General features: G+C 39.8%; 4 protein-coding genes, 1 long non-coding RNA gene and 1 other non-coding gene across 16 annotated transcripts; 4 read left to right on the top strand and 2 right to left on the bottom strand.

The window, feature by feature from the left end:
* The first annotated feature begins 34,220 nt into the window (after positions 1-34,220).
* LOC143412933 (uncharacterized) lies at positions 34,221-50,195 on the top strand. Its single transcript, XR_013093444.1, has 2 exons — positions 34,221-34,440; positions 49,951-50,195. It is a non-coding gene; the product is annotated as an uncharacterized LOC143412933 (long non-coding RNA).
* mpc2b (mitochondrial pyruvate carrier 2b) lies at positions 40,041-47,901 on the top strand. Its single transcript, XM_004551316.4, has 5 exons — positions 40,041-40,371; positions 44,343-44,383; positions 44,788-44,872; positions 45,440-45,551; positions 46,851-47,901. Exons 1-5 carry the CDS (start codon positions 40,278-40,280, stop codon positions 46,897-46,899), a joined length of 381 nt encoding a protein of 126 aa, XP_004551373.1. The 5' UTR covers positions 40,041-40,277; the 3' UTR covers positions 46,900-47,901.
* A 59-nt stretch (positions 50,196-50,254) lies between the features above and the next one.
* On the bottom strand, positions 50,255-54,975 carry rpl24 (ribosomal protein L24). Its single transcript, XM_004551314.5, has 6 exons — positions 54,840-54,975; positions 54,638-54,713; positions 53,877-53,987; positions 52,787-52,923; positions 50,543-50,606; positions 50,255-50,384 (listed from the first exon to the last, which is right to left on the bottom strand). Exons 1-6 carry the CDS (start codon positions 54,842-54,844, stop codon positions 50,304-50,306), a joined length of 474 nt encoding a protein of 157 aa, XP_004551371.1. The 5' UTR covers positions 54,845-54,975; the 3' UTR covers positions 50,255-50,303.
* LOC111500919 (small nucleolar RNA SNORA23) lies at positions 53,470-53,650 on the bottom strand. The gene has a single exon (XR_002721311.1). It is a non-coding gene; the product is annotated as a small nucleolar RNA SNORA23 (small nucleolar RNA).
* Positions 54,976-55,074: 99 nt separating the features above from the next.
* Positions 55,075-59,865, top strand: cep97 (centrosomal protein 97). Its single transcript, XM_004551315.5, has 11 exons — positions 55,075-55,471; positions 56,166-56,308; positions 56,420-56,578; positions 56,693-56,794; positions 56,893-57,006; positions 57,099-57,265; positions 57,368-57,529; positions 57,638-57,813; positions 57,916-58,561; positions 58,648-58,723; positions 58,819-59,865. The coding sequence occupies exons 1-11, from the start codon at positions 55,408-55,410 to the stop codon at positions 59,305-59,307; spliced, it is 2,298 nt and encodes a 765-aa protein (XP_004551372.3). The 5' UTR covers positions 55,075-55,407; the 3' UTR covers positions 59,308-59,865.
* A 2,120-nt stretch (positions 59,866-61,985) lies between these two features.
* nxpe3 (neurexophilin and PC-esterase domain family, member 3) lies at positions 61,986-70,624 on the top strand. 11 transcript variants are annotated; one of them, XM_076874833.1, is made up of 9 exons: positions 62,387-62,887; positions 63,805-63,890; positions 64,068-64,137; positions 64,483-66,668; positions 66,937-67,096; positions 68,332-69,104; positions 69,591-69,658; positions 69,746-69,967; positions 70,049-70,624. In XM_076874833.1, exons 5-9 carry the CDS (start codon positions 67,004-67,006, stop codon positions 70,609-70,611), a joined length of 1,719 nt encoding a protein of 572 aa, XP_076730948.1. In that variant the 5' UTR covers positions 62,387-62,887; positions 63,805-63,890; positions 64,068-64,137; positions 64,483-66,668; positions 66,937-67,003; the 3' UTR covers positions 70,612-70,624. The 11 variants fall into 11 exon arrangements, with proteins under 11 accessions (XP_076730951.1, XP_076730947.1, XP_076730950.1 ...); XM_076874836.1 differs by lacking the exons at positions 62,387-62,887; positions 63,805-63,890 and adding an exon at positions 61,986-62,182 and having other exon boundaries at positions 66,597-66,668; XM_076874832.1 differs by lacking the exons at positions 62,387-62,887; positions 64,483-66,668 and adding an exon at positions 61,986-62,182 and having other exon boundaries at positions 66,934-67,096.
* The last annotated feature ends 493 nt before the right edge of the window (positions 70,625-71,117 follow it).

Below are 71,117 nucleotides of genomic sequence, written 5' to 3'. Positions count from 1 at the left end.
CTACAATAGTACAGAACCCAACAATCATATGACCCCCTGTGAGCAAGCACTTTGGCGACAGTGGGAAGGAAAAACTCCCTTTTAACAGGAAGAAACCTCCAGCAGAACCAGGCTCAGGGAGGGGCGGCCATCTGCTGCGACCGGTTGGGGTGAGAGAAGGAAGACGGAATAAAGGACAGAAAAATGCTATAATGTAATGTGGTGAAATTATTATCAACCAGGTGGTTCATGAGACAATTATTTTAAAGTAGTCTGGTTTTAACATTAACAATGAAGAATTATAATAAAAATGTAATGCATCTAGGCTACGTCCACATGTACCCAGGTATTTTTGAAAACGCAGCTTTTTAGATGCAGGTGTCAGGTAAACTTTAACGTGTTCGTGAGAAAACCCCCTGTGAGCAAGCACTTTGGCGACAGTGGGAAGGAAAAACTCCCTTTTAACAGGAAGAAACCTCCAGCAGAACCAGGCTCAGGGAGGGGCGGCCATCTGCTGCGACCGGTTGGGGTGAGAGAAGGAAGACGGGATAAAGGACAGAAAAATGTTATAATGTAATGTGGTGAAATTATTATCAACCAGGTGGTTCATGAGACAATTATTTTAAAGTAGTCTGGTTTTAACATTAACAATGAAGAATTATAATAAAAATGTAATGCATCTAGGCTACGTCCACATGTACCCAGGTATTTTTGAAAACGCAGCTTTTTAGATGCAGGTGTCAGGTAAACTTTAACGTGTTCGTGAGAAAACCCTAGAGAAGAAATTAGGTCTCTTCAATGGGGCATTTCTTTTGAAACTTTTGACAATCACGTTGTCAATATTGTCTTGGCCATTAAACATTAACTCCAGGACAGTGTTTGGATTTTTCCACTTTTGCCGGAGTTCATTGTACACTTTCACACTGACTTCTTCAGTGTTCTCTAAGGACATTTTAAGCTTTTGGGACAAAATTTTAGCCCAAATCCTGTGGGTAAACCTGTTCATGATGGCTTTATCTGCCCCTGGAGGCAATTTCCTTGCCTCATTTGCGTTGCTTATAGCGTGCAGAACCAAATCTTTAGTGAAGCTTTCAACAACTTTTACGTACTCTTCTCGGTTTTTATATATAGTGAGTACTCTTTTTGGTAAGGCCAACAGGTGTTTTGTAAATGTTGGGACAGTAATATCGTCAAGCTGTTCCCTCAGACATAAAATCAAATACTTCTCCTTGCAGTTATGTGCTTTGCAAAGATTGGTGAAAATGTCCTTGTTGATATTGGTCAGCGTTTTTGGAGATAGATCCAAATCCCTCTCGTCAATCTGAGGCCAGATTTTTTCAAGCAGACGATCGCTGTTGGAGTCCAGAGTCGAGCACCGTGTGAAGTCCTTGTATTTAGACGAGGCTTTGCTTGTGGCCTCTGAAACTACCAACTGAATAACTTTATAAACACAAATCTTTTCTTCAGACAGATAATCAGATGCCAGAGTGACATCATAAGAACCAATATCTGAATCACCATTACCGACTGACACATGTATAGCATTCTTCACAGGCTTTTCCAGGGGGGAAGCTTCTATGTTGTCCAAGTCTTTTGAGTAGTTTTCCTTCAAACAGCTCTTCTTCGGTTCTACTGTGGCTGCGGTGAGGGTTTGAGGAGGAAACATCTGGGATGACACAGACGCTTCTTCCTCAGATGACTCACAGCTGAAACCTATTAAAATATCTGGATATACGCAAGGTGGTGCAGGTACACGATGCAGTGTTAGAATTTCTCTGTTTTCACTGTCATCTGTGGATGTTTCATCAAGACTGCTCTCCTCTGCAGTCAAATGCAGCTTGAGGTTTTTTGAGTCTGAAGAGTCCTCCAGTCCTGGAGTTTCTGTTTCTTCTTTATCACAGTGGTCATCTACAGAAATTTCTTTCAGGATGCTGTCCTTTGCTCCTGTTTCTTCTGTTTGCTCAGGGGACTCTGTGTGCACTGAGTGAAGAGAAGGCTCATTATTCTGCGTGGACACTGCATCTCCCTTCTCCACGGTTGTGTCCATTGCGTCCTCTAACATGGAACAAAGTTTCAACATGTCTTTCAGCAAAGTGGAAGGCAGCTCAGTGTTGCAGTACTCTGGGTTGAACTGCAGAGATTGCCACTGTGGTACAATTGTACCAAAAAAGTGGTCACTTAAGGACTTCCATGTTTCCACTGAGGTGTTACTGTGTGGAGTTGTCATGTTTAAGTTTGTATTACTATTTCTCTGACTCTGAAATGTAGAAGAGGAAATAAATTGTTGGCTGGTTGGAGTTGGACTAGGCATGTGTGCTCTTTGTAAACCAAATGCTTGAGAGTCTGGACGGCTCCTTTATATAGGTTTAAGCCCCGCCCACGTTCGGCTGCAGCCACTGTGACGTCATCGACTTTCCTTTGAAGTTGAACCTTCAAAGGTTTGGGGGCGGGGTTTAAGCTAATCTCTGACACAGCTGCATGACATTTAAATGGCATAAACTATTAATTTAAATTACCCATTGTAAATGTTGTTCTTAAAGCAGACTGGTTAATAATAATTTCACCACATGATATTTTCAAATTATTTTGTATTTGCTTAAATAAATGCATAATTCAAAGACTGTAATTTTTCATTGTATATCAAATTACAGTTGGACATTTTAGGTGTTCCCTAAATTTTAATGTAGGCATCAGGAAATAGATATTTTTTATTTTGCTTCTTTTTATTCAGATTCAAGCTGAGTACGATTAAAAGTTGTTGGGGTTTGTTTTTACTTAGACTGAAGTTTGTATTCCTATCTACTGATATTAATTCATTGTTATCTTAATATAGCTTAAGGTGGGGTGCATGCATACCCATATGGAAACGATATATATATACATCTTATAAAGTCTGTATCTGTCTTGTGTGAAACTTGTATGAAAAGCATACAAGAGTGAAAACAGATATAAGATCCCTTGAAAAATTACATACATGAAACTTGTATATTTTGGATACTTACTAAAACAATATATGAAAGTAATGAGAAAGTGGCCACCTTCATGAGTGAATCGCATAAGCCTTATATGATTCACTATATGAAGTAGGCCACATCTTATGCAAGTCTTTTATAAGTTTTTTCTATTTCTTTTCCATATGGGTATACTTGAGCTTGTATGTATACTTTTTACCCTGTGTGAATAAATTCAAACTTCTGCACCCAATTCTTCCTTTTTAAAGTCATTAAAATGTATACTGTAAAGTTAGAGAAATCATTAAAAGCCCCAAACTACAATATAATATTCATAATCATTATAAGAGCCTCTAAACTTCTCGCCACATCTGTATGAAACTCCTGGCACCATTTTTGGTGATCCCAGCATCTGTTGACAAATTTGGGGCAGACATCATAGTAATTTAACCTTAGTTATGGTTCATACTAGGTTTTGCAATATTATTTTATAATTTTACACATTTGACTTTCTTATATATTTCATTACTTTACTATCACTTACCACACTTTATAATTTTATCAAAACATTTCTTTCTTATAGCATTTTGTGAGCTGATTTTGGTCCAACTGTAATTATTACAAAAGGACATCTTAACTGTATAATCAGTGTGTTGTTTATACAGTTAAGATGTCCACAACCAACAATGAAAAGAATAAAAATAAACCTTTGAACCTCTCAAGGCGCACCCTTGTAGTTTGATCAGGTGCTTGTCGGTTTACAGAACTTCTCTGAATGGCTGACACCCTTACCAAACGCCGGGTAACTTTACAGTTCTTAATCATACTTGCCCCTTAAAAACCCTCAATAAAATCTGAAATTCAAGTTGGTCTCAGCTGCTCTCCACTCTGGATTCTTTAATAATTGAGATTTCAGCGGTGACTCTGTCTGATCTCAGTTGCCACGCACTCGCCTTCTCCATACTTTGCTCGGACATAAGCGCTCTTTCAGACTCATTGAGTCTACCTGCAGGTTTCCTGGAATCAAAATGAAAGTAGAGAACAAAAATCACTCAAGAAATCTCATCCTCGTCACCAAGATTGTTGTGGAAAAATACACTGAGCATCGACCCAAACTGACTCAGATTTATCGAAAGAAACTTCAAACCTCTGCAAAAGGATCAACACAGCACCAACGGGGTTCGTACCAGCACTGACAAACAGGCAAAATAATAACAGCTCCTCTATAGCCATACAGATACAGTGAAAATGAAAGTTGTTGGGGGAAAACTCTGTAAAAGACCCAGGAGAAATAAAGACACAATGAGACAAAGTTACTTTCTTTATCAAACGTGTACACGGGTGAGCTGCTAAGAACAACTCACACCATGCACAGTGGCTTGGTAATTTTTATAGGAAAGACAGTGAGAACAGGATAAGAAAATACAAAACAAATAAAATAAACAACTCCATATGTGGCGCTAGTCTCGTCAGCAGAGAGCTGGGAGAAGGCTGTGAGAGATAAAACAATCTAAAACAATATGTCCCAAAACAGTATGTCTTTGCTGAGAAAGTCTAAAAAGATAATTCTAAACTAATCTAACCATAGGCAAAGGGCAGACAAAAGGCATCTTTGTACATTTAAAAGAAGGTAAAGAAACATAGAATCATTTTTCCTGTAACATTCCCCCCTGTTTAACTTATTTTAAATGTATACAACAATTGTCTATGAAAATTATTTATTAAGTATGTTAGGCAATTTTTAATTTCCAAAATCTTCAAAATGTCATCATAGCAGAAATGGCAGTCATTTGGTCTAAAGAATAAAACAAAAGAAAATAATAAAAAGAAAAACATAGTAAATGAAAATCATAGTAAATGAAATAACAAGTGGAATAAACAAGAAAAAATAATAAAACTAAAACTACAAAAAATAAAAGGATGAAAACTAAAATGAAAACTTCAAAAAATACAAGGATGAAAACCTTATATTTAAAATGATGCAAACCTTAAATTGAAAACTTTATATGTAAAATAATGAAAACTTCATATTTAAAATGAAAACTTTATGTTTAAAACTGAAGACTTCAAAAAAATAAGAGTATGAAAACGTTATAAAAATGAAAAACTTTATGTTTTAAAGTCAAGACTTCAAAAAATAAGAGTATGAAAACGTTATAAAAATGAAAAACTTTATGTTTAAAAGTCAAGACTTCAAAAAAAATAAAAGCATGAAAACTTGCATAACCTACTAATGTTTTAATCAGTGCATGATCACTTGACAAGTCATTTTTAATCACCACGTCATTTATTAGCAGCTAGTACAAGTTCTCCTCTAACAGAATTGCAACGGGATGTTGTTCTTCTTCAGGCACGGCAACATAAGCAGTCATTGTAGCTGTTATCATCTTTGAAATCATTACTCTTAGGCATGGCAACACACACAACACTAATATGAGCAGTGCTATCATGATGAGACCTAGAAGGAAAAATGGCTTTGCTACAGCAGCCAGCCATGAACCGCTGAACAGCCAGTCAAGCCAGCCTTGTGCTGTAGCTGCTCCAGGTGTGTGGTCAGTGACATATTTTTGCAGAGCGGTCAAATTCTGCAAAGCTTCATAAATGTCTCCTCCAGTTTCGTATCCATCAGGGATAAAAGTGCAACATGTTTCCCCGATCAGCTTGCAAACTCCTCCTTGTGATGCTGTTAGCAGGTCTAGTGTCATTCTGTTCTGCAGCACCATCGTTCTGATGGCCTGCTGTTCTCCTGCTAAGGCAGTTCCCAGGGTCTTAGTCAAGTTGATGTGTCGTAGCAGAGCATATCGGTTGATCTCCACGTGATCCCGCACCTCGGCAACTCCAATGCCGGGGATCAAGCTCTGTAAGAATTTCACTCCTCCTCCCCAGATGCGAAACTCTCCCGGCACTCCAGTGTCCACGGTAATGCCGAAAGAATTGGGGGAGGCGATGTCCACTTCACGTCTCTGCCGGCTGCTTGGGTGATGTGCAACACTTTGCATGAAGAAAACGTGATCTGATAATTCCACCAGGGCGCACAGACCTCCCCAACCTTCAGGGAGTGACAGATAAGCCTTGTTGCCACATAGGAAGTACCAGTCAGCCAAAACTCTGGTTCCTCTGCTGCTGGGTGCCGTCCGTGCACATCCTGTCTGGTACTGAGTCTTTGTTTGTAGTGGCATTCGGTAGCTGTAGTCGGAGCGACAGTTTAGGCCCATCAGCGTCGTGTTACTGGCACAGGTGGCGTTGATTGAACAGGCCATACACTTCCTCTCGTTCCTTGGTGGGCAGAAAGTGTATATGTGCTTACATAGGTGAGTAGGCAGCTCCCCCACTGCCCGCGAGCCATTGTTCATCACACATACTGGCAGTTGTGATGCGTTCAGTTTGTTCAGTAGAATTACATCAGGCAGTGGGTCTGAGACTTGGGGCCAGGTCAGTAGGTAGGTCTGTCCAGAACAGTTCACATTTGTGAGTGATGATGACCTCCAGGTTGCTTTTGCTGGGATGCTGTAGTTGGCTTTGGACCAAAGAGTACCGTAGCCTGGATGTGTTGCCAGGCCCAACAGACACCAACTGCGATCTTCAGGTATGCTGTACGGCCACAGGCCAGACGTCTGCGAGGATAGGGGCATATGGGTACATGCATAGCAGTCAGTTTTGTTATTCAGGTGAGCTGTAGTGTTCATAAACTGCCACCAGAAGTTGGTGGCGTATCCATGGGGAAACTTGGTGTACTTTCCTTTGTCATACAGTGTCTGCCTTTTCTTCATATAGCGTGACTTATTGTCCCTCACGGAAGCAAAGGTGAGGAGCCCGGCCATGGTCAGGGCCGCTGCAGTTGATAAGAGCCACCACCTCATGACGACGGAACACACCCTCCTGTCGCGAGTAGACCCCCCGGCCAGGAAAGCTGACCCCTCCACCGGGCGAGATCACAACAAGCGGGCAAGCCTGCCGTCAGCTGTGTTTAGATGGCTTCACTGACACGCCTGCAGTGACTCTGATGGATCCAGGATGGTCGTTCCGCAATTTTGCAAGCTCCAGTTTTTCCTTTGGAGCACTTTGATCAGAACCCAGTCACCGGGCTGTGATCTGCAAGACACTTGATAGACATCATTACATTCTTCGTCATTTACAATCATCTCTTTATTTTCCTACAACTTAGACATACATTTTGCTACTGAAATTGTATCTGCCTTTTTCACTGGGTAGATTTCTGGCCACTTTGAGAATACATCTATAACCACTAGGGCGTATTTTTACCCTTGGCATTCATTTAGCTCAATAAAGTCCATATGGATTGTGTGGTCTCAGGTTTCCCTGAGCATTATATTTTTGACACGTCATGCACGTTCTGACAAATTGTTTTGCTGAGGTTTCAAAATTTACAGTGTAGAAATGAGAGTTGACAATACAGGTCATTCCCCCCGTTGACAAATGCGTACAGCCATGAGTCACTAATGCCGCCATTTTGTGGAGGAATTTTTGGCAACACTGGCTTGCCATAACACATCATTAAGTCGTTTGTCAGAACTGCACCGTGTTTTAGCCATTTTGCCTGCTCTGCTGTGCTTGCTGCTTTTTGTTCATTTTTCAACACATCCAGTGGAATCTGATGTGTGTTTACTGCCATCAATGTGATGTTTGCCTGTTGTGCCGCCTATTTTGCTGCTCTGTCAGCAAAATTGTTGCCTGTAGTAATGAAAGAGTCAGTAGGCGTTGTAAGAGGTTGGCATGCTGGTTTGCCAGTTGGTGTAATCATTCCTCTGTTATGCCAAATTTTTTGCAAAATGATGCACAGCAGAGAAAACATACTGGCTGTCTGTATGTATGTTTATTAGTTTGTCTTTGTGTATTTAGCTTTTGCGTATCACAGCTATCAGCTCAGCGCTCTGTGCAGGACATGAAGAAGAAAGTGGTTTTGCTTCTATTATTTTACTATCTGTGGTTACTGCGTAACCTACACAATTTCGGCCTGTGCTGTAAGGTCAAATGCTGTTCTCCTAGCTTCCACACTTGCTGATCATAAGGTGGATCTGGGCCTGGAGTTTGTTTAAATCTCAGAATGTTGTGATACTCGGTCGGTTTCTGGCACTCAGGTGTAATACCAGAAAAGAATGGCATGACTGCTATCTTAAGTTTTGTCAGAGCGTCTCTACCTAGCAAATTTACTGGACACGATGGGTCATATATGCATTTAATAAAGCACCTGCGGCCACTTGCTGTGTGTACTAGTTCTAAAAGGGCAGTTAATTGTTGTACAGTTGTGTGGCCTGAAGCTGACTTTACAACTAATTTGTCCTCTACTCCTACAATCTCGTGGGAAGTGACCTTCCTCTCCACGGTTCTAGCAGGCGTTGTCTCTATGTTATCTGCTGTTTCTGCGTGGCTGTCTGCAGCCTTGGTGTTTGTGACTTTGCTCGCCTCTCTGTTCCTGATAGCCACCTGCGGATTAGTGTTTTAGTCTATTGTCAACAGTCAGCCTTATTTTGAAGTTACAGAAAGCTTCTTCTTTTTTGTTTGTCTTGGTTTGGGAGAATAGATGCAACACTACATTTTCACTTAAGGCAGTTTTGAATAATTCCTAGTTTTTCAAACAATTCATGGATCTCACACATTTCAAACTTTCAAGTTAGGGTTGTTTCCCATTTATACATATATATATATATATATATATATATATATATATATATATATATATATATATATGTATATATATATTTAACTTTGCATAGCTCACAGCTCTAAACCTAGGCATTTTTCAATCATATGCCTAATCACTATGTGTCACTGTGATTCTCAAGTATTGTCACAAGGTCGTTTAAATTCGTTTCCAAAACCAACAAAATAATCAAACAAAAACAAAAAACATAAACGTGTCAGGACACAAAAGAAAAAAGAAAAATGCTGCCACCCGAACAAGGCAGAAGTCTGCATATGTTGGCTTGTAATAGCATGCAGCTTGTAACATGGTAGACTAATGTGCCTGTGTTAATTCAGCTCCATATTATTGTGTGAAGTTGCACTGGGTTGGGAGTGGTTTTGTGTGTGTCACATTTTTGGTGAGCCAATGGCTGGAATGAGGTTGGACTAATTAGAGGCAGGTGTACTTGATTGCACTGATACACTGGTCTACTTATAGCCCACACTACAACCACTGCTGTTTTGTTTTGTCTCTCTGTGCAGGTATGTAATGTGATGAAATCAGATATGTTTGGGATGGATGGGTTTTGCGCTATGAATTTTATATTAAGTGTGTCGTTTTGTCTCTCTGTGCAGTCCAGGGCCTATTATATGCCACAGCCTAAAGGCAGCTGGGTTGCAGAGGCTTGAGTGACCACTGACTATATGCTTGCAGGGTGGTGGGTCTCCAAGGACAACTTCTAACCCTGTTAAAGGCAACATGTGGAGTGCAACTTGGCTGTGTGGCATAGCTGGCTCTGGCCTTGGGACTATGTGTTTTTATACAATTCTTAAGTGGGACACTGGACTGTTTTATCTTTTATCTCTTGATATATTTTTCGTCAATAAATTATCTTTTAGAATTTTATTGACTGACATCTTTTTGCCCATGACTGAGACGGTTGGTCAGACCTACAGTCTTTCTTTGGGTGTGTTACAGCAGCTTCTGCTCTAAAAGAAACAAATAAATAAAAAGAAAAGAAAATGTGGAACATGCTCATCAGCTTAGCAGTGTCTACATATTTAATTCAGCTTCTCAATCCTGTAGTTTTAGCTGTTGTCTACAGGGTTTTGCTTATTGGTTGTTATTATAGGTGTGCTCTATATCTCAGCAATGTGTCATTCTAGGATGATAGGTTTCAAGCTGGTCAAGTGCCTCTATGCACTTCATTAGTTTAGTTATTCTCTGTATTGTCTTCATCTCACATGTCATTACACTGAGTTTCAGCAAACCTTAAGCTTGATGCAGACTACTGCTTAACAATTATCCACCTTACATCATAACCGATTAAGGTGCCTCTTCATATTAATATTATGTCATTGTTCATATTATACCCTTTGTCTTATATAACAGCAATAGCATATTATAATATTTTATCAGTGTGTACCATTATACTACTCCTGAGCCAATTTGTTAGTTAGATCATCTTATTCGGCAAACAGATAATTTAGAATTCATCCAATCTGCGGTCGCATTTGTTCTCTCTGTTGCATGGCGGACCAGGCAGTTCTATTATAATATATTATTTATATTTTATTTTGTATCCATCAAGGGCTTCAGATGACCTGCAGAATCATCCTTTTCCCAGGGTGGAGACAGTTACCTTTTCACACACTGTCCTTGGCTGAACAATGACACAGCCTTAATATACCTTATTAAAATATTTTCGTGTGAATTATTTGCTTTATATTCATTTTATATATGCTGGGCATGGTCATCATGTCAACTGTGTTTCGTTGTTAATATCACTTTACAGGTTGTTATCCTTGCTATTATTAATTTCAAATACTCTAAAGATAATTTCTACTGTAATTTTCCCTTTGTTCATCTTTATTTCGTACTTTTTATATTTATATCTACTCAGTGGGGTCTGTTTTCAACCCTTTTAAACTACTTCAGACTACTTTGATCTCTAGTTTTCACTTAATAAGGGATTATTATGTTCTTCCTGATATGGGTGTTGCTGCAGATGCGGCTGCAGGAGTGAGTGATGGTTTACTAAAAGGATTGTGGGAACTGCACAGTGTCTCGTCTTCTGGTTTTACTAAACTGGCAGTTGAGTTCTGTTCTTCTGACTGTTTATATTTTGTTTTCTTAAATCTCTCAGTTTACAGACACTGTTTTTGTCCGGCGTCTGGACTTTTCTTTTCTCACCACTGCTCGTCAGCAGGAGTGAGTTTTAATTTCACTTGCTTGATTACCCATCTTATTTATGTATTTACTTATTTTTGTTTAAGTAATATATACACAATACAGCTGCTATCACCTTCGCTGGTATTAGAGACGAGAGTGGTTGCTCACACGCCCTTCTACTTTCGGACTATTTCCAAAAGCGGTGTGAACTTTACGAGACGGAACTCGACCGTTCTCTCAACTCACCAGCACGTCAGTGAATAGCAGTAAAAGAAAAACACAGTAGGAGCAGCTCAGTCTCTTATTGGACCGTGAAAATTCAGCTTGCTCCGTTAATTAAAACAATACACACACACACACTCACATTCACAGCTTCGACGCGCGCGACCGGAACCCTTATAATAAGGGGAGCTCCCAGAGCTACTTACTCCCTAGACCCAGTCTAGACCCAGCTGGGGGAGCTACCCAGAGCTCCAAAGCTACCAGTCGACGAGCTTCCAAAGCTTCCAGTCGACGAGCTACGCTACCAGTCGACGAGCTTCCAAAGCTACCAGTCGACGAGCTACTTCCGCTATTTTAAATTCCCTGAATTCAAAATGCGCTTTTACGCAAGATTGTGTCAGTGTGTCTGTATCTACCTGGTCGGTGTCGCCGGGTCTGGTCCACCTCGATCGGGTCCCACCACCGTGGGTCGCTTTCTAAGACGTTGGCCAAGACCCGAATTTAACGCTCTTGGTCTTTTTCCACACACCTGGTGTGTGGGCTGTCGACAGGCGAACAACGTGGACTGGTCACGGAGATGGGACACGATGGAGGTGATCCGGCTGTCGAAGGACCAAGAAATGTTGGGGGAAAACTCCGTAAAAGACCCAGGAGAAATAAAGACACAATGAGACAAAGTTACTTTCTTTATCAAACGTGTACACGGGTGAGCTGCTAAGAACAACTCACACCATGCACAGTGGCTTGGTAATTTTTATAGGAAAGACAGTGAGAACAGGATAAGAAAATACAAAACAAATAAAATAAACAACTCCATATGCGGCGCTAGTCTCGTCAGCAGAGAGCTGTGAGAGATAAAACAATCTAAAACAATATGTCCCAAAACAGTATGTCTTTGCTGAGAAAGTCTAAAAAGATAATTCTAAACTAATCTAACCATAGGCAAAGGGCAGACAAAAGGCATCTTTGTACATTTAAAAGAAGGTAAAGAAACATAGAATCATTTTTCCTGTAACAAAAGTGTTTTTGAATTTTATTTTCTGTAAATCATTTGATTTATTTAATAAATTAAATATTATATTTTAGAGGCCGTTCTAATCTGATATTCCATTCTAGGCAAATTGACAGCAAATAAAACTAAGTACACTTTTAAAACTTTTTTTTAAATTCATTTTTATTTGAATTCAATTCAATTTTATTTATATAGCGCCTAATCACAACAACAGTTGCCTCAAGGCGCTTTCTATTGTAAGGTAGACCCTACAATAGTACAGAACCCAACAATCATATGACCCCCTGTGAGCAAGCACTTTGGCGACAGTGGGAAGGAAAAACTCCCTTTTAACAGGAAGAAACCTCCAGCAGAACCAGGCTCAGGGAGGGGCGGCCATCTGCTGCGACCGGTTGGGGTGAGAGAAGGAAGACGGAATAAAGGACAGAAAAATGCTATAATGTAATGTGGTGAAATTATTATCAACCAGGTGGTTCATGAGACAATTATTTTAAAGTAGTCTGGTTTTAACATTAACAATGAAGAATTATAATAAAAATGTAATGCATCTAGGCTACGTCCACATGTACCCAGGTATTTTTGAAAACGCAGCTTTTTAGATGCAGGTGTCAGGTAAACTTTAACGTGTTCGTGAGAAAACCCCCTGTGAGCAAGCACTTTGGCGACAGTGGGAAGGAAAAACTCCCTTTTAATAGGAAGAAACCTCCAGCAGAACCAGGCTCAGGGAGGGGCGGCCATCTGCTGCGACCGGTTGGGGTGAGAGAAGGAAGACGGGATAAAGGACAGAAAAATGTTATAATGTAATGTGGTGAAATTATTATCAACCAGGTGGTTCATGAGACAATTATTTTAAAGTAGTCTGGTTTTAACATTAACAATGAAGAATTATAATAAAAATGTAATGCATCTAGGCTACGTCCACATGTACCCAGGTATTTTTGAAAACGCAGCTTTTTAGATGCAGGTGTCAGGTAAACTTTAACGTGTTCGTGAGAAAACCCTAGAGAAGAAATTAGGTCTCTTCAATGGGGCATTTCTTTTGAAACTTTTGACAATCACGTTGTCAATATTGTCTTGGCCATTAAACATTAACTCCAGGACAGTGTTTGGATTTTTCCACTTTTGCCGGAGTTCATTGTACACTTTCACACTGACTTCTTCAGTGTTCTCTAAGGACATTTTAAGCTTTTGGGACAAAATTTTAGCCCAAATCCTGTGGGTAAACCTGTTCATGATGGCTTTATCTGCCCCTGGAGGCAATTTCCTTGCCTCATTTGCGTTGCTTATAGCGTGCAGAACCAAATCTTTAGTGAAGCTTTCAACAACTTTTACGTACTCTTCTCGGTTTTTATATATAGTGAGTACTCTTTTTGGTAAGGCCAACAGGTGTTTTGTAAATGTTGGGACAGTAATATCGTCAAGCTGTTCCCTCAGACATAAAATCAAATACTTCTCCTTGCAGTTATGTGCTTTGCAAAGATTGGTGAAAATGTCCTTGTTGATATTGGTCAGCGTTTTTGGAGATAGATCCAAATCTTTCTCGTCAATCTGAGGCCAGATTTTTTCAAGCAGACGATCGCTGTTGGAGTCCAGAGTCGAGCACCGTGTGAAGTCCTTGTATTTAGACGAGGCTTTGCTTGTGGCCTCTGAAACTACCAACTGAATAACTTTATAAACACAAATCTTTTCTTCAGACAGATAATCAGATGCCAGAGTGACATCATAAGAACCAATATCTGAATCACCATTACCGACTGACACATGTATAGCATTCTTCACAGGCTTTTCCAGGGGGGAAGCTTCTATGTTGTCCAAGTCTTTTGAGTAGTTTTCCTTCAAACAGCTCTTCTTCGGTTCTACTGTGGCTGCGGTGAGGGTTTGAGGAGGAAACATCTGGGATGACACAGACGCTTCTTCCTCAGATGACTCACAGCTGAAACCTATTAAAATATCTGGATATACGCAAGGTGGTGCAGGTACACGATGCAGTGTTAGAATTTCTCTGTTTTCACTGTCATCTGTGGATGTTTCATCAAGACTGCTCTCCTCTGCAGTCAAATGCAGCTTGAGGTTTTTTGAGTCTGAAGAGTCCTCCAGTCCTGGAGTTTCTGTTTCTTCTTTATCACAGTGGTCATCTACAGAAATTTCTTTCAGGATGCTGTCCTTTGCTCCTGTTTCTTCTGTTTGCTCAGGGGACTCTGTGTGCACTGAGTGAAGAGAAGGCTCATTATTCTGCGTGGACACTGCATCTCCCTTCTCCACGGTTGTGTCCATTGCGTCCTCTAACATGGAACAAAGTTTCAACATGTCTTTCAGCAAAGTGGAAGGCAGCTCAGTGTTGCAGTACTCTGGGTTGAACTGCAGAGATTGCCACTGTGGTACAATTGTACCAAAAAAGTGGTCACTTAAGGACTTCCATGTTTCCACTGAGGTGTTACTGTGTGGAGTTGTCATGTTTAAGTTTGTATTACTATTTCTCTGACTCTGAAATGTAGAAGAGGAAATAAATTGTTGGCTGGTTGGAGTTGGACTAGGCATGTGTGCTCTTTGTAAACCAAATGCTTGAGAGTCTGGACGGCTCCTTTATATAGGTTTAAGCCCCGCCCACGTTCGGCTGCAGCCACTGTGACGTCATCCACTTTCCTTTGAAGTTGAACCTTCAAAGGTTTGGGGGCGGGGTTTAAGCTAATCTCTGACACAGCTGCATGACATTTAAATGGCATAAACTATTAATTTAAATTACCCATTGTAAATGTTGTTCTTAAAGCAGACTGGTTAATAATAATTTCACCACATGATATTTTCAAATTATTTTGTATTTGCTTAAATAAATGCATAATTCAAAGACTGTAATTTTTCATTGTATATCAAATTACAGTTGGACATTTTAGGTGTTCCCTAAATTTTAATGTAGGCATCAGGAAATAGATATTTTTTATTTTGGCTTCTTTTTATTCAGATTCAAGCTGAGTACGATTAAAAGTTGTTGGGGTTTGTTTTTACTTAGACTGAAGTTTGTATTCCTATCTACTGATATTAATTCATTGTTATCTTAATATAGCTTAAGGTGGGGTGCATGCATACCCATATGGAAACGATATATATATACATCTTATAAAGTCTGTATCTGTCTTGTGTGAAACTTGTATGAAAAGCATACAAGAGTGAAAACAGATATAAGATCCCTTGAAAAATTACATACATGAAACTTGTATATTTTGGATACTTACTAAAACAATATATGAAAGTAATGAGAAAGTGGCCACCTTCATGAGTGAATCGCATAAGCCTTATATGATTCACTATATGAAGTAGGCCACATCTTATGCAAGTCTTTTATAAGTTTTTTCTATTTCTTTTCCATATGGGTATACTTGAGCTTGTATGTATACTTTTTACCCTGTGTGAATAAATTCAAACTTCTGCACCCAATTCTTCCTTTTTAAAGTCATTAAAATGTATACTGTAAAGTTAGAGAAATCATTAAAAGCCCCAAACTACAATATAATATTCATAATCATTATAAGAGCCTCTAAACTTCTCGCCACATCTGTATGAAACTCCTGGCACCATTTTTGGTGATCCCAGCATCTGTTGACAAATTTGGGGCGGACATCATAGTAATTTAACCTTAGTTATGGTTCATACTAGGTTTTGCAATATTATTTTATAATTTTACACATTTGACTTTCTTATATATTTCATTACTTTACTATCACTTACCACACTTTATAATTTTATCAAAACATTTCTTTCTTATAGCATTTTGTGAGCTGATTTTGGTCCAACTGTAATTATTACAAAAGGACATCTTAACTGTATAATCAGTGTGTTGTTTATACAGTTAAGATGTCCACAACCAACAATGAAAAGAATAAAAATAAACCTTTGAACCTCTCAAGGCGCACCCTTGTAGTTTGATCAGGTGCTTGTCGGTTTACAGAACTTCTCTGAATGGCTGACACCCTTACCAAACGCCGGGTAACTTTACAGTTCTTAATCATACTTGCCCCTTAAAAACCCTCAATAAAATCTGAAATTCAAGTTGGTCTCAGCTGCTCTCCACTCTGGATTCTTTAATAATTGAGATTTCAGCGGTGACTCTGTCTGATCTCAGTTGCCACGCACTCGCCTTCTCCATACTTTGCTCGGACATAAGCGCTCTTTCAGACTCATTGAGTCTACCTGCAGGTTTCCTGGAATCAAAATGAAAGTAGAGAACAAAAATCACTCAAGAAATCTCATCCTCGTCACCAAGATTGTTGTGGAAAAATACACTGAGCATCGACCCAAACTGACTCAGATTTATTGAAAGAAACTTCAAACCTCTGCAAAAGGATCAACACAGCACCAACGGGGTTCGTACCAGCACTGACAAACAGGCAAAATAATAACAGCTCCTCTATAGCCATACAGATACAGTGAAAATGAAAGTGTTTTTGAATTTTATTTTCTGTAAATCATTTGATTTATTTAATAAATTAAATATTATATTTTAGAGGCCGTTCTAATCTGATATTCCATTCTAGGCAAATTGACAGCAAATAAAACTAAGTACACTTTTAAAACTTTTTTTTAAATTCATTTTTATTTGAATTCAATTCAATTTTATTTATATAGCGCCTAATCACAACAACAGTTGCCTCAAGGCGCTTTCTATTGTAAGGTAGACCCTACAATAGTACAGAACCCAACAATCATATGACCCCCTGTGAGCAAGCACTTTGGCGACAGTGGGAAGGAAAAACTCCCTTTTAACAGGAAGAAACCTCCAGCAGAACCAGGCTCAGGGAGGGGCGGCCATCTGCTGCGACCGGTTGGGGTGAGAGAAGGAAGACGGAATAAAGGACAGAAAAATGCTATAATGTAATGTGGTGAAATTATTATCAACCAGGTGGTTCATGAGACAATTATTTTAAAGTAGTCTGGTTTTAACATTAACAATGAAGAATTATAATAAAAATGTAATGCATCTAGGCTACGTCCACATGTACCCAGGTATTTTTGAAAACGCAGCTTTTTAGATGCAGGTGTCAGGTAAACTTTAACGTGTTCGTGAGAAAACCCCCTGTGAGCAAGCACTTTGGCGACAGTGGGAAGGAAAAACTCCCTTTTAATAGGAAGAAACCTCCAGCAGAACCAGGCTCAGGGAGGGGCGGCCATCTGCTGCGACCGGTTGGGGTGAGAGAAGGAAGACGGGATAAAGGACAGAAAAATGTTATAATGTAATGTGGTGAAATTATTATCAACCAGGTGGTTCATGAGACAATTATTTTAAAGTAGTCTGGTTTTAACATTAACAATGAAGAATTATAATAAAAATGTAATGCATCTAGGCTACGTCCACATGTACCCAGGTATTTTTGAAAACGCAGCTTTTTAGATGCAGGTGTCAGGTAAACTTTAACGTGTTCGTGAGAAAACCCTAGAGAAGAAATTAGGTCTCTTCAATGGGGCATTTCTTTTGAAACTTTTGACAATCACGTTGTCAATATTGTCTTGGCCATTAAACATTAACTCCAGGACAGTGTTTGGATTTTTCCACTTTTGCCGGAGTTCATTGTACACTTTCACACTGACTTCTTCAGTGTTCTCTAAGGACATTTTAAGCTTTTGGGACAAAATTTTAGCCCAAATCCTGTGGGTAAACCTGTTCATGATGGCTTTATCTGCCCCTGGAGGCAATTTCCTTGCCTCATTTGCGTTGCTTATAGCGTGCAGAACCAAATCTTTAGTGAAGCTTTCAACAACTTTTACGTACTCTTCTCGGTTTTTATATATAGTGAGTACTCTTTTTGGTAAGGCCAACAGGTGTTTTGTAAATGTTGGGACAGTAATATCGTCAAGCTGTTCCCTCAGACATAAAATCAAATACTTCTCCTTGCAGTTATGTGCTTTGCAAAGATTGGTGAAAATGTCCTTGTTGATATTGGTCAGCGTTTTTGGAGATAGATCCAAATCTTTCTCGTCAATCTGAGGCCAGATTTTTTCAAGCAGACGATCGCTGTTGGAGTCCAGAGTCGAGCACCGTGTGAAGTCCTTGTATTTAGACGAGGCTTTGCTTGTGGCCTCTGAAACTACCAACTGAATAACTTTATAAACACAAATCTTTTCTTCAGACAGATAATCAGATGCCAGAGTGACATCATAAGAACCAATATCTGAATCACCATTACCGACTGACACATGTATAGCATTCTTCACAGGCTTTTCCAGGGGGGAAGCTTCTATGTTGTCCAAGTCTTTTGAGTAGTTTTCCTTCAAACAGCTCTTCTTCGGTTCTACTGTGGCTGCGGTGAGGGTTTGAGGAGGAAACATCTGGGATGACACAGACGCTTCTTCCTCAGATGACTCACAGCTGAAACCTATTAAAATATCTGGATATACGCAAGGTGGTGCAGGTACACGATGCAGTGTTAGAATTTCTCTGTTTTCACTGTCATCTGTGGATGTTTCATCAAGACTGCTCTCCTCTGCAGTCAAATGCAGCTTGAGGTTTTTTGAGTCTGAAGAGTCCTCCAGTCCTGGAGTTTCTGTTTCTTCTTTATCACAGTGGTCATCTACAGAAATTTCTTTCAGGATGCTGTCCTTTGCTCCTGTTTCTTCTGTTTGCTCAGGGGACTCTGTTTGCACTGAGTGAAGAGAAGGCTCATTATTCTGCGTGGACACTGCATCTCCCTTCTCCACGGTTGTGTCCATTGCGTCCTCTAACATGGAACAAAGTTTCAACATGTCTTTCAGCAAAGTGGAAGGCAGCTCAGTGTTGCAGTACTCTGGGTTGAACTGCAGAGATTGCCACTGTGGTACAATTGTACCAAAAAAGTGGTCACTTAAGGACTTCCATGTTTCCACTGAGGTGTTACTGTGTGGAGTTGTCATGTTTAAGTTTGTATTACTATTTCTCTGACTCTGAAATGTAGAAGAGGAAATAAATTGTTGGCTGGTTGGAGTTGGACTAGGCATGTGTGCTCTTTGTAAACCAAATGCTTGAGAGTCTGGACGGCTCCTTTATATAGGTTTAAGCCCCGCCCACGTTCGGCTGCAGCCACTGTGACGTCATCCACTTTCCTTTGAAGTTGAACCTTCAAAGGTTTGGGGGCGGGGTTTAAGCTAATCTCTGACACAGCTGCATGACATTTAAATGGCATAAACTATTAATTTAAATTACCCATTGTAAATGTTGTTCTTAAAGCAGACTGGTTAATAATAATTTCACCACATGATATTTTCAAATTATTTTGTATTTGCTTAAATAAATGCATAATTCAAAGACTGTAATTTTTCATTGTATATCAAATTACAGTTGGACATTTTAGGTGTTCCCTAAATTTTAATGTAGGCATCAGGAAATAGATATTTTTTATTTTGCTTCTTTTTATTCAGATTCAAGCTGAGTACGATTAAAAGTTGTTGGGGTTTGTTTTTACTTAGACTGAAGTTTGTATTCCTATCTACTGATATTAATTCATTGTTATCTTAATATAGCTTAAGGTGGGGTGCATGCATACCCATATGGAAACGATATATATATACATCTTATAAAGTCTGTATCTGTCTTGTGTGAAACTTGTATGAAAAGCATACAAGAGTGAAAACAGATATAAGATCCCTTGAAAAATTACATACATGAAACTTGTATATTTTGGATACTTACTAAAACAATATATGAAAGTAATGAGAAAGTGGCCACCTTCATGAGTGAATCGCATAAGCCTTATATGATTCACTATATGAAGTAGGCCACATCTTATGCAAGTCTTTTATAAGTTTTTTCTATTTCTTTTCCATATGGGTATACTTGAGCTTGTATGTATACTTTTTACCCTGTGTGAATAAATTCAAACTTCTGCACCCAATTCTTCCTTTTTAAAGTCATTAAAATGTATACTGTAAAGTTAGAGAAATCATTAAAAGCCCCAAACTACAATATAATATTCATAATCATTATAAGAGCCTCTAAACTTCTCGCCACATCTGTATGAAACTCCTGGCACCATTTTTGGTGATCCCAGCATCTGTTGACAAATTTGGGGCGGACATCATAGTAATTTAACCTTAGTTATGGTTCATACTAGGTTTTGCAATATTATTTTATAATTTTACACATTTGACTTTCTTATATATTTCATTACTTTACTATCACTTACCACACTTTATAATTTTATCAAAACATTTCTTTCTTATAGCATTTTGTGAGCTGATTTTGGTCCAACTGTAATTATTACAAAAGGACATCTTAACTGTATAATCAGTGTGTTGTTTATACAGTTAAGATGTCCACAACCAACAATGAAAAGAATAAAAATAAACCTTTGAACCTCTCAAGGCGCACCCTTGTAGTTTGATCAGGTGCTTGTCGGTTTACAGAACTTCTCTGAATGGCTGACACCCTTACCAAACGCCGGGTAACTTTACAGTTCTTAATCATACTTGCCCCTTAAAAACCCTCAATAAAATCTGAAATTCAAGTTGGTCTCAGCTGCTCTCCACTCTGGATTCTTTAATAATTGAGATTTCAGCGGTGACTCTGTCTGATCTCAGTTGCCACGCACTCGCCTTCTCCATACTTTGCTCGGACATAAGCGCTCTTTCAGACTCATTGAGTCTACCTGCAGGTTTCCTGGAATCAAAATGAAAGTAGAGAACAAAAATCACTCAAGAAATCTCATCCTCGTCACCAAGATTGTTGTGGAAAAATACACTGAGCATCGACCCAAACTGACTCAGATTTATCGAAAGAAACTTCAAACCTCTGCAAAAGGATCAACACAGCACCAACGGGGTTCGTACCAGCACTGACAAACAGGCAAAATAATAACAGCTCCTCTATAGCCATACAGATACAGTGAAAATGAAAGTGTTTTTGAATTTTATTTTCTGTAAATCATTTGATTTATTTAATAAATTAAATATTATATTTTAGAGGCCGTTCTAATCTGATATTCCATTCTAGGCAAATTGACAGCAAATAAAACTAAGTACACTTTTAAAACTTTTTTTTAAATTCATTTTTATTTGAATTCAATTCAATTTTATTTATATAGCGCCTAATCACAACAACAGTTGCCTCAAGGCGCTTTCTATTGTAAGGTAGACCCTACAATAGTACAGAACCCAACAATCATATGACCCCCTGTGAGCAAGCACTTTGGCGACAGTGGGAAGGAAAAACTCCCTTTTAACAGGAAGAAACCTCCAGCAGAACCAGGCTCAGGGAGGGGCGGCCATCTGCTGCGACCGGTTGGGGTGAGAGAAGGAAGACGGAATAAAGGACAGAAAAATGCTATAATGTAATGTGGTGAAATTATTATCAACCAGGTGGTTCATGAGACAATTATTTTAAAGTAGTCTGGTTTTAACATTAACAATGAAGAATTATAATAAAAATGTAATGCATCTAGGCTACGTCCACATGTACCCAGGTATTTTTGAAAACGCAGCTTTTTAGATGCAGGTGTCAGGTAAACTTTAACGTGTTCGTGAGAAAACCCTAGAGAAGAAATTAGGTCTCTTCAATGGGGCATTTCTTTTGAAACTTTTGACAATCACGTTGTCAATATTGTCTTGGCCATTAAACATTAACTCCAGGACAGTGTTTGGATTTTTCCACTTTTGCCGGAGTTCATTGTACACTTTCACACTGACTTCTTCAGTGTTCTCTAAGGACATTTTAAGCTTTTGGGACAAAATTTTAGCCCAAATCCTGTGGGTAAACCTGTTCATGATGGCTTTATCTGCCCCTGGAGGCAATTTCCTTGCCTCATTTGCGTTGCTTATAGCGTGCAGAACCAAATCTTTAGTGAAGCTTTCAACAACTTTTACGTACTCTTCTCGGTTTTTATATATAGTGAGTACTCTTTTTGGTAAGGCCAACAGGTGTTTTGTAAATGTTGGGACAGTAATATCGTCAAGCTGTTCCCTCAGACATAAAATCAAATACTTCTCCTTGCAGTTATGTGCTTTGCAAAGATTGGTGAAAATGTCCTTGTTGATATTGGTCAGCGTTTTTGGAGATAGATCCAAATCTTTCTCGTCAATCTGAGGCCAGATTTTTTCAAGCAGACGATCGCTGTTGGAGTCCAGAGTCGAGCACCGTGTGAAGTCCTTGTATTTAGACGAGGCTTTGCTTGTGGCCTCTGAAACTACCAACTGAATAACTTTATAAACACAAATCTTTTCTTCAGACAGATAATCAGATGCCAGAGTGACATCATAAGAACCAATATCTGAATCACCATTACCGACTGACACATGTATAGCATTCTTCACAGGCTTTTCCAGGGGGGAAGCTTCTATGTTGTCCAAGTCTTTTGAGTAGTTTTCCTTCAAACAGCTCTTCTTCGGTTCTACTGTGGCTGCGGTGAGGGTTTGAGGAGGAAACATCTGGGATGACACAGACGCTTCTTCCTCAGATGACTCACAGCTGAAACCTATTAAAATATCTGGATATACGCAAGGTGGTGCAGGTACACGATGCAGTGTTAGAATTTCTCTGTTTTCACTGTCATCTGTGGATGTTTCATCAAGACTGCTCTCCTCTGCAGTCAAATGCAGCTTGAGGTTTTTTGAGTCTGAAGAGTCCTCCAGTCCTGGAGTTTCTGTTTCTTCTTTATCACAGTGGTCATCTACAGAAATTTCTTTCAGGATGCTGTCCTTTGCTCCTGTTTCTTCTGTTTGCTCAGGGGACTCTGTGTGCACTGAGTGAAGAGAAGGCTCATTATTCTGCGTGGACACTGCATCTCCCTTCTCCACGGTTGTGTCCATTGCGTCCTCTAACATGGAACAAAGTTTCAACATGTCTTTCAGCAAAGTGGAAGGCAGCTCAGTGTTGCAGTACTCTGGGTTGAACTGCAGAGATTGCCACTGTGGTACAATTGTACCAAAAAAGTGGTCACTTAAGGACTTCCATGTTTCCACTGAGGTGTTACTGTGTGGAGTTGTCATGTTTAAGTTTGTATTACTATTTCTCTGACTCTGAAATGTAGAAGAGGAAATAAATTGTTGGCTGGTTGGAGTTGGACTAGGCATGTGTGCTCTTTGTAAACCAAATGCTTGAGAGTCTGGACGGCTCCTTTATATAGGTTTAAGCCCCGCCCACGTTCGGCTGCAGCCACTGTGACGTCATCGACTTTCCTTTGAAGTTGAACCTTCAAAGGTTTGGGGGCGGGGTTTAAGCTAATCTCTGACACAGCTGCATGACATTTAAATGGCATAAACTATTAATTTAAATTACCCATTGTAAATGTTGTTCTTAAAGCAGACTGGTTAATAATAATTTCACCACATGATATTTTCAAATTATTTTGTATTTGCTTAAATAAATGCATAATTCAAAGACTGTAATTTTTCATTGTATATCAAATTACAGTTGGACATTTTAGGTGTTCCCTAAATTTTAATGTAGGCATCAGGAAATAGATATTTTTTATTTTGCTTCTTTTTATTCAGATTCAAGCTGAGTACGATTAAAAGTTGTTGGGGTTTGTTTTTACTTAGACTGAAGTTTGTATTCCTATCTACTGATATTAATTCATTGTTATCTTAATATAGCTTAAGGTGGGGTGCATGCATACCCATATGGAAACGATATATATATACATCTTATAAAGTCTGTATCTGTCTTGTGTGAAACTTGTATGAAAAGCATACAAGAGTGAAAACAGATATAAGATCCCTTGAAAAATTACATACATGAAACTTGTATATTTTGGATACTTACTAAAACAATATATGAAAGTAATGAGAAAGTGGCCACCTTCATGAGTGAATCGCATAAGCCTTATATGATTCACTATATGAAGTAGGCCACATCTTATGCAAGTCTTTTATAAGTTTTTTCTATTTCTTTTCCATATGGGTATACTTGAGCTTGTATGTATACTTTTTACCCTGTGTGAATAAATTCAAACTTCTGCACCCAATTCTTCCTTTTTAAAGTCATTAAAATGTATACTGTAAAGTTAGAGAAATCATTAAAAGCCCCAAACTACAATATAATATTCATAATCATTATAAGAGCCTCTAAGCTTCTCGCCACATCTGTATGAAACTCCTGGCACCATTTTTGGTGATCCCAGCATCTGTTGACAAATTTGGGGCAGACATCATAGTAATTTAACCTTAGTTATGGTTCATACTAGGTTTTGCAATATTATTTTATAATTTTACACATTTGACTTTCTTATATATTTCATTACTTTACTATCACTTACCACACTTTATAATTTTATCAAAACATTTCTTTCTTATAGCATTTTGTGAGCTGATTTTGGTCCAACTGTAATTATTACAAAAGGACATCTTAACTGTATAATCAGTGTGTTGTTTATACAGTTAAGATGTCCACAACCAACAATGAAAAGAATAAAAATAAACCTTTGAACCTCTCAAGGCGCACCCTTGTAGTTTGATCAGGTGCTTGTCGGTTTACAGAACTTCTCTGAATGGCTGACACCCTTACCAAACGCCGGGTAAGTTTACATTTCTTAATCATACTTGCCCCTTAAAAACCCTCAATAAAATCTGAAATTCAAGTTGGTCTCAGCCGCTCTCCACTCTGGATTCTTTATTAATTGAGATTTCAGCGGTGACTCTGTCTGATCTCAGTTGCCACGCACTCGCCTTCTCCATACTTTGCTCGGACATAAGCGCTCTTTCAGACTCATTGAGTCTACCTGCAGGTTTCCTGGAATCAAAATGAAAGTAGAGAACAAAAATCACTCAAGAAATCTCATCCTCGTCACCAAGATTGTTGTGGAAAAATACACTGAGCATCGACCCAAACTGACTCAGATTTATCGAAAGAAACTTCAAACCTCTGCAAAAGGATCAACACAGCACCAACGGGGTTCGTACCAGCACTGACAAACAGGCAAAATAATAACAGCTCCTCTATAGCCATACAGATACAGTGAAAATGAAAGTGTTTTTGAATTTTATTTTCTGTAAATCATTTGATTTATTTAATAAATTAAATATTATATTTTAGAGGCCGTTCTAATCTGATATTCCATTCTAGGCAAATTGACAGCAAATAAAACTAAGTACACTTTTAAAACTTTTTTTTATTATTCATTTTTATTTGAATTCAATTCAATTTTATTTATATAGCGCCTAATCACAACAACAGTTGCCTCAAGGCGCTTTCTATTGTAAGGTAGACCCTACAATAGTACAGAACCCAACAATCATATGACCCCCTGTGAGCAAGCACTTTGGCGACAGTGGGAAGGAAAAACTCCCTTTTAACAGGAAGAAACCTCCAGCAGAACCAGGCTCAGGGAGGGGCGGCCATCTGCTGCGACCGGTTGGGGTGAGAGAAGGAAGACGGAATAAAGGACAGAAAAATGCTATAATGTAATGTGGTGAAATTATTATCAACCAGGTGGTTCATGAGACAATTATTTTAAAGTAGTCTGGTTTTAACATTAACAATGAAGAATTATAATAAAAATGTAATGCATCTAGGCTACGTCCACATGTACCCAGGTATTTTTGAAAACGCAGCTTTTTAGATGCAGGTGTCAGGTAAACTTTAACGTGCTCGTGAGAAAACCCTAGAGAAGAAATTAGGTCTCTTCAATGGGGCATTTCTTTTGAAACTTTTGACAATCACGTTGTCAATATTGTCTTGGCCATTAAACATTAACTCCAGGACAGTGTTTGGATTTTTCCACTTTTGCCGGAGTTCATTGTACACTTTCACACTGACTTCTTCAGTGTTCTCTAAGGACATTTTAAGCTTTTGGGACAAAATTTTAGCCCAAATCCTGTGGGTAAACCTGTTCATGATGGCTTTATCTGCCCCTGGAGGCAATTTCCTTGCCTCATTTGCGTTGCTTATAGCGTGCAGAACCAAATCTTTAGTGAAGCTTTCAACAACTTTTACGTACTCTTCTCGGTTTTTATATATAGTGAGTACTCTTTTTGGTAAGGCCAACAGGTGTTTTGTAAATGTTGGGACAGTAATATCGTCAAGCTGTTCCCTCAGACATAAAATCAAATACTTCTCCTTGCAGTTATGTGCTTTGCAAAGATTGGTGAAAATGTCCTTGTTGATATTGGTCAGCGTTTTTGGAGATAGATCCAAATCCCTCTCGTCAATCTGAGGCCAGATTTTTTCAAGCAGACGATCGCTGATAGAGTCGGAGTTGTGGCACCGTGTGAAGTCCTTGTATTTAGACGAAGCTTTGCTTGTGGCCTCTGAAACTACCAACTGAATAACTTTGTAAACACAAATCTTTTCTTCAGACAGATAATCAGATGCCAGAGTGACATCATAAGAACCAATATCTGAATCACCATTACCGACTGACACATGTATAGCATTCTTCACAGGCTTTTCCAGGGGGGAAGCTTCTATGTTGTCCAAGTCTTTTGAGTAGTTTTCCTTCAAACAGCTCTTCTTCGGTTCTACTGTGGCTGCGGTGAGGGTTTGAGGAGGAAACATCTGGGATGACACAGACGCTTCTTCCTCAGATGACTCACAGCTGAAACCTATTAAAATATCTGGATATACGCAAGGTGGTGCAGGTACACGATGCAGTGTTAGAATTTCTCTGTTTTCACTGTCATCTGTGGATGTTTCATCAAGACTGCTCTCCTCTGCAGTCAAATGCAGCTTGAGGTTTTTTGAGTCTGAAGAGTCCTCCAGTCCTGGAGTTTCTGTTTCTTCTTTATCACAGTGGTCATCTACAGAAATTTCTTTCAGGATGCTGTCCTTTGCTCCTGTTTCTTCTGTTTGCTCAGGGGACTCTGTGTGCACTGAGTGAAGAGAAGGCTCATTATTCTGCGTGGACACTGCATCTCCCTTCTCCACGGTTGTGTCCATTGCGTCCTCTAACATGGAACAAAGTTTCAACATGTCTTTCAGCAAAGTGGAAGGCAGCTCAGTGTTGCAGTACTCTGGGTTGAACTGCAGAGATTGCCACTGTGGTACAATTGTACCAAAAAAGTGGTCACTTAAGGACTTCCATGTTTCCACTGAGGTGTTACTGTGTGGAGTTGTCATGTTTAAGTTTGTATTACTATTTCTCTGACTCTGAAATGTAGAAGAGGAAATAAATTGTTGGCTGGTTGGAGTTGGACTAGGCATGTGTGCTCTTTGTAAACCAAATGCTTGAGAGTCTGGACGGCTCCTTTATATAGGTTTAAGCCCCGCCCACGTTCGGCTGCAGCCACTGTGACGTCATCGACTTTCCTTTGAAGTTGAACCTTCAAAGGTTTGGGGGCGGGGTTTAAGCTAATCTCTGACACAGCTGCATGACATTTAAATGGCATAAACTATTAATTTAAATTACCCATTGTAAATGTTGTTCTTAAAGCAGACTGGTTAATAATAATTTCACCACATGATATTTTCAAATTATTTTGTATTTGCTTAAATAAATGCATAATTCAAAGACTGTAATTTTTCATTGTATATCAAATTACAGTTGGACATTTTAGGTGTTCCCTAAATTTTAATGTAGGCATCAGGAAATAGATATTTTTTATTTTGCTTCTTTTTATTCAGATTCAAGCTGAGTACGATTAAAAGTTGTTGGGGTTTGTTTTTACTTAGACTGAAGTTTGTATTCCTATCTACTGATATTAATTCATTGTTATCTTAATATAGCTTAAGGTGGGGTGCATGCATACCCATATGGAAACGATATATATATACATCTTATAAAGTCTGTATCTGTCTTGTGTGAAACTTGTATGAAAAGCATACAAGAGTGAAAACAGATATAAGATCCCTTGAAAAATTATATACATGAAACTTGTATATTTTGGATACTTACTAAAACAATATATGAAAGTAATGAGAAAGTGGCCACCTTCATGAGTGAATCGCATAAGCCTTATATGATTCACTATATGAAGTAGGCCACATCTTATGCAAGTCTTTTATAAGTTTTTTCTATTTCTTTTCCATATGGGTATACTTGAGCTTGTATGTATACTTTTTACCCTGTGTGAATAAATTCAAACTTCTGCACCCAATTCTTCCTTTTTAAAGTCATTAAAATGTATACTGTAAAGTTAGAGAAATCATTAAAAGCCCCAAACTACAATATAATATTCATAATCATTATAAGAGCCTCTAAGCTTCTCGCCACATCTGTATGAAACTCCTGGCACCATTTTTGGTGATCCCAGCATCTGTTGACAAATTTGGTGCAGACATCATAGTAATTTAACCTTAGTTATGGTTCATACTAGGTTTTGCAATATTATTTTATAATTTTACACATTTGACTTTCTTATATATTTCATTACTTTACTATCACTTACCACACTTTATAATTTTATCAAAACATTTCTTTCTTATAGCATTTTGTGAGCTGATTTTGGTCCAACTGTAATTATTACAAAAGGACATCTTAACTGTATAATCAGTGTGTTGTTTATACAGTTAAGATGTCCACAACCAACAATGAAAAGAATAAAAATAAACCTTTGAACCTCTCAAGGCGCACCCTTGTAGTTTGATCAGGTGCTTGTCGGTTTACAGAACTTCTCTGAATGGCTGACACCCTTACCAAACGCCGGGTAACTTTACAGTTCTTAATCATACTTGCCCCTTAAAAACCCTCAATAAAATCTGAAATTCAAGTTGGTCTCAGCTGCTCTCCACTCTGGATTCTTTAATAATTGAGATTTCAGCGGTGACTCTGTCTGATCTCAGTTGCCACGCACTCGCCTTCTCCATACTTTGCTCGGACATAAGCGCTCTTTCAGACTCATTGAGTCTACCTGCAGGTTTCCTGGAATCAAAATGAAAGTAGAGAACAAAAATCACTCAAGAAATCTCATCCTCGTCACCAAGATTGTTGTGGAAAAATACACTGAGCATCGACCCAAACTGACTCAGATTTATCGAAAGAAACTTCAAACCTCTGCAAAAGGATCAACACAGCACCAACGGGGTTCGTACCAGCACTGACAAACAGGCAAAATAATAACAGCTCCTCTATAGCCATACAGATACAGTGAAAATGAAAGTGTTTTTGAATTTTATTTTCTGTAACTCATTTGATTTATTTAATAAATTAAATATTATATTTTAGAGGCCGTTCTAATCTGATATTCCATTCTAGGCAAATTGACAGCAAATAAAACTAAGTACACTTTTAAAACTTTTTTTTAAATTCATTTTTATTTGAATTCAATTCAATTTTATTTATATAGCGCCTAATCACAACAACAGTTGCCTCAAGGCGCTTTCTATTGTAAGGTAGACCCTACAATAGTACAGAACCCAACAATCATATGACCCCCTGTGAGCAAGCACTTTGGCGACAGTGGGAAGGAAAAACTCCCTTTTAACAGGAAGAAACCTCCAGCAGAACCAGGCTCAGGGAGGGGCGGCCATCTGCTGCGACCGGTTGGGGTGAGAGAAGGAAGACGGAATAAAGGACAGAAAAATGCTATAATGTAATGTGGTGAAATTATTATCAACCAGGTGGTTCATGAGACAATTATTTTAAAGTAGTCTGGTTTTAACATTAACAATGAAGAATTATAATAAAAATGTAATGCATCTAGGCTACGTCCACATGTACCCAGGTATTTTTGAAAACGCAGCTTTTTAGATGCAGGTGTCAGGTAAACTTTAACGTGCTCGTGAGAAAACCCTAGAGAAGAAATTAGGTCTCTTCAATGGGGCATTTCTTTTGAAACTTTTGACAATCACGTTGTCAATATTGTCTTGGCCATTAAACATTAACTCCAGGACAGTGTTTGGATTTTTCCACTTTTGCCGGAGTTCATTGTACACTTTCACACTGACTTCTTCAGTGTTCTCTAAGGACATTTTAAGCTTTTGGGACAAAATTTTAGCCCAAATCCTGTGGGTAAACCTGTTCATGATGGCTTTATCTGCCCCTGGAGGCAATTTCCTTGCCTCATTTGCGTTGCTTATAGCGTGCAGAACCAAATCTTTAGTGAAGCTTTCAACAACTTTTACGTACTCTTCTCGGTTTTTATATATAGTGAGTACTCTTTTTGGTAAGGCCAACAGGTGTTTTGTAAATGTTGGGACAGTAATATCGTCAAGCTGTTCCCTCAGACATAAAATCAAATACTTCTCCTTGCAGTTATGTGCTTTGCAAAGATTGGTGAAAATGTCCTTGTTGATATTGGTCAGCGTTTTTGGAGATAGATCCAAATCCCTCTCGTCAATCTGAGGCCAGATTTTTTCAAGCAGACGATCGCTGTTGGAGTCCAGAGTCGAGCACCGTGTGAAGTCCTTGTATTTAGACGAGGCTTTGCTTGTGGCCTCTGAAACTACCAACTGAATAACTTTATAAACACAAATCTTTTCTTCAGACAGATAATCAGATGCCAGAGTGACATCATAAGAACCAATATCTGAATCACCATTACCGACTGACACATGTATAGCATTCTTCACAGGCTTTTCCAGGGGGGAAGCTTCTATGTTGTCCAAGTCTTTTGAGTAGTTTTCCTTCAAACAGCTCTTCTTCGGTTCTACTGTGGCTGCGGTGAGGGTTTGAGGAGGAAACATCTGGGATGACACAGACGCTTCTTCCTCAGATGACTCACAGCTGAAACCTATTAAAATATCTGGATATACGCAAGGTGGTGCAGGTACACGATGCAGTGTTAGAATTTCTCTGTTTTCACTGTCATCTGTGGATGTTTCATCAAGACTGCTCTCCTCTGCAGTCAAATGCAGCTTGAGGTTTTTTGAGTCTGAAGAGTCCTCCAGTCCTGGAGTTTCTGTTTCTTCTTTATCACAGTGGTCATCTACAGAAATTTCTTTCAGGATGCTGTCCTTTGCTCCTGTTTCTTCTGTTTGCTCAGGGGACTCTGTGTGCACTGAGTGAAGAGAAGGCTCATTATTCTGCGTGGACACTGCATCTCCCTTCTCCACGGTTGTGTCCATTGCGTCCTCTAACATGGAACAAAGTTTCAACATGTCTTTCAGCAAAGTGGAAGGCAGCTCAGTGTTGCAGTACTCTGGGTTGAACTGCAGAGATTGCCACTGTGGTACAATTGTACCAAAAAAGTGGTCACTTAAGGACTTCCATGTTTCCACTGAGGCGTTACTGTGTGGAGTTGTCATGTTTAAGTTTGTATTACTATTTCTCTGACTCTGAAATGTAGAAGAGGAAATAAATTGTTGGCTGGTTGGAGTTGGACTAGGCATGTGTGCTCTTTGTAAACCAAATGCTTGGGAGTCTGGACGGCTCCTTTATATAGGTTTAAGCCCCGCCCACGTTCGGCTGCAGCCACTGTGACGTCATCCACTTTCCTTTGAAGTTGAACCTTCAAAGGTTTGGGGGCGGGGTTTAAGCTAATCTCTGACACAGCTGCATGACATTTAAATGGCATAAACTATTAATTTAAATTACCCATTGTAAATGTTGTTCTTAAAGCAGACTGGTTAATAATAATTTCACCACATGATATTTTCAAATTATTTTGTATTTGCTTAAATAAATGCATAATTCAAAGACAAGTTCGGTGATTTTTCATTGTATATCAAATTACAATTGGACATTTTAGGTGTTCCCTAAATTTTAATGTAGGTGTAACCCAGTGTTAATTTGGTTATCTGATATTGTGTGATATTCAGTATATATGTATATATCTATATTGAGTGTTATAAAATGTTCTTCAATGATTTTGAGTTGTTTTTTTTTTAATTGCTCTTGGTTTGCGGCTGCTTTACGACAGTCCACTGTGGTAGTACATCCTAGCGGGAGGGGCTATGAGCTCACGTGGCTTGTAGCTGTGCCAGAGAGCAAGCTTGGGTAATATCTCTGTTAAACAAGAAGTCACATACTTGGGACTGCTAATATCCAAAGACCAAAAATCAAGATGCTCTTCAAACTTCACTCCAATTATACAGAAAACCCTAAAAAAGTTCAACCAGTGGCTGCAAAGGGACTTGTCTTTGAAAGGTAGAGTGTTAATTACTAAAGCAGAAGGGATATCCCGATTAACATATGCTGCTCTCTCCTTACATCTGGATAAGAAAATTAGTAAAGATATTGACCGTATGCTCTTTAATTTTATATGGAAAAACCGTACGCATTATATTAGAAAAACTGTTGTGATGAATAAGTACGAATCAGGTGGGCTTAACGTCTTAGACTTTTCTACTTTAAATAACACTTTCAAAATTAATTGGGCTAAACATTTTCTTAAAAACCCTACCTCTATCTGGAACTTTATACCATATTATATTTTCTCTTGTTTTGGTGGCTTTAATTTTGTTTTAAATTGTAATTACAATGTTGAGAAACTCCCTGTAAAGCTTTCATCCTTCCATAAGCAGGTCCTCTTAGCGTGGACCCTCATTTATAAACACAACTCACCTCACAAATACCTTATCTGGAACAACAGAGATATTTTATATAAAAATAAATCACTTTTCCTGGAAACTTGGATCCAAAATGGGATCCTATTGGTGGCTCAGCTGGTTAATAAAGAGGGACAACTACTTACTTACAACGACTTTATTGCACTATATAATTTTCCAATCAGTGTTCAGGAATTCTCAATGGTGCTTGGTGCCATACCCTCAGGGACTTTAATGTTATATAAAAACACTGACAGCTCGATCTCTACCTCAGTCACTCTCTCTGATCCAGCTGAGTCACCAATAGGAAAAATCTGCTTTTCACAGGAACTTGGTAACAGCAATAAGAGAATACGTAGTTTATTCCAAGAAGATATCGTCTCTCTCCCATATATAATATCTTATTGGAACCGATTTGTTCCAGATATCAAGTGGAAGACAGTCTGGATGGTCCCCCATAAATATTTGATTGTAAATAAGGTAAAAGAAGTCTCATTTAAAATTCTACATAAATGTTATCCAGCCAGTCACTACATGGTAAAATTTAAAAGGGACATAAATACTAATTGTACTTTCTGTGGGGATCATCCAGAAACTGTGACACATCTTTTTTGGTACTGTTCTTTTACACAGAGATTCTGGAAGGAATTTAGCAGGTTTGTTATTGTCCATATTTTAAGGGAGTTTTCTTTACGATGGGAAAATGTTTTATTCTGTTTCTTTAAGTTCCCCAAGAAGCATGATAAATGTTTTTTTATGATAAATTTGTTAATACTTTTAGCTAAATTTTTTATCCATAAATGTAAGTTTACTAACAAAACACCATATTTCTGTCATTATTTTAAGGATGTGGAAATGTACATACAATCAATATCAGACTCCACCAACAAAAAGGCTCTCAAAACAATTTATGTATGTGAATTTTTGCGTGTATTCTTATAATTGTTACCTTTTTCTTTTACCCCTGGCTTTGTGTGTTCATGTTCTGTTGTTTTGTATACTTCATCTGTTCGTATGTTGTATACTCATTGTTTGTTAAATAAAGTTTATTTTAAAAAAAAAGAAAAAAAGAGAGAGAGCAAGCTTGGGTGAGCTAGCGGGGAATATCTCCTTCTGCAGTAGCCTTAAAAAAAGACTATTGTTCGTTCTCCTGCCAGGTAAAAATCTGTTTCGTATGTATATTATACTATTCCATGTGTTATCATGTGTTTGCTATGATGTGATGTGTAGTAATGGTTATTAAGGTGCTAATCGCTAATCGGGGATAAGCTAGTTAGCTCGACAATTAGCCGCCATGCTAAGCGGACGTTGGTAGCCAAGTTCGTATGTCACTGTGGGGTTATGAGCTCACGTGGCTTGTAGCTGTGCCAGAGAGCAAGCTTGGGTGAGCTAGCGGGGAATATCTCCTTCTGCAGTAGCCTTTAAAAAAGACTATTGTTCGTTCTCCTGCCAGGTAAAAATCTGTTTCGTATGTATATTATACTATTCCATGTGTTAGCTATGATGTGATGTGTAGTAATGGTTATTAAGGTGCTAATCGCTAATCGGGGATAAGCTAGTTAGCTCGACAATTAGCCGCCATGCTAAGCGGACGTTGGTAGCCAAGTTCGTATGTCACTGTGGGGTTATGAGCTCACGTGGCTTGTAGCTGTGCCAGAGAGCAAGCTTGGGTGAGCTAGCGGGGAATATCTCCTTCTGCAGTAGCCTTAAAAAAAGACTATTGTTCGTTCTCCTGCCAGGTAAAAATCTGTTTCGTATGTATATTATACTATTCCATGTGTTATCATGTGTTTGCTATGATGTGATGTGTAGTAATGGTTATTAAGGTGCTAATCGCTAATCGGGGATAAGCTAGTTAGCTCGACAATTAGCCGCCATGCTAAGCGGACGTTGGTAGCCAAGTTCGTATGTCACTGTGGGGTTATGAGCTCACGTGGCTTGTAGCTGTGCCAGAGAGCAAGCTTGGGTGAGCTAGCGGGGAATATCTCCTTCTGCAGTAGCCTTAAAAAAAGACTATTGTTCATTCTCCTGCCAGACGCCTCGCTGCTGTGCTGCCTTACTGCTGTGCTGCCTTACTGCTGCCATTAAAGGACAAGCGGCTGCCATCCCTTCATCCATCCGGACCTTGATTATTTGGACCGAAGTACTCACACACACGCCCGCACTCAGTGCCATACACTCTCTTTATTTTGCTGGCCAGCTAATACCATTGTTTGTTTTTTTTGTTTTGTTTTGTTTTGTTTGCATTCACAAAGACTATCCAAAGACATTTTGGTTATTGTCAAATAGACACTCTCTGATTACGGACTGAGGAGGTTGTGGTGTTACAACCCCAGGACTGAGAAAAAGGACTCTACATAATATATTCACTTGTCTCCTGGTTAGAAGTGACTATTGATGGAAATATTTTTCTTCTTCTTGTCTTTGTTTACATTGTATCCCAGAGAAGTTTTAAGTTGTTCAGGTTGAAACATTTGCACTTAAAGTCGGTTAAGTTTCCTTTGATATATCAGTGTCAAGCTGATGTTTAAGAGGGTATGTTAAGGACAGATGTGCTCCAGTCCATCAATCCTTTAAAGTGCTGGACACCGATGGTAAATTGCCATCAGGCCCTAAATAAATTGTCCTCTGCTGTTATCCATATTGCTTCTCTCATTCTTTGGTGAGTAGACGTATTGGTTACATAGGCATCAGGAAATAGATATTTTTTATTTTGCTTCTTTTTATTCAGATTCAAGCTGAGTACGATCAAAAGTTGTTGGGGTTTGTTTTTACTTAGACTGAAGTTTGTATTCCTATCTACTGATATTAATTCATTGTTATCTTAATATAGCTTAAGGTGGGGTGCATGCATACCCATATGGAAACGATATATATATACACATCTTATAAAGTCTGTATCTGTCTTGTGTGAAACTTGTATGAAAAGCATACAAGAGTGAAAACAGATATAAGATCTAATCTGATATTCCATTCTAGGCAAATTGACAGCAAATAAAACTAAGTACACTTTTAAAACTTTTTTCTTTTATTCATTTTTATTTGAATTCAATTCAATTTTATTTATATAGCGCCTAATCACAACAACAGTTGCCTCAAGGCGCTTTCTATTGTAAGGTAGACCCTACAATAGTACAGAACCCAACAATCATATGACCCCCTGTGAGCAAGCACTTTGGCGACAGTGGGAAGGAAAAACTCCCTTTTAACAGGAAGAAACCTCCAGCAGAACCAGGCTCAGGGAGGGGCGGCCATCTGCTGCGACCGGTTGGAGTGAGAGAAGGAAGACGGAATAAAGGACAGAAAAATGTTATAATGTAATGTGGTGAAATTATTATCAACCAGGTGGTTCATGAGACAATTATTTTAAAGTAGTCTGGTTTTAACATTAACAATGAAGAATTATAATAAAAATGTAATGCATCTAGGCTACGTCCACATGTACCCAGGTATTTTTGAAAACGCAGCTTTTTAGATGCAGGTGTCAGGTAAACTTTAACGTGCTCGTGAGAAAACCCTAGAGAAGAAATTAGGTCTCTTCAATGGGGCATTTCTTTTGAAACTTTTGACAATTACGTTTTCAATATTGTCTTGGCCATTAAACATTAACTCCAGGACAGTGTTTGGATTTTTCCACTTTTGCCGGAGTTCATTGTACACTTTCACACTGACTTCTTCAGTGTTCTCTAAGGACATTTTAAGCTTTTGGGACAAAATTTTAGCCCAAATCCTGTGGGTAAACCTGTTCATGATGGCTTTATCTGCCCCTGGAGGCAATTTCCTTGCCTCATTTGCGTTGCTTATAGCGTGCAGAACCAAATCTTTAGTGAAGCTTTCAACAACTTTTACGTACTCTTCTCGGTTTTTATATATAGTGAGTACTCTTTTTGGTAAGGCCAACAGGTGTTTTGTAAATGTTGGGACAGTAATATCGTCAAGCTGTTCCCTCAGACATAAAATCAAATACTTCTCCCTGCAGTTATGTGCTTTGCAAAGATTGGTGAAAATGTCCTTGTTGATATTGGTCAGCCTTTTTGGAGATAGATCCAAATCCCTCTCGTCAATCTGAGGCCAGATTTTTTCAAGCAGACGATCGCTGATAGAGTCGGAGTTGTGGCACCGTGTGAAGTCCTTGTATTTAGACGAGGCTTTGCCTGCGGCCTCTGAAACTACCAACTGAATAACTTTGTAAACACACATCTTTTCTTCAGACAGATAATCAGATGCCAGAGTGACATCATAAGAACCAAAATCTGAATCAGACTTACGGACTGACCTATGTAGTGTTTTCTTCACAGGCTTTTCCAGGGGGGAAGCTTCTATGTTGTCCAAGTCTTTTGTATCAGCTGAGTAGTTTTTCTTCGGTTCTACTGTGGCTGCGGTGAGGGTTTGAGGAGGAAACCTCTGGGATGACACAGACGCTTCTTCCTCAGATGACTCACAGCTGAAACCTATTAAAATATCTGGATATATGCAAGGTGGTGCAGGTACACGATGCAGTGTTAGAATTTCTCTGTTTTCACTGTCACCTGTGGATGTTTCATCAAGACTGCTCTCCTCTGCAGTCAAATGCAGCTTGAGGTTTTTTGAGTCTGAAGAGTCCTCCAGTCCTGGAGTTTCTGTTTCTTCATTATCACCGTGGTCATCTACAGAAATTTCTTTCAGGATGCTGTCCTTTGCTCCTGTTTCTTCTGTTTTCTCAGGGGACTCTGTGTGCACTGAGTGAAGAGAAGGCTCATTATTCTGCGTGGACATTGCATCTCCCTTCTCCACGGTTGTGTCCATTGCATCCACTAACATGGAACAAAGTTTCAACATGTCTTTCAGCAAAGTGGAAGGCAGCTCAGTGTTGCAGTACTCTGGGTTGAACTGCAGAGATTGCCACTGTGGTACAATTGTACCAAAAAAGTGGTCACTTAAGGACTTCCATGTTTCCACTGAGGTGTTACTGTGTGGAGTTGTCATGTTTAAGTTTGTATTACTATTTCTCTGACTCTGAAATGTAGAAGAGGAAATAAATTGTTGGCTGGTTGGAGTTGGACTAGGCATGTGTGCTCTTTGTAAACCAAATGCTTGAGAGTCTGGACGGCTCCTTTATATAGGTTTAAGCCCCGCCCACGTTCGGCTGCAGCCACTGTGACGTCATCCACTTTCCTTTGAAGTTGAACCTTCAAAGGTTTGGGGGCGGGGTTTAAGCTAATCTCTGACACAGCTGCATGACATTTAAATGGCATAAACTATTAATTAGCGTGGGTGGTGATTGTTCTTTTACTTTTCATATTCCGTATGTTTTTTGGCATCTATCTCCGTTCAACTTAGAAAAACCATTCAACCACCGTTAGATTCCTCTTCTTTTGGACATGACTGCTTGTATTTTTCTCATTTTTAACTTTTATATTTTTTAAATTATTCAACTTCCTTCAACAAATATTTATGATGTATTTCAGTGGGGAAACCCTTCAAATCCTCATTCAAGTTACTCCCCTTTCAACTGTATCTACCTTCACATACGTTGACCTAGAACCACCTTTCAAACTTTAAAACAAAGCCAAGACATTGAACTATTCAACTGGTATTTATCTTTTCAATATTGTTTATACTTTTTCTTCAGCTCTACTTTAAGTTTCATGCCTTTTTTTCACCTGTTTCAGAGTTTATAATGGTTGTGTGTGGGACGGAATGTTGGAGGAGACAGGTCAACTGCTAGAGTGGGAGCAGGGGGAAAATTTATCTTAAAATCTTCTCTTTAAACTGCTGCTATGAACACAGCGTTTGCTCTACAGCCATCATTTTACCGTCAAAACGTAGCCATCGTTGTCCTCTTTCATCCAATGTTATTATTATTGTAATAGATGTTATGGTTCTTTCAGAAATTTCACCAATGCACACCCTCCTCGCTGCAACTTTTCCATAGAAACCAATGTTAAAATGGCTCCCAAAATTCATCTGAAAATCAGAAGAACAGGCTGTCTTTACGCTGTCACTACATTCATAACAATCATATGACCCCCTATGAGCAAGCCCTTTGGTGACAGTGGGAAGGAAAAACTCCCTTTTAACAGGAAGAAATCTCCAGCAGAACCAGGCTCAGGGAGGGGCGGCCATCTGCTGCGACCGGTTGGGGTGAGAGAAGGAAGACGGAATAAAGGACATGCTGTGGAAGAGAGCCAGAGATTAATAACAAGTATGACTCAGCAGAGAGGTCTATTAACACATGTTGAATGAGAAAGTTGACTGGAGAGGAAATACTCAGTGCATCATGGGAGTCCTCCAGCAGCCTATACCTATTGTAACATTCCTGTGGTGACATTTTTTTTCAACCAGGTGGTTCATGAGCCTATTATTTTAAACTAGTCTGGTTTTAACCTTTACAACAAATAATTCTAATTAAAAATGTTATCCACTTAGGCTATGTCCACATGTACCCAGGTATTTTTGAAAATGCAACTTTCACACTGACTTCTTCAGTGTTCTTTAAGGACATTTTAAGGTTTTGCGACAAAATTTTAGCCCAAATCCTGTGGGTAAACCTGTTCATAATGGCTTTATCTGCCCCTGGAGGCAATTTCCTTGCCTCTTTTATTTTGCTTATAGCGTGCAGAACCAAATCTTTAGTGAAGCTTTCAACAAGTTCTTTCTCTCACCCTCTCTCTCGCACTTTTTTTCGATGCAAGGGGCAGTGTTGAGATTTTGTTACCTCGTGGCTACACAAGCCAGGAAGTACCAATGACCGAATTTGGTAAATAAACATTTTTTTACAATTATTATTTGAACATATATGAGTGTTTGTGTATAAATACACAAACAATACACATATGCTTTCAATTGTGTAAGGAAGTTCAGTTAACACTAGCAACATGCTTTGTAGTGTGTACGTGCTTTGTCTCTAGGGGCCACCGTATATATTTATCTATAAACATATATAAATAAAACCACTTTTTTTTTTTTTGCATTAGTAATTCCTTTTGTGCATAATTTTATATTGTTGTTAATAATAAATTAATTAAAGTAACAAAACAACCTGAAGTGCCTGTTGGCTATTGGAAGAGCCGGCACTTTTTAGTGAGTCGAGCTGAATGAGCCGGTTTTCTAAAAAGAGTCAGAATTTCCCATCACTAGTGTGGATAAGAGAAACTCTAAAACAAAATTCAAACTTCAATGTATATTGTTGAGTCATATTACTTAGGAAAAAGAACAGCTCCGAGAAATCATTAAAAGCTCCAAATTACCATAACATTCACGTCCATGATGAGTGCATCTTAATTTCTCACCACCTCTGCACACATTTCAAGAAATCTCTGATCTTGTTTACCAGAGTTGCCAGCAAAAAATAAATAAAAAATATGGGGAGGCGAAAGACTTTGCACAGTAACGATATCTTCTGTGCATTAAATGTCTCATCACTTTTACAATATTATATGTGTAGTTCATGGCTGCACATTGGACCCATTGGACAATTTATTGCACATATTGCACATATATCTATCCTGTAAGGTTTTTCCCTCCTGTTAAACATTCTCTGGCCCTCAAGCATAAAATACAATATCTCATCATTACTATTTTCTTTAACCAGGCGTCTGGTCCAATGTTTCTTCCACTTGTTCTTACTTTTAGCTCCACCCAGTTGGCACAAACTGTGCCAATAACCTAACAGGCCTGTGTAAACCAATCACATCATGGGTATGACCGCAGTGCCCAATGAGAATAGCGCAAACCTATAGCCCCGCCGTCACGCGGTAGGTTGCATCGTACAGAAAGTCACCTCGTCGTGTCAGAGTGGGAGAAGCTACTGACAGTTAGCACCATTAGCAGCGGTCACAGTACCACCGGGAGAAGGTCGACAGCAGGATCCTCTCTGAGCCGTATCTAAATCTCACAAACAGCTTTTAAAGGTCTCTAGCTACTCGCCGAGCTAACAGTTTTGCGAGCTTGCTACTAAGTTTCCCCTCATCTCTCGCATTCATTATCAACACCTTCATCATGGCTGCGCTCAGAGCGTCCTATCACAGGATTTTGGACAGGATCGAGCACATGCTGCCCGCCAAGCTGAGACCTGTGTACAACCACCCGGCAGGTAAGACACAGTTGACCGTAATGAGTTTGTTTGGTATTGGGAGGTGGGTGACCGCAGCCGCCCTGTCCAGCCGTGATATGGGATGAGGATGCACTGACCTTTCTGCACCGCATCGTTCAGGGATCACAGTAGCATCTCTTGCGCCGATGCCCGAGCTGCATGAAATTAATTGTGTTTGCGCTGTCAGTGTAATCTGTAACCTTCCGGGATAACGCGGGCTGAGCCAAGAACCTCGGTCTGTGGAGGAAGCCAAACCCACTTTCATTCAGTTTATCGCGTTCTGGGTGTTTAACTGTGCATTTCAATCAGTCCTTTATCACTAAACTATGTAGTCGCATGCTCGGTTTGATAAGAAAAGTAGTATTGTGCCTCTGGAGAGTGACTATGAATGTAAGCCTGATTGGTTTCATATAGTTAAGGTTGGCTAAACAGAAGTTCATGCTGCTTCCTGGTCGTAACTTGGTTTTGAATAAATTAAGCCCAACTTGCACAAAAACTGATTTTCTTCTTTTGGTGGAAGGTCAAAATCTGTTTGATTGCAGAAGTAAAAAACCCGTTGTGCTCTCTGCTACTTTTTTCTGTTCAGGCTTTACTTCTGTTATTTATCTACTTAACTGTGAATCACAGATATGTTCCATTCCATCTGAAATCAGAAATGCTGACTTCCAAGATGGAAGTTTCAGCTGGAATGCCCTCCAGTCAACTTAAAAGGTTGGCCTAATTTATGGTCCACCATTACAACAGTGGACAAAAAAATTAGTAAAACTTGGCTTGTGTACTGTAAGTGTTGTGTGTTTGTGACTTAATACACAGGGAACAGACCAAGCTCTATCTATGAACGTGCACTAGCTAGTGATGAATGAATTGCTCTACCTCGCAGGGTAGAAAAACAGATCCTCGCTTTTCCGGCTTTACAACTGGCAAGTTTTAAACTCAGGAGTGACATCATGCTCTGGCATAAAACTTCTGAGATAAATGGAACAGTGACCATGTCCTCCCAGCAGCTTGTTTGGCACTGCCTCAAAGAATAAGCAGCTGTCTCAACGTAATCCAGATGCAGCCAGCTGTTTCAGCAGCACCTCCTTATTTCAGTGCCGAATCTGCATACTTACTCTTAAAATGTAATGCATGAGTTGCATGCATCAGGGCAGCTAAAGACCCTGTGGATTACTTCTATTTTTGAATGCGGTGTCCTCTTGTTACTGCTGCACATCATCTGAGCTTGGATAAAGTGGGTAATGTTTCTATTTGGTGACACCCCTCCTTCTTTGTGCTCAGGTATCCTGGATATGATCCTTGCTAAATCTGCAAATAAAACCGTTCTAACTTACTTTTTTGTGTGCCTGGTATCAAGCACAGCAGGGACACAAACACAGCTCACTTCAATCAAATCTATGCTCTGCACAGCTGAAATCCAGATTTTGGCACCCACTTGTTTTGTCCCCCGACAAATTTGCCACACACCTAACTTAAAGGCCGTGCTGAGAAAGTTGGAGGCAACAGTTTGTTCTTAAAGGGATTTGTTGGGGACAACATGATCACTGTTGTTTGTTTTTATCATGCTGGCTAACCTCTCAGAACAGACTAGATTTCCAGGAGCGTGGCCGTGCGGCACCTACACTGAGCAGAGTGAAGTAGGAGGTGTAGAATAAACTTGACTACTTTTAGATGCTCGATTATTCTTCTCAAGGGGACCCCCATAATTGGTAGCTCCATATTTCTATTTGACAGTTTTGGTGTTTTTTGTTTTTTGTTGTTTGTTTCTTTGTTTTGTTTTTAACGATTTAAAGATGACGATAAACTCTAAATAAAACCAGACCCAATAACAAATTTGGCCATGTCTATATCATCCTTATCCAGTGAGTTGCAATGCACACTGAACATTTCTGGTATTTGTGCACTCACCTCCCACTTTCCCTCATGAAGGTATATTTTGTCACTATTTATCAGTCAGGGTAGTATAAATACAGAAGAATCGCCTACGAGTATAACACACTATAATTAAGCAGCAATGCCCTTCAGAACACTGTGCTAAAATCTTTAGCTCTCATTTGAAGCACAAACTAAACTGAAGGTGTTTCTCGTAAGTCTTGCTTATGTATTGAGGACACTTGATATTATCTAAAGGGATCTTGGTTAAGGAGTAACTAGTGTCACTGGTGATACTGGTCTTAGATTTGTCTGAGAAAGGGTACTGGAGCTCCGGGGTTGTCAAGGACAACTTTTCTGATCAGGTATGAAGGGGTGGAGACAAAAGCCAACTCCCTCAAAGATGATTGGCAGCCACAAACGCTCTAGTTTCTGTTTTGCCCCCGGGAATGCTGATTCCAGACCAGCAGCTTTTCTTCACTGTGCTGTGGCTAATTAAGTCTTTGTGAGTCTCCTCCCAGTGGCTCACAGACACCGAGTGTCTGATCTGTGACACTCAGATCCATTGGTGTGGTTTTGATTTGAGCTTTTCACTCTTCCAGAGCTTGGATGTCTTAAGCAGGAAAAACTCAGTGAGCTCAAATACGAGCATTATATTTTGAGTGTTAACAGCCAGTGCTGTGATGTCCTGATCATCTGATGTTTTCTGTTGCTGCTTTCCAGTTCTGATGTAATAACGCCACGATTGCATCAGGGTTGTTGAGGTGGTGTTTGTTTGACAGGAGTTCAAAGGTGTAAAGGTATTGCTATTTTAAAAAAAAAACAAAAAAAAAAAACTGTGGCAATGTTATCACATGGTCTTTTATTACATTAAGGACTGCAGCTAGTTGTTGCTTTCAGAATCTATTAATGTGCTGATCTCTGAATTGGTTTTGTTTATAAAGTGACATTTAAACTTGATAACTGACCACCCAAAATATATGAAAGTATAGAAACAGAACAGAACATTTTTATTATCAATCCTCTTGACACAAATTATCTTTTTGTGAGCACAGAGAGTAAAAGTCAGCTTCACAGTATTTTCCTGTGGACAAAATGTGTAACGGTGATACTGTTGGTGATGAAAATCTCCAGACACCCCTCAATACAATGTTATTGCAGTACTTCTCTCCAGTTACAAGGTTCTTGTGGTCTCTAACATTTTGCGATATGTTGAGTACTGCAGTAACTCATAGTGAGTTTAACAAATTTTTGTTAAATGCAAATTGTGTCAAAGTTTACCTTTTTCAATATCTGTTTTAGTCAATAAGATAAAGTTGTGATTAAATCTGCCATAAGACAGTCGATCAGCCTGCAACTGAATGGGGTCAAGTTGGCAATTACACGCAGTTTGTTTCTGATAATTCGGCAGTTAACTGCGATAAATCGTCAAACATCCCATATCTCCTGCTGACTGCATAAATAGAAATTCATATTGACCACTGCATTTACGCTCAGCAGCCTTCCTCTTCTATTGAAACATAAACAGAATGCAACTAGCTGGCAGCCAGTTGATGCTAGCAGGAACGTATTCAGAGTGATGGCAACATGTTAGCAGTTTCTGCATTTATAAATTAGACAGCGATTATTTGCAAACATTTGAAAATCAGAGTGGATTGAGCTGACAGCATCCTGCCTGAAAAAAGGCGACCTGTGCAATCGCCTTGCAGTCAGGAGTAGTCGTGAGTGTGCGATGTCCTCAAGCTCTGGCCAACCAGCAACCACTTATGCCAGCATAAGTGTCATATGTTTGCTTATTTAATACAAGTCTGCTCAATTAATAGGAGGGTGGTACACGAGATGATGCAGTATCACTACCAAAATATAACACTTCTGTGCTGTAGCTATTTATTTATGTGTTTTTATTTTCCACCCCTCAACCACCAGTTTCTAAATGAGCTCAAACCTGGGTTGTCATTGTATAATTTTCTATAAGAGAAACAGCCTTCATATCAGGAGCTTTTATTTATCCTCAAATGTATTGTGTATGGTTAATACTGTGGGAAAGCTGGTTACCTCTGGAAAACTAAACGGTGTGATTTTATGTTTTGTTTTTTCTGTAGGTCCGAAAACTGTTTTCTTCTGGGCCCCAGTGTTTAAATGGGTAAGTGCACATTCACCCAGCTCGTAAGCCACAGCATAAAGTGCAGACAGACTTTAAAAATATGATTTATTTAAAACTGCTACCAAGCATGCCTTTATCCGCACCTCATCAGCAGACAGTCAGCAGTTAAGCCTCTTACCCTGTAGCTCGCACATTATCTGACACAAGTAGTTCCCTTGTTAACTCTTGACTCCTTCAGATGAAATTTGTCACACGTGGCAGTTCTGTCAATAAGAAGATTGTGTTATTTGGATGTTTTTTTTGTTTTTTTTTTATGGGTCTATAGTTATTCCAGAATATTTTATTTTTTAAAAACCTGTCACTACCACTGTGTGATTATTGGGATTCTCATTTAAAACTGACTGATCATTAATGGAGTAAATACATCAGTCTCTTCTCTACAGGGTCTGGTTGGAGCTGGTTTGGCTGATATGACTCGACCAGCAGACAAACTCAGTACCTCTCAGTCTGCAGTGCTGACGGCCACAGGTGAGACGACACCGAAACTCAAGTCGACTTCATAATGTGTCAGTTTGGAATAAACGCGTACGTACATCCAAATGGGTTTTGTGCGAGACAATGGACAGTTTAATGGAAAAGTTTCCCTGGTAAGTCTTTCTCTGGGGCTTTTGCAGAATATTCCCCTTGGGCAGAGTTCACAGCTGGTCGACACCTTTGAGTCTTTTTCTTAATTTAGGGTTTTCAGTGAGTAAAAGGTTAACTGGAAACTTAATCCTGGTTTAAACTTTGAAAGAGGTAATGCATAGTTTGTAGTTCTTAAGCTCTGCCTTGAGTTGTTGTTGTACATTTCACATCTCGTTACTTGATCTCTGTTCAGTTTTCAGGTTTTTCCATATTCATTTTTTATTTTTTATTTTTTTAACCAATCTGTGTTAAAGGTCGCCTGTTTTGTTCCACTTTTTTTTGCACTATGTCTCTTCAAACAAATCTTATCTGCGACTCTTTGGCCAAAACACAGACTCTGTCCTGAGGAGTGACCCTGGTGTACCATCAGTGTGCGTCACGTTCACTCCTCCTGTTCTGTTTCTCCATCAGGGCTCATCTGGTCCAGATATTCGTTGGTTATCATCCCGAAAAACTGGAACCTGTTTGCTGTCAACTTCTTTGTCGGCAGTGCCGGAGCCTCACAGCTTTACAGGATCTGGAGGTGTGTGAATGCACAGTAAATGATGTTTCTGCCAGTGGGTTACATGAGCTCATAATCACTGTTAGAAGCATTTTAAAGATTAGTTATAATAAGGAATGCAAGATAATTGCACAGTAGCCTTATGTAGAGTGCTTATTTCTTAATCATTACTGATATGAAATCATGCAGGCATGTTAATGTTTGACCCTAGAGTGCTGTAGCTATAGTGAATGTATAATGTAGTGTAGTCTTCATGTGTGCTTTGCTTTCTAGTGTCAGCTGAACTCTATCAGAGGAGAGTTCAATTACAAGTCAATATTTGTTAAGACCACCTTTATTCTTCAACACACACTGAACTCTCTTTGACAGCTTTCTTCTCATTTATCTAAGTAGTCTTCAGGAATAGTTCCCCAGGCTTTGTGAAGGATATTCAAATCTCTTCTTTGGACTGGGGAGGCCAGTCTGTACTTTTCTGCACTGTTATTAAATTTTGGCAAGATCTCCAACACCACTTGCTGAGACAGCAAAAACCTGTCTCAACAATGTTGAAAGACCTTCACAAAGTCTGGAGAACTATTGCTCAACAGGACTTAAAAAAAAAATTACAGGAAAGTTTAGCTCATCGGAAACAAGTTTTTAAAAATGACTTGATTTGAGACTTTTGCACAGTAGTGTATCAGTCAAGTGATTCTTGGAATTCAGTTTTGCTACACAAACTAGTCCCTTCGCTGAGATGAGTTGCTGCTAAGTATTCATACCACTAGATTTTTAGTGTTTTAGTGAACATAGCTTCCCGGCACATCCACAATATCCCAGTTCAAGCCCAAGAGGAGACACGAAAGCCAGTCGGGGGGGGATCACAAGCTATTGCACTCTTAGTGATGGTCCCATACCTGGACAAATGGGAGGGTTGTGTGAGGAAGGCATCCGCCGTTGAATCGGTGGATCCTTCCTCTGTGGTACTCCCTTGGGAAATAAGGGAGCAGCTGAAAGTATCTTTATTTGTATTCTAGAACTCTACCAAAGTAGCTTTGCACGATTTCTATATTTTATTTATTATTATTTCACGTTCAGCTAGTACTTGATGCAGCACATCAGTTCATGGTCTCTCTGAAAGTTTGAGTTCCTGTCTCTTTAAGCCCCACTTTCATCTGATTGGTCAGTTTCTTCAGCAGACATCTGAGCTCACTGGGATTATTTTATGGTCCTTATCTGAAGCTTTGGCCATAGTTAACATGGAACACTATTTTTAGTTAAGAGGCAATTTAAACAATGTTTTTGTTTTGTTTGTTTGTTTGTTTGTTTTTAATCATCTAACAGGTACGAGCAGGATAAGAAGGCGGAGGCCAAACAGGCTGCGGAGTCCTGAGTGTATCGACGCTCCATTGCAGCGGACTAAAAGGGAGACTTCTTATCATCTCGACATCACACCATGCTGTCTCCGTAACATCCATGCCATAATAACCATTGTTCTACCACATTAAGCCTGTTGTCCCTGTTGGAAATATGCACTTTTCTTTAAGTTTCACATTTCCTCAGGGTGTGCTGAGGGAGGGAAGGAAAACAAAGCTTTTTTTTTTCTTTTTTCTTTTTAAACTGTAGTCAACACACGCTCAAGAATGGTCATCAACGCACAAATACTTCTTGTTCAACACGTTCTGTGATTGTACAGTGTTTAATTTAAGTTCATGCTTTATATCTTGCACACTTGCTGGGAGGTCTTTGCCTTTTCCATCATCGATTTTTCAGGTGTAGCAATCAGTACCTCAGGCAGACAATTCCCAAAAAAACGAAACATGTAACTCTTAGAGTTGTGTTGAACATGGTTTAAGGAATGTGTCCAGATGAAATCAAGGATGTCATTGCACTTAACCTTTTGATTTATTTATAATTTGATCATCATGTCCCGCTTGAGATCATTAAATTGTCATTGATTACCGTGTAACGATTTCTTCCATTTAATGACTTTAAATCTGTGTGAACTCAAATGTTGATTTATGAATTACTTGATTAAAAATTTGCAGTCAAAACTGTATAGGAAGATACTGTTATTTTCTAATTGTGTTTCAGGAATACTTACCTAATGCAACATATTTAACCTCTGAAGCCTTGTCTTGATTGGTAGCACGTACTGACACACTAACAGCGCTCTATTATCAAAATTGTTGTTCTGATGAAGGTGTTTTATAGTTTTTGTGTAACAATAATTATTTGAGGTCTTCCCATTGTATAAATTAACCCCTGACTAATTTAGCAATAATTAGTGCTAACAATTAATTAGAAGACTGTTTGAACAAATGGCACTTTTGAGGATTGATCGTTATGGCTCTGTGATGACTGTCTAATGCTAATAAATATGGTTTGATGCCTACAGCTGATTTAAATTTTTAGCATTGACTAAGAATAATAAGAGATCAACATTTTTCCGCACTAACATCGCTTCACTTATTACAGTGCTCCTCTAAGAACAGCTGGAATGATGGGATCCACCATTTGTGGAGGAATGTATATTTCAGGGGCCACTGTATTAGGTATACATGTTCAACTGCTCATCTAATCAGCCAATCACATGGCTAATTCTCAGTCCATTTTGGCATGTAAACATGGCCGACCTCACGAAGTTCAAACTGAGCATCACAATTTGGAAGAAAGGTGATTTAAGTGACTGTGAAGGAGGCGTGGTTTGAGTGCTAATCTACTGGCAATTTTCCTCAACCACCTCCAAGTTTTCGAAAGAAAATAGACAGTGAGCAGCAGTTCCCTGGGTGAAAATGCCTTTTTGATGTCAAAGGCGAATGGCCAGACTGCTTCCAGCTGAAAGGAAGGCAACAATAATTCAAATGAAACTCAAACAGCATGACTAAAATTGAATGATAGACGACTGGAAACCTTTTTCTTAGCCTGCTGTGTCTTGATTTCTGCTGCAACATCCAGATAGTAGGGTCAATTTTGCTTAAACGACCTGAAAGCATGCATCCACCATGCCTTATATCCACACTTCTGGCTTTTGATGGTGTGATGGACCCCTCAGTACCAAGTGATCACTCTTTATAGCACCTGAGTAGTGTTGCTGACCATGTCTGTCCCTATATGACCACAGTGTGTCCACCTGGCTGCCTCCAGCAGGATAACTCTCGATGTCAGAAAGCTCAATCGTATCACAGTCACTAGACCTCAATCCAACACAAGAGTTGCATCATGGACGAATCTGCAGCAACTGTTTGACACTATCATATCAGCATGGACCAAAATGTCAGAGGAATGCTTCCAGCTCCAGTTCTGGAGACAAAATGAGATCCAACTATTTCTGTGTACCTAATAAACTGTTTTCCGTTACTCAGGCAACTCACTTTCAAGGCAAAAGATCACCCAGCATGAACATTTCCTTTTTCCACGTCTATAACAGTAAAAAAATGTTTTGCTTATGTGAAAGTTCAGCTTTAAAGTACCACTTAAACCTAGTAAGCACTGAGGATCTTTGTTTCACATGATTAACATTTATTGAATAATAATTAAACTAATCAAAATAACCATAGCTTAATTATTACAAAAGCAGCAGCCATAAAAACTTGCAAATGTCCTTCAAACACTTGATCAGTCACTGAATCATTTCTGAGTCACCAGGAAGAGCTTTGCTCCATTTGTTTCTCTGACTGCATAAAGGTGTGAGCTGGGGTCATCAGTATAAACACCTTTAATTGCATAAGATGAGCTCAGGTTGAGAGGTGATAAAGATGAAACAAAAACTCCCCCTTCTGTTTACACTGTGAACTACAACTCTGTAACAGCTTCGGAGCCGTGTGATGAAAGATTGAAGAAAAAAAAAAAAACCGTTTAGCTCTGTTTAAAGGCAAAGTTCTGTGTGGACAGCATTCAGTGATCTGAAAGAGATCACACACCCTGCACCACCTGAGCCACTTTAGATCCCGCTCACCGGTGTTATTAGGCGTTTACAAAGGTCAGAGTAGGATGGCTATGAGGTCATTTAACTTTTTTGCCATTCAAAACAGGCTCAACAAATCTAATGAGTGAGGCAAGCCAAGTGCTAATCTTACTTAACATGTCTTTTCAGTTCATATCAGGTTATTTGTGGTAAATAATCTGAACATAATCTTATGTCTGTGTAGGTTATCAGTCATCCAGATCACAGTAGTCTCAGGAGCTTGGAAAGAAAGCAACTGGACTTTAAAGTTTAGTGAAGATGTTTTTGGGATTAAAGCAGCCTCATGGATGGAGCTGAAATTTTTTCACAAAACAAAGTCCTTTCCTTCAAAGCTCCTGAGACTACCTGAACAGACTGTTTGAAATGAAGCAGGAACAGTGGTAGTCCTGACAATAGCTCTGTTCCAATTATGCACCACTAAACCTAATGAGATCATTACTGCTATTTGTATTTACACCCATGTCTTTCCTGTTACAGGTTAACCTGGCTGCTGGGGTAAAATCTTTAGCACCATCCTGACACCACAAGCTACTTTCAGCTGTCCAGTTATTTCCCAGGAGTCACCCAGTTAATGCTGAATGTCCTTCCTGCCACAACACCAAAAGAGTTTGTCCACGACACTATGATGGTCCCATCATGTTGAAACAAAATATTCAAATACTGTAATTCATGGAACTTGGAAATGAGGCTCATTGTCACAAAAATAAATTTAAATACATAAACGTTGGGCTGCCTGGGCTTCAGTAAAGTTGTCAAATAAATACGAAAATCAGAGCATAAATGTTGGTCAACCAAAATTTTTATTCACAACCATAAACAGCGAGTCAGGTTTAGCGTTTTCCACCGACGCGAGGTGCGCTGACCTTCATGGGCTTGGCGATCTTGGGTTTCTGTGCAGCCTTAGCAGCGGCCTATGGGAGAAGAAAATCAACTAAGTTCTTGCACAAAGAAAAACTTTGAATTAAGTTGCTGAATAATCGAGTGAAGCCTGAAGAGCATGCAGTGGGGAAACTAAAAACTTGTTTTGACATCTTATTGAATAACTTCAACACAGAGCACTGGCTCTTACCTTTGCAGGTGCTGCAGCAGGCTTCTTTGCAGCCTGCTTTGCCTTCTTGGCCTCCTTGGCAGCTCTGAGAGAACAAAGAGAACCAAATTTAGTCCAAACCAATCAAAGTGACCAAAAAAAATTCAAAACAACAATTTCTTTATATAATTTTTTAATGTACCGTAATTGTCGGGCTATAAGCCGCTACTTTTTGCACAAGCTTTGAACCCTGCGGCTTTTAGTCAGGTGCGGCTTTTCTATAGATTGTCCAAGATTTTTGTGATATCGTAAGACGATTTGTTTTGTTTGTTCCGCTGTTGTACGGCACTACGTTGCCTGGCGGAAGGATCGGGGTTCAAGAGTGGTATGTTGGTCACATGTCCATCCGCCAGGCAACATAGTGCCGTACAAGTAGCGCGAAAAACAAACTTCAAAGTAGCGCTACGCGTTCAGCTGGAGTCGTGGATGACGAGCGGCGATAAACTTGCGAAAAGCAAGTTGTGCTCAACTCCACCGGTGGATTCTGACAGCGTGGAAAAGTGCGCAAACATCCATGATCACCAACGGATTTCGAAGGGCTGGACTGCTGCATGATGAAGAGGAGGACACCGCCACGGCCCTTCAGAGGGTGTTCGACTCCGACACTGACAATGAGGATTTCTTTGGTTTTGAAAGTGACAACGAAGGAAAGAAGCTGAGAGTGGATGACGAAGCCATCCTGAGCCTGTTCGTTTCCAACACTGGAGAAGAGGACTTTGGTGGTTTTAGTGCGCAGGAAGAAGAGAAAGATGGTGAATGACTGACTTTTCTTCTTGTTAAAGCAGTGTCACTGCACCTGAGCCTAAAAGGTAGTCCGAATCTATTTTTCTGGGTTACTGTTATGTACTACATTTGTTACTCATTTATGAAGCACAGCACATGTGCAAATATGTACCCATAACTTGTTTTTCAAAATATTAATAAAAGGGGTGTGTCTCCAAACAGCCATCTCTTTCCTGACAATTCGCTTTGTGCATATTCTCTTACATATGATAAGTCAACATTGAAACACCTGCGGCTTTTGGTCAGGTGCGGCTAATGTATGTACAAAACAGGATTTTCCCCTGATTTTAGCTTGTGCGGCTAATATTCAGGTGCGCTTTGTAGTCCGGGAAATACGGTATGTATTTGAATACTTTATTTTTAACTTGAGCATTGGTTGCTCCTCATGACCTCAGCCCTTTTTGCGCCACTCACTGTGAGAAACATGCTTTATAATCGTATTTTATTATGACTGGAATAACAAAGTGAACTTGAAGTGCTATTAAAGTGTTCACTGTAGTAATTATTTACAGTGACTGATTACACTGACAGGCTGATCAGAAGCTGTTTTTACTGAATATTTCCAATCAATGATTAAGTGTTGCAACTCTAAAGGCTTCCTCATTTTCTTGGACTAGAATACCAACAACTTTAAAAAACAATCTAAAGACGGTGGCAGCATCAGTATTTTCTTGTTTTTAATAACATTAAGCTTAAATACAGCATGTTTGTGATCAGTTCAGGTTCATAGGTGCAGCTGTTCTCTCATGCAGGAGTTCATATTGGGGGTTTTCTGACTGTTCGGTGAGTGTTTAAAGGACCAGAAGCATTCAGAGACTTTTGCTAATATCACTCAGTAATGTTAGATGTGTTCTTTGATGATAAAACTAATCCTGAAGTAATGAATATCAGGAATTTAAGTGTCTAGTGTAGCAGCAGAGTGGACTCAGTCTGCAGAATAGAATTAAATCAGGAAGTGCTGCAACACCCTGTAATTCACTTTATTTTAATTATGCTGAAGCAAGCCCCAGATTAATGTTCACTCAGATTATATTTGACTGCTGTGTTTGTGTATCAGCTAAGCCTGCAGGGGGAAACAAAGAAAATCATTTGTTTCTTGCTGTGTTACTATGAAAAGTCCCTGCAGTCAGCGTTTCAATGCCCTCATAAAGGCACTCTCCTGTTTTATTAAATTCTATTTTTTTTTTAATGAAAACTAACACAATTAAATCTCATTCTTAAAAATATGAAACCAATAAAATGCCCAATGCAACCTCTGGGCAAGTCGGCCAATATCGTCTACACTGGATTCTAATCCAACCCTTCTTTATTCCGAATAATACTCTGACACAATTTTATCACCTTCAAGATCACAAGACTAAAAAAAAAAAAGACAAAAAAAGACAAAAAAAAAAAAAAAAAAAAAAAAAAAAAAGAGGTACACAGGGTACTTTGTCCTCTTACCTGATGGCCTGCTCCCTCTGGGCCTTGCGGACCTCGGGCTTCTGGTTCCTCTTGGCCATGATCTCAGCCAGGGAGGCGCCAGTGATGGCCCTCGTGAATTTCACTGCACGGCGGGTACGCTTCTTTGCCACCTCTTCCTGTTAAAAAAAAAAAAAACATACAATACATTGGTTTACTTAAAAAAATAATGGTTTTTCATGTTCACATGAAGAATAGAAGACAAACCTGTTAAATCACAAAGAAATGAGTGGCTAATCTATCTGAAAGGAAATGTGTCTACATATTTACTCTAGTCTACACCGCCAAAGGGGTGGTTGCAGTCATAAATGAACAGTTATTAACCAATTTTCTCAAACTGCCATCTAAGGCATGGCAAAATCAGTATTAAAGCATGTGTCTAGCCATCCAACAAGTCAGTTTTGCGTGTTTTCTGATGCATCACCATCCATAGGAACCGTAACAGTCAACAGCTGTAACCATGAAAATCTAAAAACCTGAGATAAATTGAGTAAAATACGTTGTCATGCTACAGCAATGGTGAGTAACAGAAGTTTTAATAACTCAGCATATTGTAAACAAAACACATTTCTTATGTTTGCCTTTAAATTTCACAAAGCCAACACCAAATCCTTGAACTACTTTAACAGGACTACACACAATCCATCCACAGGTAGCAACTGTCAGCATGTTGGAGAGTTTGGAGGCTGACCGATGAGAATATGTCTGCAAAGACGTCAAAGGCCAGTACTATGATCTCCAGATATTCTGTGGCTGCAGGTGTGGAGTGAGCGCTGCTGCTCAGTCTGCAAAACACAGTTGAGCAACAACACGTAACACGGACCAACACCGTGCACACCATCCACCCGCAGCCAGTCTGATGTATAAATTGGAGCTTGAGTAAATGTGACGATCTACTTTTATATCTAATAGCTAAGATTAGTTTATCTGTTTCACAAATGACCAGTATCAACACAGCAATTAACTGCTGGACCCACAAAGTCTGTCTGCCATGGAAAAATAGCTACATTTTCACTTCAGTCTCCTTGTAAACAAATATAAATGATGAACTCATATACAGGATTGTACTTACAGACTGGCCCTTCTTGTGCTTGCGTCTGTACAGCACAGTCCAGTTGATCTGTCTGGGGTTCCTCTTGGCCAGGAAGGCAGACTCGCACTTGGCATTCAAAAACTGGAACACCTAACAAAGACAAAAATAAATAATTAAATAACCGAATGTTACTCATGTCTGCCTTTAATTACGACAATTACACCCTGTACTATCCACCTGAGCTACAAACTGACTTTGGATGCTGACAGCAGTCTGTCATATGTGACAAAACTGAATCTAAAGCACACCTTGCATTGTGGAACTGTTCACAAGTATCATAAACTTGATACATAACGAAATTTAACTGCATTAATTATAAGTAGTAGGCAACAGCTCAGGACAGAGCCACATTTTGAGTGAAGCTACATACTTATGCATCTTGTTTTCTCCTAGATGTACTTACACAAATAAATGACACTTTATCTAAAACCCCTGTAGGCTCTTTTCAGAACAAGTCACAGTCAACAGAGCCTATAGGTCTCTATGACTGTTATCTATCATAATACTATCGCAGTCAAATACACCCGTGTGGCTGAACCTAAAAATGCTATCGTTTAGCTGCTAACATTAGCGGGTTATACAGGACTCAATTGGGCCCGTTGTGAGTGTGTCTTTCAATAGACAAATTTTAAATCACATTCACAGGGGATATTTAATGCTGAGCCGGTAAAGTGATCTTCATAAAATAGTTTTGGGACAGAGCGAGAAGAAACCGGTGTCGGACTTTGCCAGCTAGTTACCTTCCCGTCTATCCTGGCGTATCGGCGGCCATGGCCGGGGTATATTTTATACCCGCTGAAACTGCACAACTCGACCCTGAAAACGACAAATACAGATCATCAGCGAAAGAGAACCGTACATAGTTTCTTTCAATGTACTTATCATCCTTAAAGTATTTATTTAAATACTGAGATGGCATTTGATAGCATTGCATACACTCACTTCATGATGGCTACGAGAGGGCACAAAACCGGAAAGAAAGATGACGGATGCGGAAACGGAATTTACTGACTACGAGATTGATATTTGTGAACAAATTTAAAAATTCTGACCGTTAATGTTTCAGTAATGCTTTAAAATCAGTGAACCTATACGATATATTTTTTTCTATTATAAAAATATTTTAGTCAAATTTATACATTGACCAGCAGCACAATGGTGACGTCACATTTAGACGGTTGCCTAGCAAGCAATTAGCTAGCTGCTCTTGGCTTAATAATACAGAACAGCAGCGTATTAAACACTCTAAAATGAAATATGAGATAACTATGGTCACTTCAGACGCATTTTTCCTATTAACGTTAATGTTTCCCTTCTTTATTCTTTGCTTAAATCTGGCTGGCGCGTTTCAGCAACCTTAGCGCGCTGTAGGATAATTGTAGTCTTTTCGACTTCCATAGACGCAACGTTGCAAGGGGCGAGACATCCTTTATGAACTACAAATCCCAGAGCCCCTCGATTACGCAGTTTGACAACACACAGACGCTTCTTGTCTTTCCTACTACAGCTAATGCTAGCTGTGGTCTGGGTCGATAGGATGGGTGTATCAGATTTACAGTTTGATAGAAATGCTGGTAAGTAGTCGGTCATCTATTTTAGTCAAACATATTAATATTCCTTTGAAAGGTAGCCCATAGGAAGATGTTTCTCACCGGCGGAGGTTAACGGGAGAACACTACAGAGTGCTGTCGTTAGCTAGTTCACCTTTCATGAGCATTAAAACATCACGCGTCAGTCCTTTTCTGGCATATTTGTAAATTAAGTTTTAGCAAAGTTTTCCGAAACCTTAAACATGAAACCAGGTTGTCTGGGACAAATTTAGGTTCTGCAGGTGTTGACAGACAGGCACACTGGACAGAGGCTTGATTTCTTGACCTTCTTAGCCTTCAAATGACAGTGATCAATAGAAGATTATGTAAACTAATTCAGGGGACTTGCCAGAAACTGTAACTAAGATTTTTATTTTATTTTTTTTGCATGGTAGGTTGCTAGTTGTTACAGTTCTATACCCATTCATAAGCTATTATAGTAGTCTGGGTAGCCCATAATTAACCCATCACCACCCTCTAGTAGAGTACAAGAGGGGTAGCCTACAAAAACTGACCAAAATTTGGGATTTGGGAAAAAGGTTCAGGTTCAAGATAAGCCTAATGCTGTTGACTTATGAGATATACTTAATGTGCATGACTGATTTCACAAGATATCTTTATGGAAAACCAAGACCCACATTGTGCTTTTTAAGTCTGCTGAATCTCTTTATCCTGCCAGGACCTGTGGTGGATCTTTCAGCCCGAGGTATGCAGAAGTTGGAGCCCAGTTTCACCTGCTCAGAAGACACTCACACTCTCATCCTGGACGGGAACAACATCATGAAGCTGGACCACCTAGAAAGGAATCCAGGCCTTCAGCAGGTAACAAACCCTTTAGTTTAAAATTTTCTACATAATCTCCCCAGCCATTAGAGTCCAGATACCACACACCAGTTCATGATTTGATGTCTTTTCTTTCTTTTCCTTCTTTAGCTGTCTGTAGCCAGTAATCGTCTGGTGAGAATGATGGGTGTGTCTCGGCTGACAGAGTTGAGAGTCCTAAATCTTCCCAATAACAGTATAGGCTACATTGAGGGGCTGAGAGATCTGCCTCACCTAAAGTGGCTCAACCTCTCTGGCAACAATATTAAGGTGAGGATATGAGATATTTTAACATCCTTTACACAGATCCTGTAATTTACTGACAGCAAATTCAGTCCATGTGTAATGACAAATATTTAATCCACTGTGCAATCTTTCACACAGGTCATTGAGCAACTTAACAACTGTGTCTCTCTTCAACACTTGGATCTGTCTGACAATAACATATCTGCCATTGGTGATCTGACCAAACTGGTGGCACTAAAGGTCAGTGTGCTGAGACCTCTGAATATATGCTCAGACTAGCCCTATATTAATGGTATTGTTGATTTTCTTGACGGCATCATTTTCTGTCAATGTTGCAGACTCTGTTACTTCACGGAAACAGCATCACAACACTCCGAACTGTCCCCGCTCACCTTCCTGCCCAATTATCTATTCTCTCCCTGGCAGAAAATGAGATTAGGGATCTTAATGAAGTAATTATGTTCTCCCTTATTTAATACAGTCACACTGGTTATATTAAAATTACCTAATATTACTATGACTGACTATAAACTGATTACTCCAGATGTCATACCTGGCGCCACTTCATGAGCTGGAGCAGCTTTCCATCATGAGCAACCCTTGTGTTATGGCGACCCCATCTCTGCCTGGTTTCGACTATCGGCCATATGTCATGAGTTGGTGCCTGAGCCTGAAGGTCCTGGATGGCTATGTAGTGACACAGAAAGAGGGGTGTGTATATTCTCGTGCTTAATATCATCAGTACAAAAGCATCAGAATGCCTGAGTGTCTTTTTTTTTTCTTTTTTGCTGTGTGTTATTGTTAAATTTACAGTCTGAAAGCTGAGTGGCTCTACAGTCAGGGCAAAGGTCGCTCATATCGACCAGGGCAGCACATTCAACTGCTGCAGTACCTGGCCACTGTCTGCCCTGTGACGGCATCACCTGCCATCACAGCTGAGGATGCCAAATTGGAGAAGATTCTCAGTAAACAGAGGTTGAAATCTTAATATAGATAAACTGCAAGGGAAAAAAATCATTACCCAGTATCCATTTCTTGGTCATGGTAGCACACATCATTCTTAATCCTTCATAACTGTCTCAGGTTTCATCAGAGACAACTGCTGGAGGAGACCCGGGGAGGCTGTCGCAGTCCTCCTCGACCAACTCAGCTTGATGTGGAGAGTCACAGTCCGTCACATAGAGTTCCACAAGGGGGAGCCAGAGAGTTGAAGAATATCACTGTACCTGGACCAGCTGTTCCATCAGTCCCGCAGACAGGTAAGAGGGCTGCCTGCCTGGCACCCTGGTCCAAGACCAGTGAGAATCATGTATTTGAATTAGGTTGTAGCACTAATCGTTGATTTGTCTGCTCTCCTGTAGAGCCAGTTGTTCGGTTTAACACCTGGGTGAGCTCTGACTCTTCCAATCCGTCACTGCCCATAGTATGTCGCCCAAGGCTCAGCGAGGAACAAATTTATTTGGAGGATGTGCAGACAGGTGAGGACAAACTCAACAGTAGCATACTTTCCTCAGAGTCCACCTTCATCCCCTTCACACCTGATCTGGAGCCACGATCGACCCACTCTGACAGCGAGGACGAGACGGAGACATTCGAGCCAGATTCCCTGGCACCAAAGCACCCAGCGCAGTCCAAAAAGCAAAACGCCAACAATCCACAGCATCCACCCACAGTAGAGCAGCACGAGAGAAAGACGCTTGAAGGAGAAGAAGTTATTTCTGCTACAGATTCAACATCTAGTGGATTGCTAGGAGTCAGAGTTAGCACTCTACAGAATGACCTAGATAGTGATTTTGTTAAAGCTGAGGTGAAAGAAGCTCAGAAGCAGGAAGAAGTTGAGAGTAAATCAAGTGTGACAGAAGCAGACAGAGCTGCAATTAAAATACAGTCCTGGTGGAGAGGCCATTACACGCGGTGCTGTCACCCCATGGCCAGAGAGGTGCGCAGTGAAATCCGTCTACGCAGGATGCAGGAACACATCCTCTTCCTGTCTGAGAAGTTGGATCAGTAAGTGACCGACAAGCAGCACTGGTGATACTCTTTCTGCGATGCATAGGTGTTAATCAGTGACAGTGAATCTGGTTTGTTTGCAGTGTGCAGAAGCAGTATGAGGAGGAGAGGCTGCAAAGGCTCGTTCAGGAGGAAGCTTTGAAGTTTCTATGGAAAGAGGTAGTTTCTGTTTAACATTGTAAGATATGTATAATATTGTTTCAAGAAATCTGTCCATAAATTCATAGTTTACGTTCTGTGTGATTTGTGTGTAGTTCCAGGCTATGCAGCAGTGGAAGCAGTCTGTGGAGCAGCAGCTGGCAGTCGTTACGCAAGCCGCCACCCCTGCTCAGATCTCATCCCCTGGACTTTGCAAGGCCACCCCACCCGTTGCTTCCAGTACCACCAACCCACCCAGCACAGATGTCTCCTTCCCAGACTCTGGCTTCCAGTTGACTTGCGATCAGCAGGTGGCGCAAGAGGACAGCTTCCTGAGCAGTGGGACAGCAGACTCTCTGAAAACAGTGCGAGCGCTAAGCCCCGTTTGTAGTGGCCTCGCTAATGGCAGCGATGGAGCAGACAGTGCAGACTGCAGCCTGCTGGAGCAATATCTGTCCTCTGTACAGCAGAGGGAGGAGGCAGAGGAGGCAGTTAGCGATAGAACAGAAACGCCACAGCCGTCCTCACCGGCATCACCCAGCAAGGTGGCACAGACTAGCTCCCCCATGGGGAAGGCAGCAGAATCAGCTCCTGGCTCTACCTGAGAGTCCTCACCCGTTAGAAAACTGTATAGAACCACTGACTGAGTGTGTGTAAATTAACACTGAGCATAAGCTTAGAGACAGATCTTTCTCTGCAGTCATCTTAATTAATAGCCCAGAAAACAGTGGTCTTAGCTCTAAAACCAGATTGAAACAAGTACAGTCCTCTGAATGTAGCTCTAGTGCTTCTTTATACTCCAACACTTTGATCCGTTCTTTTATTAATGAACATTTTCCTCTCTGTGTAAAGACACTGAATGTGATGTAACTTAAGAAGGTATCAGTAAAGTGAAAGTAGAGGTTACTACCTCTGCCTACTAAGACAGACATGTTGTGACCTGTTACTTCTACTGTTTGGAAAAGTAGAAGTTGCTGTGTTAAAGAATTGCACTTGTAACGACACATATGCTTTACTATATATCTCTGTTGTTCCAACCAGTGTGGATGGCTGGCCTGCTTTGTATTGACTGCAGGTCAGCATTAACTGATAATCAACAGAAAAATGTCATGTATCCCTATCTTGTGAAAAATGTAAATAAATATGTACTTATAATTTTCTAATTTCTATCTACTTTTCATTTTTATAATGTCTTATTTAAAGTTATTCTCATTATTGTGTGATTATTTCTTAGATGTTTAATAAATCAGTGTAAATTAATTTACACTAATTCCAGTTCATTAAAATAATCTGTTATACCTCATAGCTATAATGCAAGTACAGATAAATAGATACTTTATTGGTCTCAAGGGAATTTTTGTGCTACAGTGGCTGGATAAAGAATAAAAACAGTATAGTGTACAATAAACAACAAAGTTATACAATGAAAATTTTATACATGCCACATTGACAAAAACTAACCAAAGTAAAAATAAAGTTTGCTAAAAAAAGAAAAAAGAACAGATTCAAAATGCTTTATGCTTCTGAGATGAATGGATCTCTGAAATTTAACAAACTTCAGTTTAGACCATGGTGATCGAGTGTTGCCTTGAAAAGCTTCTCTATCCCCCTGGCAAATAGCACACTGTGTGTTACTTTCAATTTCATTACCCCATATAGCTCCACCACACTGCAGCCATCATTATGCCAGGACACGATCCATCTTACTTTGGCTTATAAATCAGAATTAGTAGAACACAGTAGCCTATAAATTTCTGAATGTCTGTGGCCTTTAAAAGTAATGAACTCGTAACAGATTTTACTTGGAAAATAAGATTGAAAATATTTTGAGCATAAAGTCAGTTTTCCATTATTTGAAAAGTGCTACCTTTTTGATCAATTTACTCTAATGTGCTATATCACCAGTATCTTCCTCTGTCACACCGACCCTATGCATGTCCTTCTTCACTACATCCATGAACATTCTCTGTGATCCTTGTCTTATCTTCCTCCCTGGCAGCTCTGCATTCAGCATCCTTTGTTCAAATATTACCACTCTCTCTCCTCTGCACATGTCCAAATGCTCTCTTCCTTGCCTCTGTAATTTAACCTCTAGTTTTTTACACTGATCAAACATAATATTACGACCAACTGCCCAATATTGTGTTGCCAAAATAGCCCTGACCCTGGGTCTTTCCACCAGACCCTGGCCAGTGTGTTTGAGTATCCGGCACTGAAATGTTAGCAACAGATCCTTTAAAACTTGTAAGATGCAAGGTGTGTCCTTTGTGGATCTGACTTGTTTGCCCAGCAAATCCCACAGATGTTTGATTGGATTGAGGTTTGGGAAATATGTAGGCCAAGTCAGCGCCTTAAACTCATTGTTGTGCTCATCAAACCACTGATGAGTACCCTGATGAAAGAGGCCACAGCAAACAAGGAATATAGTTTCCATAAAAGGATGTGCATTGTTTGTTACCACACTTAGATAGGTGATGTCAAAGTAACATGCACATGGATGTCAGGAACCAAGGTTTCCCAGCAGGACACGGCCCAAAGCATCACACTGCCTCTGCAAGCTTGACGTGTTCCCAGGTAAGTGACACCCAGCCATCCACGATTCATCAGACCAGGCCACCTTCTTCTATTGCTCCGTGGTCCAGTTTTCACACTCACATCCTTTGAAATCCGTGGACTGACTGCTAATTACTTTGAAAGCTGGGTCACTGGGCAGGATGTCAGGACACATTGTGTGTAGCACAGTGAGAGAGTGAATGGAAATAAACAAAACATGAAACACAGAGACAACATTGAGGGAACATGAAGTAAATAACCCCAAGGAGGGCTGAACTTGTGGGCTCAAATGATACAACGGGGGCAAACAGAGTCTAGAAACCAAGCCCACTTCTCAAAATCAAAACAACAATGAATTACGATTCAAAAGTCCAAAAAACACAAAACACTGAGTCAAAGAACCAGAACCAAGACACACAGGAAGTGCTGATTTTTTTTCTGCGTCACAAAACTAATTTTCTTACTCTTCTTCTTCTCTTTGTATCACTGTTATTGTTGCTGTTACAAAGGAACAGCTGAAGTATACCGAGTGGCCACCTGGGGACGCAGTAGCACCCACTCAGTCACCCAATCCACTGCAATTTCTTTTTTCCCACCCTCATCATGATGGGTGGGAAAAATAAATTAATTGTTTTTATTTCAATTAATTTATTGAAATAAAATTAATAAATTAATTGATTTTATTTATTTATTTATTTATTTGCCAAGCGTAAGGTGACCTGTTCGATTCCAGCCTGGTTCTCTGTGGGGTTACGCCAGAAAGCGCATCCGCTGTAACAGCTCAACCCACCGTGGACATACTATCCTCCTCCCCTCTCGTGAGCGATGACCAGTGGAAATCGCCTTATCTTAAAGCCCACATTGCTCTTCTGCTACCATCCTCCTCATCCTGCTTCAGGGATCGGACATGGTGGGGCTCTGTAACGTGTAAGTATGGCGCGCACAAATGAGCAAACATTTGTTCTGAATCTGCGGAAATCTGCGGTGTCTTTGTTGGCGTCGTCGCAGCGGTTCGTGTGACAAAAGCTGCTGAATAATAGGAATAATATAAACAGAAATTTCCATCTCTTACAAGATGGAGATGAGCTTCATCCTAACCCAGAATAAGAGCCGCTAATCATTATCACCGACTATTACTACAGAGAGACAGGACGCCTTATCTGCTAGAAGTGCTCATGTCAGCGCAGAAATGTGGGTTGTATTTTTTTTTTAGGTTAAAAAGAGCAATAACCTTGATGTGGACTAATTCACAGCTATTGTTCTGTCAACAGATTAGCATCCATTTTTTAAAATCTATGTTTATGTTAAGAATAACAAAAGCAGGCCATTTGGAAAAAGCTCTACTTTAGCCATGTGTACATATTCAGATACGTGCGTAAGACTCACACACACACACACACACACACACACACACACACACACACACACACACACACACACACACACACACACACACAGAGAGAGAGAGAGAGAGAGAGAGAGAGATTGGATGAAACGTCTTAAAGTTTTGCGTGAAGCTTTTCAATTGGCTGTCAGTTGGCCTCACTTCTGCCATGGCAGCCATATTAGTACGCCAAATTCTGACTGCTGCTAACTGGATGTTGAAGTTTCTACTTCGTGGTTTTCTTTGTTGTAAGTTGTTATTTTTGTGGTCTTGTATTTTCTATTTTATAATATAATGAGCTTTAGTTTTACTGTAGTATTTTGGTTTTGTTTCTAGTTTTGATAGACTCTAAAGGTCTCTTTTTGAAGGGCTTCCTTTCTAGAGTTGCTGGTTTCTTGATACACTTTGTCGGTTTGATTTCCTGGTTTAATTTCACCCTCTTACAATGCTGTGATTGATCAGTGGTTGTTGATCAATGGTCATGGGAATTTGCATATTAATGATAAAGGAACTGACCTCCCAGCCCATTGTTCCTTCAGTGTTGCTAGTTTCAGTCATTGTGCAAATGTACTGTTTATAAGATTGGGGAAACCTCCAGTAAGCTGAGACTGAAGAAGTCACTTGGATGAGTGACGAAATGTTTATCCCACTGAAAAAGCTACATTCGGATGAACAGAATCAACTTTGAGGGATTTACTTACCTGGATGATTGAGCATGCATTAAGCATGTGTCCCAAATTCTAAATATTGAGGATAAGAACAAACCAACACTGGCCCAGAAGAGTGCAGTCAAACATTGATTTTATTGAACACATGCGTGGGAAGATGTACACTGCAACACATCAGCATAGATCTTCACCCAAAAATACACTTCAGACTGCTTTTAATTCATCAGGGTTCTGCCCCTTCATGCGTTAACAAGAATATGACATGCATCAGTTACAGTAAATGGTCAATTAAAAAGCTAAAAACAGACAGAGAAGTTGTCTGTGAAGGTTCTCAGTCATCCAGGTCATCGTAGTCAAAGGAGCTTGCAAAGAAAAGCGTCTGGACTTCTTTAAGTTACTTGAAGACGTTTCACCTCTCATCCGAGAAGCTTCTTCAGTTCTAAGGTCAAATGGTGGAGAGTCCCAGATATAAACCTAGTGGGAGTATCCCCCCACAGAGGGACAAAAGGACCCCTGATGATCCTCTAATCGCCTGAGCCAAGGTGTGAAACTGGGTGTGGGTCCCAATCAGCCAGAGTTTCCGGTGAGTTCATTGTGAAACCTGGCCCCACCTTATCATGCGAATTCCTGAGATCAGATGGCCCAGGATGTGAGTGGGCGTTAAGGCGTCTGGGGAGGGATCTCAAAACTGGATTATAGACAGAGAAGTTCCTTTTTCTATCACGTTCTTCAATACATGGCAATTTGTTTCACCCTCCAGATGGTTCCTGTGGGCTTGCACTCTTCTTGACTCTTCTTCTGTCACCTGTTACTAGGCAAACTCAAATGCGGTAAGAAGCTAAATGAATTCCAGGCCTATCTTTAAATCATTTGTGTTTGTGAGCATGTATGCCTTTTTAACCTTCTGTTGCTCCAAGTCACTTACACCAGGGATCGTCGCGACATCGCGCCAAACTTAGCTTAAAACCCTTAAATAGACTGAGCATCAACTCTTCATGAGCACATCTGCAATGTGTGTATAAAATGGTTATAGCCGCACCTGTAATAGAAGTTTTAATGTAATGCCAGTAGCTTTAATGAACGTTTTAATGCAATGATAATGATGAAAGCTATATGTAGCAGTAAAATATTTTTCTTTATTCCCACACATGCATCCTGGTTTGACTTTGTTACAGTGTTACAGTGTTGCATCTTTTGCCATTGTTGGATTGTAGTGTTATTTTATGCCATGTTATACCCCGAATTAAAGATTGTGAATTATTATGTAGATTAGTTTGCATTATTCTCCTGAATTAGAAGAAGCTGATAACTATTGCATTAGTTAAACTGATTTGCATGACATTAAACTGCTGACTTGTTGTGAATGATTGACATTGTTTTATGATGCATTATACTGCTGAGTTATAAGAAATACTGTTCACAGAGAGTTATTGTCTTATTTGTCTGATTAGAAGAGAACAGAGTGTGCTGGAGTTTTCTGCCCCATCGCAGCAGGAGCAGATAAGCAGGGAGCCAAGGTCGTAGCTTAGGCGCTGTGTGAGAGAAAGCATGTAAATATTTAGGCTTTTTATGATAAGGTGGAGGCACCAGGGGCTATAAAAGTTTGAGCAATGCTCCACCATTTTGAGATCTGAGGCTGTCTGCATCAGTGTCCATCTCCCACGCGTGTGATCATTAAAATCATCGTTTGACTCAACCCGGCCGGACCAGTGTTGTTATTGTGGTTTTTTTCTCTTGTTTCCATCCCCAATTTTGAACTCGTAACACCATCTTACAATGCTGTGATTGCAGCCATTCCCCATTGGTCAGTGGTCTTTGATCAGTGGGTTTTGGTCGGTTGTTGATCAATGGTCATGAGAATTTGCATAATTATGAAAAGGGTTACAAAACCACTTCTAAGGCTTTGGGACTCGGGGAAACCACAGTGAAAAACTATAGCATTTCATAAAAAGAACATCATACCAGCAGTCAGTGTTAGGAAGGTTACTTTTAAAATGTATTCCACTACAGATTACAGAATACATGCCCCAAAATGTATTTTGTAATGTACTCTCATTGAGTAACGTATTCTGAATACTTTGGATTACTTTTATTATTTTATTAATCCTTTATTGATCCAGGTAAAAAATCTCATTGAGATTAAAAATCTCATTTCCAAGAGAGACCTGGCATCATGGCAACAAAAGTCACATACCACATAGGTATATAACATTACTTAACATATTATCAAACTTTTTGCAACTACATGAATGTGTTTTTGCTCTGTGATTTATTACTATTACTGAAGGTTACTCGCCAATACCAACTAGATGAGTAATAGTAGGATGGACATTAGGTAAGGCTGCACTTTTTGCAGCGATCTTGTATAGAAAACTGTTCCGCGGCTCCGAACCGTGGTAAAGGGACCCCTGGATAATATGTAATTCGTGTCGGAGTCGTAAAATAGCTTTACTTTTTGTTAGACTTGTAGTCAAGACTGCCTAATCCGAGACCAAGACAAGACCAAGACCAGAGGGTATCGAGACCAAGACAAGACCAAGACCAAGTCGAGACGAGACCAAGACCGAGACCAAGACCGGGACAAAAAAGACTAACTTTTGTGTGCTTTTGAGGGCTGACATGATGGTACTGACTGGCCCCAAAGTCATCTGACAAAACAGCGATCACCTCCAACAACTATCTAAAGAATGGGAAATATGTAAGCAAGCAGAGATGACGTGGGCCGCGAGATTGAAACAAAGAGCCTCGTTTTGTTTGGGTTTCCACCGGCGTGGAGTTACCAAAAATAGAGTGGGCATAGCCTAACATATGAAACAGGAAAAGAACGCTGTGTAATCCCTTTATTTTAACAAAGTAATCGTATTCTGAATACCGCCTCTTTAAACGGTAACTGTAACGGAATACAGTTACTCATATTTTGAAATACGTAACGCCGGTACACGTATTCCGTTACTCCCCAACACTGCCAGCAGTCAAACATGGTAATGCTAGTTGTGTGATGGTCTGGGGTTGCTTTGTTTCTTCTGGATCTGGATGACATGCCTTCACAGATGGAATTTTGCTCTCTACCAGAACATCCTGAAAGTGAATGTCGAGCCTTCAGTTCAACCCTAAAACTAAAGTTTAACAAGAGTGGACCAAAATTCCTCCACAGTGAAAGACTCACTGCCAGTTATTACAATATTACATAGGGCCAGATAGGTTTGAATAGCTTTTGTCCCTTAATACTTTTGTGCATTTTGCATTTATTCGAGGTATCTTTGTCCATCCATGCATCCTTTCTCTTCAGCTTATCCTTATCAGGGTCAAGGAGGACTGGATGATATCCCAGATGTCATAGGGCAGGACACCTCCTGTGCAGGTCACCAGTCAGTCGCAGGACTGATATCTTTGTCTAATATTACTTTTTTCTGATCTAAAACATGTAAGTGTGATAAATATGCCACAAAAAAAGAAATCAGGAAGGGGACAAATGCTTTTTTCATGCTGTTTTGAAAAAGGAATTCTTATATTTTTATTTACTTCTGTATGACACACAGAGAAGATGGTTAACTGCATAACGAAGAACAGAACATCTGTCACACACACACACACACATATATATAAAATGTCCTTCTTGTTGACAGCAGGTTGGAATGACATTATGTCGTCCTGGTGACAGCAGAGTGTGATCATGGGATTTAGAAGAGGGTCACCATGTGCCATAATCTGTCCAAATATACCCCGATTTTCCTCTTCCTCACACTGTCTGGCATCATCTTCCTGCTGCGGAACATCCACACAGTAGAGGTGAGGAGAGAAGTGAAGCTACCCGTGAGCTTTAACTCATGCTTTTTCTTTTCATTTTTGACAGTTATGAAAAGTCTCAAAAGATTTTTGATTTATTCACATAGCAGGCAAATTTTTCATTGTTTTTATATTATTGCAGAAATCAGTCGGGAACTCCTAAAACAGAGTATATGGACAAAAATAGTGGATCGGGTATGCATTAAGGAGCTGCCATAATACCATAATGGTTGTGGGGCACAATTTTTGTGCTTGAGTCTGCAGTGCTCTGGTGACTTTTATCTGGGTCAGCACGCTTTGACCCTGCTTTGCAACTCTCTGGCCTGTCACTTTTTGTTTCTGTGATCTTTTTTGAACCACAAGGGACCTTCCTGAGTTACTGAAGGAAACAGAGCTGCACTCTTAAAAGTTTGCATATAATCCCTTATAAGAAGCATTCAGGTCACCCTGAATGATCTGTTATCAGCTAAGTTTAGCAAGCTGCATACATAAACCACAGCTGGATTGCACAGACACACATTCCTGCTAATTTGTGCCAAGAGTAATAAAATATCGGAAATTCACACACTTCTCATTGGAATTCGTGGACAAGCTGCAACATACAGCAGGCCTTGTCTTTTGCCAGAAGGGGGAACCAGTAGTACAAACTCAGCTGAGCAGTCAAATGTGTGGACTTTAATTAGTAGGGGTCAAATCTTTAAGCTTTAACAAAATCCATATGTGTGAACATAAAAAACAAACAAACAAACAAAACACATGAATGTAATAGCAACTTTCACTTGTTGGTCATTTTGCTCTGGGGGTCTGTGGGGATGGAGAAACTTAGATTTTTGGCACTAATGGCTTAATTTTTCATGTTGCTGCTTGGTTCATGGATTAAGAGGATTGAAGCATGGTTATTAGAAGTTGGCAAGTCAATTTAATGGCAGCAAAAGTTAAGATATTTTGTATTTTAGTCCTTTGTAAGGGTCGTAAAGAGCTCCAATCATACCCGATCTTACGTTTCCCAAAATGTAATACTGAATATGTGGAAATTATTTGCCTATGAGCAACCTTCAGCTCTGTTATTCTCAGTCCTGTCCGCATCAAACTGCTTTCACAGGCTGAGTAGGACTTCTTCTAACCAGTGATCTTTATCTTGGCATCTGTGCAGTTCCTCTTGAATTATTCCTGCAATATTCTACAACCCATAGTGTGGTATCCTCTAAAATTCATTCAGTTACCCTTCTTCTTTTCAGAACTGGAACTGCCAAGCGATTTCATCTTTCTACCAACTGCAGAGCAGGATCCATTCATCCCTCAGTGTGTCTCCTTTCTATCACAACCACACCTACTGTACCCATGTGGGCCAGAAACCCTCCCCTGAGGATGAACTTGAGGAGCGGTACCTGTTGGAACTCATCAGCTGGCCCAGCCCTCCGCCTCACTCTGGACCAACCACCCTGAGGCAGACGAGCGACCCTGTCCACAGCCTGTTCGCAATACTTCCCACTAAAGAAGGAAGGGAGTGGCACGTGGGCGATCAGCTAGAGGCCCTCATCCAGATGCACGACTTCCAGGGTCGCCCTAAACGCTACGGCGGGGATTTCCTTCTGGCCAGGCTGCACTCTCCGGAGCTTGGAGCGGCCGTGGTTGGGCAGGTGGTTGACCACAAGAATGGATTTTATTCTGCTCTGTTCCCACTCCTGTGGGTGGGCTCTGCACAGGTTGAAGTCATGTTGGTGCACTCCAGTGAGGCCGTCGCTGTGCTGCGACGACTCAGGGAGGAACGGGCCGATCGGGTGTTTTTTAAGAGCGTGTTCCGTTTAGGCCTTTTGTCAGAAACTACTGTGTGCAACCTGTGCTTGCCTACCAACCATCAGCCTCTTTGCAACTACACAGACCTTCACACAGGCGAGCCCTGGTACTGCTACAAGCCCAAGGTGCTCAGCTGTGACACCAGAATCAACCATGCTAAGGGAGGCTACTTGAAAAACCTCATCACCAACAAGGAAGCGCTGTTATTCAAAAGGTTTGAATGCTTTGTAGGATTTGGATGCTTATTTACTGTATCTACTGTTAAAGGATAAGTGTGGTGAGATTTCCTATTTTTCTTAATTCATAAAAAACCCACAAACAATGAGTGTCTGCAGTCAGAAACCATTAAAATAAAACCATCTGCAGTATAGATTATTTTCTTCCCATGCTGCACACATTGTGTGTAAGATGGGCAACACATTAGTGCCAGCTGTTTAAAAATAAGGCCTTAATATTGTGGAAATGCGCACCATTACCTCCCCCCTGGTGACATCATTAGCAGCTCAAATCTTGCAGCAGATTTGTTATTGGTGATCTGATAATAGTTCTCTGGTATATCTATACATACGAAAATAGCTAAAACAGCACTCAGTTGTTATCTGACTTTTAAAGATGAGTTTATGCCTTAGCAACTCGACCAAGATATTAGTAGGAAATGTGACATTATTTTTTAACATTCATTTTTTTCCATCTGTCCTAGTGGTGTAAATCTCAAAGTTTACATACACGCTTCAGGACCTGATAAAATCAACGTGCTGCCACAGAAAGGTACGGTACTGTGGGAGAGGAACATTTGTAGCACCTGCTGTGATCTAAAAATGAATTTTGTCTTCAGCATTCTTTACTTCCTCTCAGATAAAGTGGAGGAAGAAAACAGCACAGCTAAACCAGAACATATTCAGCTAGAAACATCTGGATATTACTACATGGACTCCTGGAGGCCATTAGATGGATTTACAATGCGTCAGTTCAACAAATCATCAGCAGCTGTACAGTGTTTGAAGAACAAGGTGATCAACATGTACGGAGACTCTACTGTGAGACAGTGGTTCGAGTATCTCATTGGTTTTGTACCAGGTGAGCGGTTTTGTCCTTTTATTTCATTTTATAGACACTTACACTACCCACTGTAACTTTCATTTATTCCATCTCATCCAGAATTAAAGGAGTTCAACCTATACAATCCCAAAAAGGTCGGACCGCTCATGGCGGTGGACAGCACACATAATATTCTCTTGAAGTACCGCTGCCACGGCCCTCCAATCCGCTTCTCTACCGTCATGTCCAGCGAGTTGCGGTACGTTTCGAATGAGCTTGACGGCCTCTCTGGGGGCCCTAACGTGGTTGTGGTCCTCAGCATCTGGTCCCACTTCAGCACCTTTCCTGTGGACATATACATACGGCGTCTTCGGCACATTCGACAGGCACTGGTGAGACTTATAGACCGAGCGCCAGGGACGCTAATAGTGATCCGCTCAGCCAATCTTCAAGCCCTGGATCAGGAGGTGAGCCTTTACAACAGCGACTGGTACTCCCAGCAGCTCGATCAGGTGCTCAGGACCATGTTCAAGGGGCTGAACGTTCTGGTGGTGGATGCCTGGCAAATGACTTTAGCTCACCATTTACCTCATGCCCTCCATCCTCCTCCACCTATCGTCAAGCAAATGATAGACATGCTTTTATCTTATATTTGCCCCGAGAGGAAAAAAAGCCAGAAATAGTGATGATAGTGGATATATTGTTAAATGTGATGTGTGAATCCATCCGTCAGTTTCAAACACATTTTTGTTTGGGTTCATAAGAACTCATATATTTTTCTAAAACACAAACTCTTCAAATACTGAAGATTTGCTTTCCTGCTTTTTTTTTTTTTTTAATTCCTACAAAACATGTTTTACTCTGATTTCCAAAGACTTTGGCACAATGATTGTTAATTCTCATCTTTTGGTATTACCAAAGTTTTGTTCATGTGCATTATTTTAATGTACAGAGTGGTTCAAATAATTGTTGAACACATCATCAATTTTCTAAGTAAATGTGTTTCTAAAGGTAATCACCAGATGTTGGTCAACAACCATTCCAGTCCACACATGCAAAGAAATCAAACCGTAGATTTAGATTTGAAATTAAGTTATGTGTAATAATGAGAAATGACAATTGGGGTCATTGGCTTGCTGAAACGTGCACCCTCGTTTCATCTTCATCATCCTGGTAGGTGGCAGCAGTT

The sequence above is a fragment of the Maylandia zebra genome, linkage group LG16 (genome assembly GCF_041146795.1).
Source record: "Maylandia zebra isolate NMK-2024a linkage group LG16, Mzebra_GT3a, whole genome shotgun sequence".
Classification (NCBI taxonomy): domain Eukaryota; kingdom Metazoa; phylum Chordata; class Actinopteri; order Cichliformes; family Cichlidae; genus Maylandia; species Maylandia zebra.
Note: the sequence above shows the minus strand (reverse complement) of the source record. Positions and strands in the feature narration are given on the sequence as shown.

Bases quoted from the DNA above. Each gene is read 5' to 3' on its own strand.
- mpc2b (XM_004551316.4), top strand. From the start codon at position 40,278: ATGGCTGCGCTCAGAGCGTCCTATCACAGGATTTTGGACAGGATCGAG. The intron at 40,372-44,342 runs GTAAGACACAGT...TTTTTTCTGTAG, and splicing joins TGTGTACAACCACCCGGCAG to GTCCGAAAACTGTTTTCTTC. The intron at 44,873-45,439 runs GTGAGACGACAC...TTTCTCCATCAG, and splicing joins TGCAGTGCTGACGGCCACAG to GGCTCATCTGGTCCAGATAT.
- rpl24 (XM_004551314.5), bottom strand. The intron at 53,988-54,637 runs GTAACTAGCTGG...TGTCTTTGTTAG, and splicing joins ACGCCAGGATAGACGGGAAG to GTGTTCCAGTTTTTGAATGC. The intron at 50,385-50,542 runs GTAAGAGCCAGT...CTTCTCCCATAG, and splicing joins CTGCTGCAGCACCTGCAAAG to GCCGCTGCTAAGGCTGCACA.
- cep97 (XM_004551315.5), top strand. From the start codon at position 55,408: ATGCTAGCTGTGGTCTGGGTCGATAGGATGGGTGTATCAGATTTACAG. The intron at 55,472-56,165 runs GTAAGTAGTCGG...TTATCCTGCCAG, and splicing joins ACAGTTTGATAGAAATGCTG to GACCTGTGGTGGATCTTTCA. The intron at 58,562-58,647 runs GTAAGTGACCGA...GTTTGTTTGCAG, and splicing joins CTGTCTGAGAAGTTGGATCA to TGTGCAGAAGCAGTATGAGG.
- nxpe3 (XM_076874837.1), top strand. From the start codon at position 67,004: ATGTGCCATAATCTGTCCAAATATACCCCGATTTTCCTCTTCCTCACA. The intron at 67,097-68,331 runs GTGAGGAGAGAA...TCTTCTTTTCAG, and splicing joins GGAACATCCACACAGTAGAG to AACTGGAACTGCCAAGCGAT. The intron at 69,105-69,590 runs GTTTGAATGCTT...CATCTGTCCTAG, and splicing joins GAAGCGCTGTTATTCAAAAG to TGGTGTAAATCTCAAAGTTT.